General features: G+C 44.6%; 2 protein-coding genes, 1 non-coding gene and 1 pseudogene across 8 annotated transcripts; 1 reads left to right on the top strand and 3 right to left on the bottom strand.

Annotated features, from left to right (window-relative positions):
- Positions 1 to 1,407: 1,407 nt before the first annotated feature.
- Positions 1,408 to 10,679, bottom strand: ZNF285 (zinc finger protein 285). Its single transcript, XM_088800117.1, has 3 exons — positions 7,760 to 10,679; positions 5,128 to 5,254; positions 1,408 to 2,901 (listed from the first exon to the last, which is right to left on the bottom strand). Exons 2-3 carry the CDS (start codon positions 5,159 to 5,161, stop codon positions 1,517 to 1,519), a joined length of 1,419 nt encoding a protein of 472 aa, XP_088656243.1. The 5' UTR covers positions 5,162 to 5,254; positions 7,760 to 10,679; the 3' UTR covers positions 1,408 to 1,516.
- A 1,644-nt stretch (positions 10,680 to 12,323) lies between these two features.
- Positions 12,324 to 15,274, top strand: LOC148757550 (large ribosomal subunit protein uL22 pseudogene; annotated as a pseudogene).
- A 13,053-nt stretch (positions 15,275 to 28,327) lies between these two features.
- On the bottom strand, positions 28,328 to 66,333 carry ZNF180 (zinc finger protein 180). Of its 6 annotated transcripts, XM_074314170.2 has the most exons (15): positions 66,098 to 66,268; positions 63,835 to 63,912; positions 62,975 to 63,253; positions 62,229 to 62,510; positions 60,677 to 60,955; positions 57,618 to 57,896; positions 55,533 to 55,647; positions 55,238 to 55,323; positions 54,436 to 54,497; positions 54,029 to 54,064; positions 53,411 to 53,533; positions 45,897 to 45,986; positions 35,442 to 35,516; positions 31,559 to 31,685; positions 28,328 to 30,451 (listed from the first exon to the last, which is right to left on the bottom strand). In XM_074314170.2, exons 1-15 carry the CDS (start codon positions 66,147 to 66,149, stop codon positions 28,710 to 28,712), a joined length of 3,705 nt encoding a protein of 1,234 aa, XP_074170271.2. In that variant the 5' UTR covers positions 66,150 to 66,268; the 3' UTR covers positions 28,328 to 28,709. The 6 variants fall into 6 exon arrangements, with proteins under 6 accessions (XP_074170271.2, XP_074170270.2, XP_074170269.2 ...); XM_088800115.1 differs by lacking the exons at positions 28,328 to 30,451; positions 31,559 to 31,685; positions 35,442 to 35,516; positions 45,897 to 45,986 and adding an exon at positions 50,616 to 51,432 and having other exon boundaries at positions 66,098 to 66,333; XM_074314169.2 differs by lacking the exons at positions 53,411 to 53,533; positions 54,029 to 54,064; positions 54,436 to 54,497; ... (6 more) ...; positions 63,835 to 63,912; positions 66,098 to 66,268 and adding an exon at positions 49,112 to 49,366.
- LOC141567761 (U6 spliceosomal RNA) lies at positions 38,046 to 38,152 on the bottom strand. The gene has a single exon (XR_012490591.2). It is a non-coding gene; the product is annotated as a U6 spliceosomal RNA (small nuclear RNA).
- Positions 66,334 to 71,580: the final 5,247 nt, after the last annotated feature.

Below are 71,580 nucleotides of genomic sequence, written 5' to 3'. Positions count from 1 at the left end.
TTATTTTTGGGGAAACACGGTAGTAGGAAAATGTAATGTGAGATAAACTAGGAATAAAACATGATCCAAATGAAGAAACCTATAAATTAAATAAGGTACAAAAGAGATATTGTTACTGAAGATGAAGAAAATATTGTGAAGATATCTCCTCCTCCCAAATCCATCTATATATTACATAATTCCAAACTAAATCACAATTTTGGAAAGAACTTGACAAAATGAGCATTCTGTAAAAATCTATTATTAAACAAGACTAAAAAAGTCATATGCACACCATTTTAGCTGGCTGTGCTGCCACAGAGAGCCTTAAAGATTTAAAAGTTTTGAACTCTGAATCATAATATTGCACTCTTAGATGGACTCCAATGACTATGAAATATGGTACTATTAAATCCCTCTGTACTAGTTAGGATAGCCATCTCAGTAGCATAATCAATGTTTATTTCTTACTAAAAAAAGTCCAATACAGTCAAATAGCCACTTTCCATCAATCCAGTCTGGAACAAACAGCCTTCAAGGTCACCCGTGACAGGAAAGAGAAGCCTGCAGGACATCACAAGATGTGTGTAAGGGCGGGGACTGGAAGTAGCTTGGGTATATCACTTTTATTCACGCTCCATTGGTTGGAACTCAATCACATGGACCCACTCATAACTGCAAGGGTTTCTGGGAAATGGAGTCCTCCTGTGTGCCCAGGAAATGGAACCAGTGTGATGAGCACACAGCAATATCTCTGCCATGCCCTTAAATCATCACTTCTATAGAGATTCTCTCCTTGCAGAGAATCTAATAGATTTGAAACCCTGATTATGGACGAATATTCTTACCACACTAATAACATAGGTTTCATTTCTGAGCGCCATCTTGAATGTTCTTTACAGAGTATCTTTCTAGTAGGGACACTCTAAAAAATATTTGGTTGGACCGAAGTCCTTATTGTATTCATTCCAATTGGAATTTCCTTCCTGGGCACAGCCATTCATGGAAATTTGACCTCTAACTATTGCCATGCCACAAACCACCCATTTGTGAAGAATCATTTACGTTGCCACTGCAGCATACAACAGGTGATGGGAGCATCACAGGCCTTGAGATCCACAGCAGTTTCCTGGAACTTTCTTAAGGACCAACTGCTTCAGTGCTACAGGCTAACATCATAGGTCCTTTGCTCCCTCCAGCCCTCCAATGGCTGAGGAGGCCTCTTTTCTCTGGAATACATAGAGTGGCTTCTGTTTTCCTGGTTGAACCCTGACTCACTACATTTTATAATGCTTCCGTCCTCTTGTGCAGTCTTTGATGAGGAAGCGGGTCTGAGCTATAACTAAAACCTTTGCCGTGCTCATGACATGGATATTGCATCTCATCCATATGTACTCTCTGATGAGAAAGAAGATATGAGTTACGACTGAAGCCCTTACCACATTCTTTGCACTTATAGGGTCTCTCTCCTGTGTGGACTCTGAGATGTACATGAAGATCTGAATTCCGACTAAAGCCCTTCCCACACTCACCACATTTATATGGTTTCTCTTTGATGTAAGTGAAAATATGAGCTGCAACTGAAGACCTTACCGCACACTTGGCATTTATACGGTTTTTCTCCTATGTGAACTCTCTGATGGGTGTGAAGGACGGAACTGTATGCAAACGCCTTTCCACACACTTTGCATTTGTAGGGTTTCTCCCCAGTGTGAACTCTCTGGTGAATGTGAAGGTGTGTGCTCTGGCTGAAGCCCTTTCCACACTCACCACACCTGTAAGGCTTCTCCCCTGTGTGCAACCTCCGGTGGACTTGCAGTACGGAGCTTGAACTGAAGCATTTGCCACACTCCCCGCATTTGTAGGGTTTCTCTCCAGTGTGGACTCTCTGATGGACCAGCAGATTGGAGCTCTGATCAAAGCCCTTCCCACACTCTTCGCAGTTATAGGGCTTTTTCCCTGTGTGTATTCCCTGGTGAATACGAAGAAGGGCCCTGAACCCGAACCCCTTCCCACACACATCACATTTGTAGGGCATCTCCCCCGTGTGGATTCTATGATGGTTGTGAAGAGAGGAGTTGCGCCTGAAGCCCTTGCCACATTCGAGACATTTGTAGGGTTTGTCTCCTGAGGGGCTTTTTTGGTATCTGGGAGGGTCTGAGCTCTGTTTGTAGTCCTTAGCCCACTCTTCACATTCATAAGGTCTCTCAGCTGAGTGGGTTTTATAATGAACAATAAGATCTGAGCTATGACCAAAGTCCTTTCCGCACTGCTCACATTTACAAGATTCTTCTGTGATGTGAGCGCCGTGACAAGCATGAGAATCTGCATCCTCTGTGACGTCCATTCCATAGTTACTGCATTTGAAAGGCTGCGGAACTGCATGGGCCATGTTATGTTGTTTGACTGTTGATTTCATAACCAAGTTTTCCACACAGTCCGTGTATCTACAAGGTTCCTCTTCTTTACATTCTTGGGGACCATCCCACTCCCATGAGGTCCGACTGAAGCTGTCATCACACCAAACACATCCATATAGTTTCTCTTCTGTATGAATTTTCTTCCATCTTCCCTGAGAATTCTGGGGTGCAGTCATTCTGTTGGCTTTCCTCCAAGATTCTGGGGTAAGGCTATGCATCAGGCCTTTCCAAGCTGTGCCAGCTGGATTTGCTGAATTAATGGCACCTATTACATTGTTTTCATTTTCAGAAATCTGAAGAGACACTCCTGCCCACTCTTCACAGAGAGAAACATCTTCTAAATATTGGAAACAGTCTCCCTGAAGATTCATGGCACAATCGTGACTCACCGTTGATTCGCTGATCTTTCGTTTCCAAATCTGCCAACAGTAGAGCACTTCTTGTGAGAGGCAACTCAACCCTTTTTCCTGAAGATTTGAAATATTGTTTTTGATCCCATCCCCTATGAGGAGAAAGAGAATTTGGCTAAGGGAACAAACAAATCATCTATCCAAAGGTTTTGAGAAAATGAAGTAGGATGGGGTGGGAACTTGTTACTGGCTTCCATTCATATGTAAAACAAACAGGACCACAAAAATTCTAATCTGTGAGGGGCTGATTAAAAATCAGGTATTGCAGGGAAATCAAAAGAAATCTTGGGAAAAATTTGTATAGGAAGAAATTCACCTTCCTGCTATAAGAATAATCAATAAAAGCTTTTAATCATTTTGCTACAAAATATATAGGGAAGCCTCCCTTATGTTTCATTACATATACTGGGGGAGCCAAAAAATTGTATACACATTTTAAGAGATGTTATCTCTGCTCAAGCAGTAGTTCGCCATAATCAGAAGTGTCTGGATGCTGATGGTAACCACTTTGAGCACCTCTTGTAACTGCGAAGTCAAACATAACTTGTATTCATCTTTTGTTATCGGTGTATATTGAGTATTACAATTAATACAGTTTTTTCCTTTCTTAAAATGTGTATACATTTGTTTGGCACCCTCTGTATATATCACATAATAATGGAATGCTGGACATGGTGAGAGACACAAAGGATCAAAGGACCTTGCAGAAACTAGGAGTAAGTCCTATCTCCTGGAAATGCCCCTTCCTTCACATCACTGCTTTATGGGGTAGGACTACATATATGTTTGTGTGCAACCTGCACAACTGTACGGAGTGGGCCTAAACCAGCAAGGGAGGTTGAAATGGGGATAATATTGTGAAGTAGGGTCCTGGGGTTGGTGGGGGAGGCACAGGTACCTTTGAGACAGGCTTAAAGAGACATCCTTTTTATTTTTCTGGAGGTTCTCTGGCCTCCATGAAGAGATAAAGTCCACCCAAATCCTATAATCCATTTTCTTAACTTCTCCTCTTTTAAGTTATTGCAGAATCTCAAACAGCCATGACTGTGAGAAGAGTAACGTGGCACTGTCACCCAGGGAAGCAAGATTGTACCAAAAGGCCATAACAAAGAGGGGGCTGAGGAAAAAGAGGGTGGTCATATCCCTGGCAACCTAAAATGGGCTTTTAAATGGCATGAATACCATGGTCAAGACCATCTGGATACTGCTTATGATTCAAGGGAGTTTCTGAGTTATTTTGAGAGTGACTTTGGTTCGTAAGGTGGTGTCAGAGAAAGGGAGACTTTGAATGACCCAGAACAGGCTTAAAGCAGTGGTTTTCCGATTGTTTTGACTGTACCCATAGCAACAAAAGCATTTACACTGCGACCCAGTATGCACGAGTAGACACAGACTGTTAACTAAAACAGTTTACCCGCTGATACATACCTTACTAGGTGCAATGTACTCTGGTACATTCTTTTGTGTTCTAGTCCATTGATCTATTTTGCTTTTTAAAAACTGTTGGTTATGACACGGTAACTTGTCATAAGATTCCAGGACTCACCAACGGGGTTGCACCCTGCAGATTTAGGCCAAGGAGCCCTGTCTATAAGGTATAGACATAGTGGTACTTAGTTTCACTTGATTATTAGAAACACAGGGTGCAGAGCCAGATTGGGAGGGTTCAAATCCTAGTTCTTAAAACCTGTGTGGTCATGGACAGGTTACTTACCCACTCTGTGCCTCAGCTGTTTCCTTTGTAAAAGAAGGGAACAATAGCAACTATCTCATAAACTAAACTGAGGTAATGCATACCTGTATACGGGCCTCTGAGAAATTGAAATTAGGTTGGATGTTTATCAGCAAGTGTGCAAATAAGCTGACACTCATATTTCACTTACTACATAGCGGATTGTGGTTTGGTTCCTTTAACACTAATTTGTCTAAAATATTGGTGTTTCATCCAGACCCAGGCCCTTGATAGTGCGTGAACTTTATCAATCTCACTCTGAAAAATATGAGGAGAGAATGAGAGCTAAACAAGTGAGGGAGTCAGGGTAGGCTCCCTAACTGCATCGCATGCCCACAGGCCAGGGGGTACAGGATAAAGGGGAGTTCCCTCAGCAAACCTTCCCAGGCCACCGGCTCACACTTATCTGTTAAAACCCATTAACTGCAAGGTTCTCATGTGCATATACATCTCTTAGGAGTTTTCTCCCCAGTGGCCAAAGTTTCCCTTTGTGCTCCAGCTGGAATATTCTATCCGGTTTGAAGCTGATCATTTGAGGAAAAAGGACCAGTGGGCTGATGCTTAGCCATGGGGTCACTGTCCTCACCCAGTGACAGCAGGTTCCTGAAGTTCTCCAGCATCACGTCTCGGTACAGGCTTATCTGGGTCTTGTCCAGTAGCACCAGCTCTTCCTCAGTGAAGACCACAGCCACGTCCTTGAAGGTCACAGTTTCCTAAAACACCAAGCACACGCCACGTCAATCTATCCACACAAATGACCGCTGGAAGAAGAGCAAAGTTAGAAGTTGTGCCAGTCAGTAAGTTACTGTCTTTCTGCTCCAAACCCTCACTTTGAAACCTCACGTTGTAATGCTGGAGCTGGGGTGCTGCAAATCACACATCTCATTTGACAACTGGCTCTCTGTTAGGCTCAGACACTGGGGGGCGCGAGAGGGATTCTGGGGAGGAAACGGGGGTGGAGCTAATGAGCTAGGAAATGCAAATACCCTCCAGCCCACGTGGCACCAGACACTGTAGGGACTGGGGTTAGGAGTGGAGGCTCACCCAGCCTACACCCTTTCTCCCTTCTTGGTCTCAACATAAAGTCCGGGAAAACAAAACACCCATTTCGCTGCCTCCCCCCGCCCTTGCAGCGGGGTGGATCCCTCAAAGGCAACAAGGACTGTCCAAAAATATTAACAAACCAAATGTATACACCAATACACATGAATACAAAATTTTTAAATCTTTTCCTAAGCACACGGCACCATCTATGAGTAAGAGCTTGAATCTGAACCTAATCAAGCATCTAGTGCTTCCACTTACAGGAAATACTGTTGAAAGGATGACACATTGAATGACACCAAAAAGATTTTTTTTTTTTTTTGAGATAATCATGGAAATTTGATTTTTGTCTGGGTATTAGATGATACCAAAAAATTACTGATAATCTCATTAGTCCATGTCTTTTTTTTTTTTAAATACATACTGGACTACATAAGAGTGTGTGGTAAGTTTGCAATCTAAATAGATTGCTATTTGGAGATATTCTCTCATGAGACTCAAGGACCAGAGTGAATTTCCTTACCCCTTGACTTTGGATTTGGCAACATACCTGGTCCCAGTTCTCAGCTTAGTCCTTAGGAGGTCTTGCATGTTGCCGCTTACTCTCTGGCCCCTCTGCCATCAGGGTAACAACACACCCGAGCTAACCAATATAAAAACTGTTACCACAAGCATAGTGCTACTTATGGCACTGGCTATAATAGTTTCCTTCACTACTAGTTATAATTGAGGAAACTATTACAGGAGGCTGCAGAAATGGTAACCAGGGTGATGTAGTAGTGAATCATTTTGTGAAACTGTTGCTGGCAGTAACTTAGAAGATGGAAAACGTACCTAATGAATTTGTGGACTTGGGCAAGATGGTTTCCAGGCAGAAGGGCGAAAACCATGAGCTCATTTAGCTGCAGATAGTAAAGTACTATCATAAAGCGATAAGATCAGTACAGTATAAAATAACATGCCAGCTACATTATTCTTAAAATGCTTTCAAAATGCTTTGGGAAAGAAAAAAGTGAAAAAGAGATAGATGAAGCAAATGTGGCAAAATGTTAATTGTTGAAACTGCATGACAGGTGTTATGCATGGAGAATCATAGTACCATTTTCTCTTTTTATGTATTTTCATAATTAAAACACTTTTCATGACTTAAAAAATCCTTGCTCCAGTCTATGATGATCTTTTCTTTCTTTTTTTTTTTAACTTTTATTTATTTTAAATGTGTTTTTCCAAACCCATCAGCTCCAAGTCAAGTAGTTGCTTCAATCTAGTTGTGGAGGGCGCAGCTCACAGTGGCCCACGTGGGGATCGAACTGGCCACCTCGGTGTTATGAGCATCGTGCTCCAACAAGCTGAGCTAAGCGGCAGCCCCTATGATGGTCTTTTTGATGTATCAACTTGTCTAGGCCACCGTCCCCAATTATCGAATCAAACACTCATCTAGGGGTTGCTGTGAAGACATTTGATAGATGTGATTCAAGTCCGTCGTCAGTTGACTTTAAGGGACGTTACTCTAGCTAATCTGGGTGGGCCTGCTTTGATCAGTTGAAAGCCCTTAAGAGCAAAACTAAGGCTTCCCTGAGAGAAAAATTAATTCCACCAATAGATGGCAGCTTCACCGGGTCCAGGAGATCCAGCCCGCCCTTCCTGATGGGCTGTGCTATGGACTTCCAACTTACCTAGCCCACATAATCACATAAGTCAATTCCCTTATAATAAATCTCGTACTATATATCTCCTACTGGTTCTGCTGTGCTGGTTCCACCCTGACTGGTACATTCCCATTCAAACCTTGCTACTCACGTGGACTAGACCAGTGCTGCTCAGAGTGTGTGCAGTGTGGCAATATCAAATTTCTATAGAAGTCTCTGAATTCTTACTCTTGATTTCTATACTTATCTCTCATGGACCAGTGACAAGCAGTTCAGTTGTGGCAACGACATACAAACCATACTTGGAGTAGCACTGAGCTAGACATCTTGACATCTCTGAGTCTGTTTCTTCACTCTTACAGAGGGAGGGATGCCACCTACCTCCCACAGCTGTGATACACAAGGTCAAGTGCCTCACACATAGTCGTCATTCGAAACTTGCTGACCTCCCTTCAGAAAACAGCGATACACAACTCCTCAGAATGGACATGGCATTTAACAGACAGGAAGGAAACTCTAACTTACCTGGAATTTAATCGTACTGTCTTCCTCCTGGGAAGGGAAGGGAAGGATCCTGACAAAGCAGAACTGCAAAGAAGAAAGAATCCATGAGACCAAGGATTTAACAAGCTAGGAATGAATACTGGTTCCTTCCTATCTGTACAATTTTTCTCACACATTCTTCTCTCCCAGGATATCTTTTCCTTTCTTCTCTCTCGTAACACACTGAACTCCCACCTCCTCAAGCCTCTTCCCAACCCTCATCCCAACCCTGTGTAACTCCTGTCTCTCTCCTCAAGCTTTTGGGTCAAAACTGCCACATTCCTTTCCTTTTCTCAGACTTGTGAATGTACTGACATCAGCTACATCCTAATTATTCTGGAAAAGAAAATCCAGAATTGCTGATTTGGAGAGCGATCTCAGGATGACACTGGGATTTCTCCTGCTTCCACTTTCACCCTCCAAGATGCGTTCCTGTTTGGCTAGGACCTACGGTCTGAAGAACTCTCAGTTAGCTAAGATCTGAATTCTTGGCTTCTAAAATTATCTCTTTCCAACATTCATTCTACCCTCTGGAGCCCCATTACTTTTGCAAATATTGATGATATGCCTATGCCATATAAGGCACACTTTGTGCTCTGGAAATGCTCATGGTATACTGAGCTAGGCGCTCTCTAGAACTGCAGGTAGACCGAAGCAGGTAGACAGAAACACGGTAAAGTTGCCTCTCCATATACATTCAACTCCCATCTCTGTCCTGCTGTGACAGTGGATTCCCTTGCCCTCTAGCTTCTGGTTGGGTTTAGTCAATGGGGAAAGCCAGCAGGAGATCCAGAAAAGGGACAAAAGTGAAATCAGAGCGTTTATTGCCCCAGCTCTTTCCCTGGGTGTTCCATTGGATTGGCTATGTTCCGTGTCCCTTGACCAAAGGTCACACACAGAACCAGTCAGTGGTCCTCTTCTTATAGCTCTGTCTCCGGCTTCCGGCAGCTGCTCCCTTCCTTAGCCCTTCAGTCTAGGGGCAGTAAGTTACCCTGTTATTACTAGCTCTGGAACACGGCAATACCCTTTGTTGATGCCCACACCCTGCCTACACCTTTGTAAATTGCCCCTTTATTAAGTTCTTTTCAAGTTACCCAATTTGACAGTGCTGTTTATGTCCTGTTGGGATTCTGTCTGACAAGACTTGTAAACACAGTGGCCTCCGGCCTTTGAGGAGAAACTTACTGTATAAAATTGATGCTTTAGACACTGTGGAAACCCCAAAGATTAAAACCATGTCTCTGCCCTCTCGGGTAGTGCTTCAAACTACCTGTGCTGAAGGATCAGTTCCATATTATTTGCACTGCTTTTTTCAATCTGTCACAGACTGATGTTTTGGTAAAAATACAATAATAAAGGAATTCTAGAAAAAAGAAATAAGAAGGCATACAAATTATGAGTCCAATTTTTTATTATTAGAGCAATCAATCATACAATTGCTAAAATTGCTACATAAATTTTTAAACATTTACACTCAAGTTCTGAAATTATCTGGTCACAGGCCAATAACATTTATTTCTCCACTGTCACCAGTCCACCAGCCACCCTTTGAGTTGCATGCCAAGTAGCTCACAGGTTATAGATTAAGATTAATAGGATATGAAATGTCTTTTTGAAAAATCATTAGAGTCTTTTCCCTCCTTTCATGTCTTTAAGAGAAAGCATGAATCACTGGTCTCCTAGGCTCCAACAAAGGTCTGTTACAAGTTCTTACTACAGTGCTAACTACAGTTTTACAATAGTTAAAACCTACTGGAAACATTCCTTCTAATCCTGTCAAAAAACTATAAATCCTGAAGAAATAACCGAGCTGTAGTCTTTCATCTGCTGCACCTGGTAGAAAGCCTGCCATTTATCAAGCATTCAATCTTGACATTAAGAAAGCAGAAACAGAATCAGCTCTGATACATGAGACGCACATGCAAAGACACGGACACACAAAGCTCTCCTGTCCCAGAATCTGTTTTCTCCCAAGAGCAAACAATGGGACAGGTTGAATTACATGCAACATGTATACACATATACAGGGGGAGATTGGTTTCCTAGATTTCAGGCCCTCCCTGCCTTTATCAAGTTAGGGCCCTGGCAGGAACCAGATGGCACATTCAAATTTGAGGGGAGTTCAATAAACAAGATTACTTACAACGGTGTAGGCTGGATGTGAGGAAACTACAGGAAAGTGACAGGGCGGTGCCATTACTACTCCTGGGCCCAAGGTGCGAGGGAAGGGAATAATTACTGGAGTCTGGGACAGAGAGGGCTGTGTGGAGAGGGCCACCTGTCAGGAATTGGAACTTCCTGTTGAGGACTGCAGGCACCTGTGTGTGACAACTCTGCAGAGAGAGAATGGGAGGATGAGATACTCCAATTCACTCTTCTCCCTCTCTCCAGACTCTCCTGTTGTGACTTCCCTTCGGCCAAACAAAACCAGGCCAGAGGGCAATGGCGGCCTCCCAAGGCAGATAGCAGGGCTGAAAGATGCAGAGCAGATGTGGGGGTGGGGAAGCAAAGGAATGTGGCACGTGATCCCTCAAGACCCTGTTTCCTCCTCACCTGCCAAAGTCCACACAGCTTTCGCCCACAAATGCCTCTCTCACTCACTCATCTTATCATCATTCCGACCTGAGTCACTGAAGCAGGGAAGGAGACCTGGTGCCCGTATCAACCTCTTGAGGTGACGAGGACCTAGAGGGAAAGCTGCAGCAGAATTTGGAACTGCAGTTGCTCAGAAACATAAGCCCCAAGTTCTCCCCAACCCTGTTTCCACATTCCTGGATCCTTTCCTCAGAGGATCTAAAGGCTGCAGAACCGAGGAGAGAGATCGGCCTGAACTCTCCCAGATGTACCTAGCCACCGCGTGTAACCTGGGACTAGGATAAAAGCCATTTCTTCTGTGTGAATGTCATGTGCCCGTGTCGAAGTTGTATGTCTGTGACCCACGCGTATCGGAACCAAAGGACTCTACGAGATCAACTGCAGCCCGAAAGGCCTGTGGCAGAACCACAGACAGGGCTGTCCCTAGTCCATGTAATGCCTTTATACACATTAGCAAAATGCATCCCTTCCTCAAGATACTTTTCTTCCACCTGTTGGAAAGTTATAATATACTGATTTTGTTAGAATAAGGCACTTTTACTACTATCTGCCAAAAAATTGTATCTCATAATGCATCTGGCGCACTTTAGATGTGGTCCCCTTGTGTACAATTGTGCACTGCAGCCCTGCTCTCAGAAAGCTGTTCAAAGCCTAAGATTAGTGAAACATGGTTGTGTGCACATGACAAAGCCTAATAATATTCACCAGTTCAAGTGACTCCAACAATGGGAGGGACTTTCTAATGACTTTCCCACATATCCCATTCATGGGGACCATTCCATAATCAGACCACTGGATCTTGTACCAATATCTGTTGTAACACTTTTCACATTGCACTGAGGTCTTCCACAGTTACCCAAAGAGTAAAGCAGGGAACATCCTTTGCTCAGCGTGAGCACTTCTGAGGGCAATTTCCTAGCACTGGAATGGCTGTACCACAGTGTCTGCACATTTTACAATTTGACTTTAACTTGTAGATAACCAACTCTTCCTCCAAAAAGACTGTGACAACCTACAGTGCCACAGCACCTCATTTTAGTGTGCCCCCCCAAATCACCATCGCTGCCAGAATGATTATTCTTCACCCCTCTATCAGCAGTTGGGCAAATCCTGCCCTTTACTGCCATAGCCTCTCACCGCTCCCCACCACAGACACACCGTTTACGGGCTTCTGTGTCAGCACTTAACCGAAGCCACCAACATGTTTATGCAACCATCTCCCCAAACAGATGAGACCTCAAAAGCAGCAGCTCAAACTGTAGTTTCAAATCATACTGTATCAAACAAAATGAAGGGAAAACGTGAAAACAGAAATTAAATACTTAAAATTTTTAAAAATATCCTACTCCAGTGGCCAGTTGCCTAACTTAGAGCACAGAGCTCATAACACCCAGGTCGCAGTTTGATTCCCACATGGGCCAGTGAGTTGCACCCTCTATGACTAGATTGAAAAAAACAACAACGACTTGACTTGGAGCTGATGGGCCCTGGAAAAACACACAGTTCTCCAATATTACACAATAAAAATAAAAAAAGGAAAAAGAAAAAAAAGCATACTCTATCAACCTTAGTTATGAATTGTGGCCCAAGTTTTAAAGCAAATTGCTCCAGTCCAGTGAGAAAAAAATGGCAGTTACATATTCTGAAATGTACTGATCAGCTGCAATCCTGTGCATCACTATTTTCATTTAGACTGACATGCTTTATGCTTCCTTGAGAGGGAGACAATTGAGTTCTTTCAGAATTATACTTTATCTTCAGCCTGTCCTTGGAATAACTGTGACAAGGTATTACAAGGTAAGAGTATGTTGTGATTCCACAGGTATTTCACTTTTTAAAGATTCATGGGTATATTTTTAATAAGAAGGCAAGGTAGCTATGGTTAGGTTTAATGTATGCATGTCAACATTACTCATTCAAGAAATAGTACTGCTCTTCCTGTAAGTGGCCTGAAGTGACCTCTGAAAATGGTTCGCTATTCGCTTGACCCAGGGAACCCCACAAAACCATGTAAATCGAGAGGTTCAAACCTACAGGTTCATGTTAAGAACACTTGTGAAACTGCCCAGGCCATGAAGGGTATGCATATCTGAAAAGCCACCAAGCATCTAAAGGATGTCACGCTACAAAAGCACTGTGTGCCATTCTGTCCTTACAATGGTGGAGCTGGGAGGTGTGCCCAGGCCAGAGTGGGGATGGATGCAGGCTCGGTGGCTCAAAAAGAGTGCAGAATTTTTACTGCACATGCTTAAAAATGCAGAGAGGAATGCTGAACTGAAGGGTTTAGATGTAGACTCCCTGGTCACTGAGCACATCCAGGTGAGCAAAGCTCCCAAGATGCAGCGCAGAGCTTAGAGCTCAGGGCGGGTTAACCCACATGTGAGCTCTCCTTGACACAGTGAGATGATCCTAACTGAAAAAGAACAAATTGTTTCTAAATCAGAAGAGGAGGTTACACAGAAGAAAAAGATCTAGAAGAAACTGGAGAAACAAAAACTTACGGCCTGGGAGCAAATTCAGCATCAAATAAATGCTAATAAAAGTTAAAAAAAAAAAAGAAAAATATTTAGTACCTATAAAACAGTGTTAAGCAGCAGGAATTAGAGAGGTGAGCAAGAAAGACACAGCCCTGGCCTCACAGGGCTTGTGCTGGCATTCCCCAAGACCACCTCCAAGTTCTATGACTTGCTAGGTAGACTTACAAGACTCAGTACATAGTCACACTCACAGCTAAGACTATAGTTAAAAAGCAAAATCAGCAGCAGAAGAAGGAACATGGGGTAAAGTCTTGTGCAACGAGGTGTGCTGCCATAATACATCTTAGCCATGAGTAAAACTACACACGGAGTCCCTTGAGTCCTGGCAAATCCCTGAACAAGGGAGTGATCTTGGGGACCCCTGAACCACGAGGTGAAGTAACTTGACCAAGGTCACACAGCGAGTAAGAGACAGAGCTAGAACTTGAACACAGAGCCCAGTTCCAGAGACACTATACGTAAACAACTATCCTGCCAAAGCCAAGATGTGTGTTACCACCAGAAAAATGAGAAGATATAAAGCAGATAATATTAATACACTTACAGCAAACTTACTATAAGGTAGGCACTAGGCTAGTATTTTTATATGACTTATTTAATCCTCACAGAAGTCACAGAAAGTAAGAACCTTCTAGAGTGTTGGAAATGCTCTATGATCTGCTCTTATCTGTCATCAGTAACTACGCACATGGTAGTGACTATTGCTATCCCTGTTTCACAAGAAAAATGGGATCTTGGGAAAGTGAATATTGTTTGTGGAAGGACATACATCTAATAAACAGAGTCAGGACCAAATTCAGGCAGCCTGACTAACCATGTTGTAACTACCCTGCTACACTGCCACCCAAATGAGATGAGAAGGACCAGAGACCAGAAATGTTCCCATTCTAGAGAAGGAGCATCACCAGCAGAGCACATGTCCCAGCAGCATCCTAGATCTACCCCAAGACTAGTGGCAGTGTGAGCGGGGAGAAATCTTGGGCCAGAAGCAGTCAGTGGGCAATTAATTAAACAAACGTGGACCAGCCACTAACTCCCAAATGTTAATATCCAGCTCTGCCATCTGCACTAGGACCTGCCATATCCAACTACCACATGGACATTGAAAAGGTATCGTGAATCAAGAAAAGCCCAGTCAGAACTCTTTCCTCACAAACTGTTCTCTCCTACTCTCTCCACTGTGTGGGTAAACCGTACCATCTAACTTAAAATCATCGTTGATTCTTCCCTTGTCCTCATTTCTCACATCTAATTCATAAAAAGTCTGCTGATTGTTCTTCCAAAACATACTTCAAATCTAGGCACCTCTACTTCTGTCTCTCTAGTCCGACTCTTCATCTTTTGCCTGGATGACTGCAGATAACTTTCAGTTCACCCTGACTATGTCCCTTAAAGTATCTGAGGGCAATTACCTTGCTTTTAACTTTACTTCCTGTCTCTCCCTTCTAGGATGCCAGCCCCAAGAGGCTGTCTGTTTTGTTCTCTGCTATATCTCTAGTGCTTAGAATAGTGTTTGGCCCATGGCTGGTGTTCGGCAAATATTTGCTGAATGAATAAATGATAAAAAATGTGAACAGACTCCTCACCACACAAATGACTGAAAAAAGTTGTTCAAAATCTACCATGAAAAAGGACACCTGGTTTGGAGAACATTACGAGTAAGTTTCAGCCCAACTTTAATTCTAACATTATTCGGTTTTTCTTCAGAATGTTGAATTTCAAAAGTGCATGTTAAGTATAAATAGTAAAACAATGCAGACATGTACAAGCGACTCAGTGGACCAGAGAACAGTCGCTCATATGCAAGATGAATCAACTGATATCTTTTTCTATGTTTCTTCATATATATAATATATGTACATACTTTAGATATATACATACATACATGAACACATAAATATATAAACGTGGTATTTCAATTGACTTGCAAATAAATGATTAATAAATGGCATTGTCATAATTGGCTATCCATCCATCTTGAAGAAAATGAAATCAAATGTCAACCTTATGCCATTTACAAAAAGAAATTAGTCATATTAGAGATTTAAAATGTTTAATGTAAATATTAAGAAAAACATTTAGGTATCTTTTTGACAAAGCTCAGGATGGGTAAGGCCTTTTGAAACTAGCTATTTTGTGGATAAATACAACGAGGAATGGAATATATTCATTCACCTAATACATTGTTTTCTCTTTTTCCTTTTACCAAGGGAGGGAGATATGTTTACTCTGATGCCTACAGTGGTATTTCTGGAGAGAAAAGAAAACTCCACCCACCTGAAACTTGGTCTTGTCCCCCCTGTGCTGGGAAAGGGCTGAGGCTTGAGAATGCAGAGCTATAGGGGGACAAAGAAGCCATGAGAAGGGAGGTGCCTACCTGCCTGGGCCTCAGCCATGCCTGCCCCTTTACACACTGCTTTCTTTTGACCTGCCTCGATTCCTTACCCACCTAACCTTTTCTCTTTCCACACCCAACCTCAATCCCCTCCCACCCCACACCCTTCACGAACTCACCTCCTGCCCCAGGCCTTGAGCTCAAGTCCTCCATGGTCTCCTCTCCCAAGTTTCCTGAGAGCAGCAGCAATGGTATTTCCTCTCTGGTCTTCCTAAGCTGGAGAAGCAGAAGATCGAGGCCTTCTTCATTCTTGAGACTTTCCAAGATCTTACAAGGAGCATCAGATGGATACCTGAGGTCACAAGTACCTGCCTCCACCTTCACTGTCCAGAGCCTGATTGGTTCCCATGCTCCTGGGTCCTGTGGGCTCAAGAGGGAAATTAATTTTATCTGAGTCCTTTCTTCTGGGCCCCAAAGCTCTGGGTCTCCAGTAGGGTCCACTCCCTCTGGATACACTTCAGTGTTTCCCCGAAAATAAGACCAGGTCTTAGACTAAGTTTTGCTCCAAAAGACACATTAGGGCTTATGTCATCCTGAAAAATCATGCTAGGGCTTATTTTCTGGTTAGGTCTTATTTTCAGCGAAAAAACGTATACATTACTGAGTAGCTATAGGTATAGTCCCTGCTCTGAAGGGACTCACAGGCCAGAGAGCCAAGAACAGGGCGCATGGCTGAGAACAGTCAGAGAGGTGTCCACAGGGAGGGCCCAGCAGCAGAAGTCTCGCAGTGAGACCCAGGGGCCCTACAGAAGGATGCAGAGACCCCACAAACATGGGACATGTGCCCTGTGAAAAAATATTTAGAGTGTGAAAGCTTAATAATGCAATACTGTGGGGGCTGCCAATATAAAATCCAAAAAACCCATATCCCTGTCCTCAAGGATTCTAAGAATCATGATACAGGTCAGCATATGTCTTCTAAATCAGTTTACAAAATTCTTTGTTCCATGGCCTCCTTTGGCAGTCTGGTGATACTTATGGATTCCTACTCAGAATAATGTTTTAAATGCATAAAATATAATACATAGGATAATTTTAAAAGCTAATTACACTGAAATACAACCTTCAAAACTATTCAAACATATGTGCTTCTTTTTTAACACATTAAATACCAAGCATGCATTAACTAGTATAATTTCAAATTAATAATGAGTGTTAACAATATTTTGAAAAAGCGATATGAATTATAACATGATACAAAAATACCTATGATTTACAGGGGTAACAAAGTCACAGGTTCTGTTTAATAGTACTGTGGTTTGTTGTGTACATTCATAATGGAAGAAAATGCTAATTTTCAGTTCAACTAGTGTAAATGTTTTTCCCACTCAAGTTCATGAACCTGCTGCATTGTGCCCATCGAGTTCAAGAACTCCTTTTCTAAACAAAGACTTCTTCTGCCATCACACAGCTTACCTGCCCTGTAAAGATCTGTAAGTCATCAAGGGAATTGAGTCTTCTTTCTTTTTATTTTTACCCTTCTTCCGCCTCCTCCCTTCCCCCACTCCAGTTCAAGTCGTCGTTTCTCAGTCTAGTTGTGTAGGACATAGCTCCCTGGGCCATGTGGGAATCGAACCCGTGACCTCGGTGTTAGGAGCACGGTGCTCCAACCACCTGAGCCACCAGGCCAGCCTCGGAAGTTGCAATTCTTATCTCTTAATACTGGAGTTGTCAAACCACTTGGCTTTACATACTGACTCAGCCACTATGCAGTTGTATGGACACCAGTAGAGTGACAAATCTCTGAACACATCTGTTCTTTCTTCTGTTAATACTTCTTACTTGCACAGCTGAAAGAACTGTCTTTCTCTCACACATACACATGCATATCTATTTGAATAAAGCTCATAACCCAGTACTTGGCACATAGAAAATCTTCAACAAACTATTATCACTGCTATAATTCATTTATCCGAACACTAACCTAGGAATATAGGCATTTGTTAATTTAACAAATATATATTCAGTGTCTAACTACATCTTGGCCACTCTAACAAACACTGGGGATAAGGCAGTAATTAAGACAGACAAGGTACCTGTTCCTATGATGCTTGCATGCTGGTAAGTAAACAAGTCTGTAAACAAGCTGGTCTTTGACTACGAAGGGCAATGAAGAAAATAATACAAGTGTGATAGATTCTTGTTTACCAACCAGAATGTAAATTCCCTCGGACAGAACATAGGTGGCACGTATGGGAGGGGCAATGTCAAATCAGGTTGACACGGATGGTCTCTAAGACTGGAATGAAAATATATCAGCTGTGCAAAGATCTGGGCTGGGAGGTGTACAGAGGGACGTGCAAGTACAAAGGCCCTGACTTCTGGTTATAACATCTCCTGGCCAAGTGACACTTGTTAAGTTTTTAACCTTTCTAAGCCTCAGCATTCTTATCTGTAACATGGGACTAATAATATCTAACTTACAAAGTGGCTGAGCAAATTAAATATAAATGGATTTACTTATTCAAATATTTACTGACAGGCTATTATATGCCAGGTACTGTTGCAAGTGGTGAAAGTCCTCTTTCTTTTTTAATATGCCAGCATAATAACTGGCATATAAGAAGCACTTAATTAATGGTTACTGTAATCGTGTCTTCCCTTAACCTAGCACAGCCCTGAAACGGTGTAAGCTGGAGTGATTTACTGACCAAATGAACCACTACTAGAAGTGAGGGAGAGAATACACTAAAAAGAGACACCGGGAAATTTCTCAGCCTTAGGAGAAACTCATTTCTGGGGGAAGGCACCTTTGGCTTCGGGGCCTGAATGGGCATTTGTCAAAACCATGGGATGAAGACTGTGTCAAAACACAGGCCTCCATTTGGGAAGAGAGTTGCCATTGCTATAAAACAAGAAACCAAAGTTCTACTCACCTGGAGCTCTAATGTCAAAAGACGAGGGGTTGCTCCTTCCTCTTTTACGCAGTTCTCTCCAGAGAAGGAACAGTTCCAAGAAGACAAGGCTGTGAAAGAAGTGAGCCATGAGATAACATGATTTTATCACGATTGCCAACATACCACAGGGAGACATCCATGAGCACCAGTTGGACGTAATCTACTCCTTCCTTTAATCTACACCTCCTGTAATCTACTCCTACGACTTCCTTCAGGAGTCCAGGAAAGGGATCTCCCTCTCTCCAGGACGCAGAGAGAAGGGCCCCCACCATTGCTGCTTTGGGTCCCGTCTACAAGCCTGCACTCACTGTAGCTTCCAGGAGACAATGAGAAGCAGGACACAGTCTAAAGACTTGAATTCAGAGCTGTGACTCTCACATGCTGTGTGACACTTAGGGAGGCATTCAAGCTGTGTGTGCCTCAAATGCTACAGAAAACAGAGCCAACAACAATACATCAGCAAACAGTCACAACTTGTACAGTGCTTAATAATCTCAAAGGAATACATACGGAACACGCAGAATCAACTTCTGCAGCTCTTTATAGATATGACTTTCCAGACAGCAAACTCTGAAATTAGTACAGAGTGGGAAATAATCGACTGGTCTTCCCAGGGATCTTCAAGAGAAAAAACAAGAAATACACATAATTAAGGCTTAGAAATTAAACAAAAAACCGGTATGGTGGGCGGCTACTGTGAAAGAATTCAAAATCATCATCAGGCCGCGACTGCCTGAACTGACTTGCCCGTCTAAAGGCCTGAGCTGCAGGCCTGGAACTGTCCCTTCCAAGCCTGGGAGCGCGGAGGGCTGCCGGACGAGCCACGCCCCCCGTCCCGAGCCACGCCCCCCGTCCCAAGCCGGGATGCTCCGTGATCCTCCTCCTCAAACTCCTCCCTCGCCAGGCCAAGCTGTCGAACTCCGCTGGGTCGACCCTCCAGCACACACCGCCCCTTTCCCCCCAGGTCCTGGACATCCAGCTTCTGTTCCTGCAGCCGGAACGAAGACCTCCAAGAAGACCCACGTCCCTTTTCCCACACTCACCAATGTCTAAGAAACCATGGAAGACGTGCGCTGGACGGAAGCGGAAGTGGGCAACTTACCGGGGCCTGGACTACACTCCCCAGAGCCCATTGCGGTGAGCGCTCTCATTTAGGGTCCAGATGGTGACAGAAATAAGCATCCAGCTCAAGGTCAGTCGGAGGGGGAAGAAGGGTAACAGAGGATGTACCCAGGCAGGTGGTGGGGGGACACATGTCCTGGCGCTCAGCTTTGGAGCCCCGCTACACCGTTCTTTTTTTTTCTTTAATAAAAAGTTTTAGAGAGAGAGAGAGAGGATCTATTGAGATGATCATATGATTTTTACCCATCATTTTATTAATGTGGTGTATCACGTTGATTGGTTTGATGATGTTAAACCATCGTGCATCGCTGGAGAAATAAAACCCATTTGATCATAGTGTGTGATCTTTTTAATGTACTGTTGTATTTGATTTGCTATTTTGTTGAGGATTTTTGCATCTATATTCATTGGAGATGTGGGCCTGTAATTTTCTCCTGTGAGTGTTGTCCTTGCCAGGTTTTGGTATCAGGGTAATGTTGACCTCATAAAATGAGTTAGGAAGCACTCCCTTCTCTTCAATTTTTTTGGAAGAGTTTGAGAAGGACACATATTAAATCTTCTTTGAATATTGCATAGAATTCATCAGAGAAGCCATCTGATCCTGGACTTCGGTTTTTTGAGAAGTTTTTGATTACTGTTTCAATTTTCTTACTAGTGATCAGTCTATTCAGATTTTCTATCTTTTTCATGATTCAGTCTAGGAAGGTTATATGATTTGAAGAATGTTTCCATTTCTTCTAGGTTGTCCAATTTTGTGGTGTTATAGCCTTTTACAGTATGCTCGTATGATCCTTTGTATTTCTGTGGTATCCGCTGTAACTTCTCCTCTTTCATTCTGATTTTTTTTTTTTTTTGTCTTCTTTTTCCCTTAGCAAGCTAGTGAAGGTTTGTTGATTTTGTTTATCTTTTCAAAGAATGAGCTTTTAGTTTCACTATTCTATTGTCTCTTTAGTCTCGATTTCATTTATTTTTGCGGTAATTTTTATTATTTCCTCCCTTCTACTGACTTTAGGTTTCACTTGTTCTTCTTTTCCTAGTTCCTTAAAGGGTAAGGTTACACTGTTTATTTGAGGTTTTTCTTGTTTCTTAAGGTATGCCTGTATGGCCATAAACTTCCCTCTCAGTACTGCTTTTGATGCACCCCAAAGACCTTGGTATGTTGTATTTTCATTTGTCTCTATGTATCTTTTGATTTTTTTCTTTTATTTATTCATTGACCCAATAGTTGCTCAGTAGCTCTTCCTTATTCTACTAGCTAGCGTCTCTTATGAAATGTTAAATAGAAGTAGTGAAAGTAGACATCCTTGTCTTGTTCCCAATATTAGGAAGAAAGCATGCAGTATTTATCCAGTAAGTATGATTATGGCTGCAGGTTTTTGTAGAATCCTTTTATCAGGAAGTTTACTTTTATTCCTAGTTTATTAATTTTTTAAATTAAAGTTGTTGGGTTTTTTTTGGTGTCAATGATTAGTAAAGTTACATAGGTTTCAGGTGTACAATTCTGTATTACATCATCTATATATCACATTGTGTGTTCACCACCCAGAGTCAGTGTCAAGTGTGTTTTTTGCAACTTTTTAGAAGAGCATATTTTTAGTTTGCTAATACAATGAATTACATTATTAAATGTTAAGCCAACCTTGTTATTCCTAGTGTACACACCAGTTGATCATGACATGTTATCCTTTTTATAAACTGCTGAATTTGATTTACTACAAATAATTTACTTACTACTAAAAATGTACTACAAAGAATTCTTGCATTTTTGTTGATCAGATGTATTAGTATGTGTATTTAATGTCTTGTTGGATTTTGATGTCAGGTTTAAACTGATAGCATATAAAGTGAGTTGGGATATGTTCTCTTCTATTTACTGGAAAAGTATGTGTAGGATTGGTATTAATTTTCTCTGAATTGTTTGAAAGAATTAATCAGTGAAATTATCTGGACCTGGAGTTTCCTTTGTAAGAACTTCAATTTATTTCATGAATTTAAAGGGCTATTAATGTTATGTATTTCTTCTTCCGTGAGTTTTAGTAGTTTGTATTTTTCAAAGAATTTGTCCATTTCATCTAAATTGTTGAATTTATTGGCATATTATTTTTAATTTATGTGAAGTTTATTATGCTGTCTCCTCTTTCATTTCTAATATTGGTAATTTGTACCTTCTCTTTATTCTGGTTAGAGGTTTATCAATTTTATTAAGCTTATTGTGCTTTCCTTGATTATCATTTTTGTTTTTTATTTCATTGACTTCTGCTCATCATTTCCTTCTTTGGGCATAATTTGTTCTGGTTTCTTGAAGTGGAAGATTTATTTGGGACTTTTCTTCTTTTCGATTGCCAGAATTTAATGCTATGAAATTTTCTTTGTTTATTGCATAAGCTGCATCCCACACATATGGGTATGATGTGTTTTCAGTTTTGTTCAGTCTAAAGTACTTTCTAATTTCTCTTGTGATTTCTTCTTTGACCAATAGGTTATTCCTACGTGTGTTGTTGAATTTCTAAATATTTGGATCCATCCTCAAAGACCTGAGAGGACTCTTCTGTGTATCTCTGAAGTCATCTCCTGGGTCTCTCTGCACTGGTATCATTCTCAACTGAGGCTGTTGGGCTCGCTTTGGGCACCGCCTGGTCTGTGGTCTGGAAACTGCCTCCACATAGTCAACTGCAGAAATCACAGGGCTCGCCTCATTTGTTTCCTTGCTCGTAAGGTTCAGAGGCTCTACCTATTGTCTAATGTTTGAAAACTACTGTTCCATATATGTGGTCTGGTTTTATGGTGTGAGATAGGCGGGTAAATCTAGGCCCTGTTACTCCATCATGGGTAAATTCAGAAGGGAGAGTTTGTTTTTATCTGGAAAAAAAAAGGGGGGGGATAAAAATTGCTCCCTGTGTTGTACCACCTCAGTTGAACTTGTTCTAGAATTTGCCAAAATTACATCGCTGCCACCCCTCTAGATAGGACTACCCTTCCTTTTGGTTGCAATGAACTGGAAATGTTTGGCCACTAAGGCAGAAACACTAAGGCCTGTTGATAGGCTTCACCCACTCTGGTTCTGTCAAGTACAAGGAAGCCCAGTGTGCGAATGTTACCTTACCTGCTAGATCCAGCTCTCACTGAAGGTGAATTGTCAGTAATCCCAATACAGTAGTACCTCGGTGTTCGAACGCCTCCATTGACGAACATTTTGGTTTACGAACGCAGTAAACCCGGAAGTAAATGCTTCGGTTTTCAAACACACCTCGGAAATCGAACATGTCACGCGGCTTCTGCTGAGTAGCAAGATTCTGAGGCCTAACTGTCAGCTGTTTTCCAATGTTTCAGAACTCGAACAGTCTTCCGTAATGGATTATGGTCAATAACTGAGGTACAGTTGTAATTGTGAATTCTAGAGCTGGCCCCGATCATTCAGCGACTGTGTGCCCATGGGTTTCAAAACAGAGAGGTTTTACACACTCCGTGTAAATGGAGGGATGTGCTAACCACCCCTCTCCTTTTTATTAACTCTTTCTGTGGGCAAAGACCTAGAACTCATAGTGAAAGTTACTGAAAATCTTTGCCTCAAAAGACCTCCCATGACAAATCGCATCTCACTTTCTTTTATTTAGGAAACAATGGGATATATTTCTCCATGAACAGATTGGGAAGAAATATACATAAAAATGAAGCAAATAGGTTTCCTCAAACAGAAAAGACACACAGGGGAGAGCCCAGGGCCATTTTTCTGGTACCTTTTGGTTAAGAACAATGGCTGTATTTATGTAATGCTTTGAGAAGTAAATTGACTACAGCAGCCATTTTCCTATCTTGTGCATTAGAATTGCTTACTCTCCATAATCAGAGCTATAAATGTCAGTGTTCACTCCCCCCCGCCCCTTGTGGGTAGGGGTGGCTAAATTACCTAGTTAGCTCAAGTCTTCTGGTGGGATTAAGGAAAAGATCTTTCTCCCCATTAAAAAGAAAGCCCCTCCCTTCCTTCCTGCTTAGATGTTCACTGTATGAAGATGTGATGTTGGAGGTATGGCAACTATCTTGTGACCATGAAGAACAGGCAAGAACAGCAGAAAAGTAAATCTGTTTGCTCACTGCCATCCTGAAAAAATTCTGGAAACACCTACATGTAGAATTCTTGTAAGACCAACCCCCGTAATAGTTGGGAATTCTATTTGCTGGAGCTGATGATGTCCCACTTGATGAACAAGATCAGATGGGACTTTCCCTGAGGATCCTCCATAGCACTCACTCCTTGAATTTTCCTATAAAATTGAAATAGAAAGCATCATCTTTCAGGCAGAGAATATATATGCAGTTGGCCTTTCCTCAAGCTAAAGTTAATGGAGAGTCCAGTTGGCCATCTCCCCTGGAAACCTTGTAAGAATAGATTGGTGACATCCAGCACAGTGATTACAAAAATAAGTTTTATCACATTGGTGTGGAGGTCCCCCTCATAAGTCATCACTATCACTAAATTAGGAATCTATTTGCCTTGTTCTTGGTTGTTTGATTTCCAATTCTCATGCCTCTCACCATGTGTCAGTGTTTGATTTAGCTCAGAATAATGCTGTTCAACTAGTTTGATACAGATTAACATTTGAACTGATTATTATCTGTTTACCCCAGCCCAATGGGCCTAAAAATGGTATTTCTGGCTTGTGTGCATTCCATTCCAGGGATGGGTGTAGCCTGTGGTGACTGGGTGTCCAACTTCTTGGGGACGCATCTTGGAATTGGCTTTGTATACAGGTCTAGATGATCAACACTACCAGCAATATCTAATTAAAGCACCAGATTATGAAAAGACATTTCAACTCCCTTTACCCCAGAGCAACATAAAGAAATACTAAAGCAGAGAGTACACCAGCATCAATGATGGAATCCCCAAACAATTAGTAGAAAATAGTAATATCAGAGAACACAAATAAATGGCTTTGCGATTTCATCAGAAAAAATCTTCTCTGGCTTTTCCATAGGTTTGGTTCTTTTATAACCTAATCACCATTCCAAAACTTCAGGACATTCCACTTATGATTGCTTTCTACATATAATTATTTTTTTAAAAAACAAAAACCAACCCAGGTTAATGGCATATCCTTGAAGTTTTTCAAAAGTACAGAAAAATCAGGAACTTACATCCACAGCAAGTTCCAGCCTGCCACAAAATGTCCTGTGAGGGCCGGACAGCCCTTGTCCTTTCAGAAAGCGAGTTACGGTGGAGAAAATGTGGAGAAACCAGATCTAGAACAAGAGCAAGAGCTTACAATCAGAAGGGACACCAACCTGTGTATCTGTGGTGCAGTCAAGCAAAGGCATAGATGTCAACCATCCAGACATGAACAAACACTGCCAGAGAATGAACTAGAACCTGAGCAAGAGAGAAGAATAATATCCAAGAGGAATATCCACGGTTCAAGAACTTGACCCAACAGTTAAATTGCAGGAATCCTCCATGAAGAAGAGAGGAAATGATCATGAAGATTGTCACGACCTCAGAAAGAACACTCGATAGAACACAGAAGATGTTAAAGAATCCAGACAGATGAGGTAAGTATACGGAAAGGTCTATCATCCTATTTATCAACCTGTGTCCACTGAATGCCATCCTCAGTGGATTACAAATCAATACCACATTGGCCATAGACAGAAAATCCAACATTATCGTTCCAACATGAAGATCCACTTGGCAAATGTCAGAAGTGATATTTTTAAATGTAACAATACTATTTTTACTGCAAAGTATAGCAAAGTCATTGATTTAATTAGACCCCAAATGAATCCAGATAAGGATTAAATTCTCCACAGCAGTAAAAACTATCTGTCACCAACTTGTTTGTGGTTTCACAAAAGCAATTTTAGAAAGCTCCTGAATATCAATGGACAACAACCAAAGTTACTAAATATTAGTTTGGTAATTTGACCTGGTTTTACGCTTTTTTTTTTAATGCCCAGCATCTGAACCATCTTTTCATATGAGGAATTTTTCACAAGGAGTGGACATCACCCAGAGATCCCACTTGAAACTGGATGCAGTGATGTGCGGCTCTGGGCTATCCCTTCACGGGGAAGGCAGTACCCATGTGTTTGGTTGTAGTCAGACAGCTGTATTATGTTAAGGAGGATACACATATATTTAAATAAGTGAAAGTGTAGGAAGTGAAAGACAAGGTTGACATATGGGCCAGGCAAAAGTGGGCTATGCTGTAAGCCTTTTTTCCCTTTGCTGCTGCTTAGCCAATGAGGAACAATGCTATGAATGACAAACTGCCCACATAATTAGTATGAGCATAAGGTAGAGCCCACTTACTACTATGGACTCTCCAGGAAACACTAGGCACTCAAGGCCCTGGCTGCCTAACCTTCCCCATAGCTTCCAGACCGAGGCACTTGCCCCAGACCTGGAATAAGAAGAAATCGATGCAGAGACGTATTAAGGAATTTAATATACCTTAAGGAACTTTGGGAACATTACAGAACTCTCAAAGGCTCTGCAGCACGATTCTGGCAATTGCTTCTGTCTATAAAGCCCAAACTCGGTCTCGCTTGCCAGTTCTTGGAGCCACCAAATATCCTTTCAGTGAACTCCTTTTTCTGAATCAATTTGTTAGAGTTGGTTCATGTGCTTTCCAATAAGAACCCAGGCTGCTACAATTTGTAAAGAGTGACATGCTATTTACTGACATGACCCATCAAGTCTTCTAAAGGGAAACTGAGTCCATGTGCAGCCTCTATCAACTGGAACAATACTGATTTTTCAAGATAAAGTTCAAAGGCCTAAGTAAGATTAACTGGTCACATTGAGTATATTAACTAAGATATATAGAATAGGTGAAATTGAGTACAAAAGCCAGGAGAAATTAACAAATATAAAACGTATATAAAAAAAACCAGCATTACAAAGTCTGGATTTCCCCCTCCTCCTCGCTGAAATCGCTCATAAACATCAATAAAAGCATATTGCTCTTTGGCGAGCCTAGGAATACGCTGAAACAACAAACCACAAAATAAGGTGGAAAGAGTGCAGAAGCCGTAAAGACTGAGCAACAGTGTGGGAGAAAACATGATGGCTGTAGTTACACTGCTGTGTGGTATACTGAAAGTTGCTAAGAGTAAATCCTAAGCGTTCTGATCACACGGGAAAAAACTTCCCTTCAAAAGTTTCATTACATATTTCTAGCATGTTGTCACTTTAACTTCTATTCCTTGTTGGTTGACTATTTTTTTAATTAAAAGAGTATCTTTCCTATAATAGGAAATTATTGAGCAAATGATAGAAATTAACATTTTTGTTTATTTATTGAATCTATCTTATTCAAAACGCTTGGCAACCATAAATCACCACCTAGGAACTGATATATTATAATACTTTTGAGTATACACAGAAGACTCATACATTCAGCCTGCCCAGGAACACACACACATACACACTCACTTCAAATTTGTTTTGCAGTTTTATCAATTTTACATTTTCAGTGAAATATTTTTACCATTTACTGAAGAAACTACTTTGCAATAAACCACGTCCAAAACCTGAAATCTTCAGAGCTCTCCTTCTTAGCCCATCTGGCTTTACACTTATTTGTGAGATCATGGCTCCTTGTCTTCAAAGTAAGATTCAACATACCCAGTGAAAATTATGTACCTGTACCTAGCACGGGCATTGATTTTATCTATAATTGTGGGGCAAAGAAGCCTAATCAGGTCCTATTGCTAAATTAGTTTTCACAATTTAATGTCCTCCTCCCCAAAGGGCAATGCATAGAGAACCCCCACTGTCCCCCTATCTGTGCATTCATGGGCTGACTGAAGATTCTCTTGGGGTGGCAAGCCAGTTTTGCTGCCATCAACTATTGTTCTTCTAGAACTTGTCACTGCCAGGGTGCTGCACTCTCTGACTTAACCATCAGAGATGGATCCACTTAGGGTCATCTCTTGGGGACAGAATTTTACTAAGGTATTCCCTATATCACTTTAGCCTGTTTTTTTTTTTTTTTTTCTCCTGGGAATTTACCTTTATTCTCTGATCTCTCAGATTATTTTTTATTAACTCTCTGGGATCAGAGGTTTCAGGTCCATAATCCACAGGATTAGAATTCATGATTTAGAGGCAAAGGCCAGAAAAACATGTGAACCAAATCTAATAAAATAAAATAAATCAATGAGAAGCTACAAATCTTACCTCACTAAAAGCTTTCTTGCAAATTTAATTTAGGTGATGAGCATTTGGCCAGGGCAGTGCCTTCCCACTCAGAGGACTCTCACATTAGGGAACATATCCCACAGAAAAAAAGACAATCTATGTGAGGGGAGAAAAAAAAACCTTAAAAATAAAACTCCTTTACACTGCTTTGGATATATGAAGAAAAAAAAGAAAAGCCCACTTGCCCTTATATTGCCTAATGCATTCTCAGTTCCTAATATAAAATCCTTTCTGGCCTAAATTTCCAGTTCCACATTCCCATGGAAATATTTCATTTTCAATGAGGAATATTCCTAAATTCTAGAGTGACCCAATCATACTAATCCAAATGGAAATATTAAAACCCTGGGGATCTTTGCTATGTGGCTGTGCAGTCTTTCCTAAATGGTCAAAGGAGATGGAAATCTTTATATTTTTATTTTGGCTTTTGACTAATTTTTACTCATATCATTTAGTATATCAAAACAGTATACAGTCCCCCCAAAAGAAGAAAACCAAGCATAAAAACCTAAAAGTCAAAACACACCTAGAACCCCTTTCAATTCTCATCCATACACAAGTATCTTAACACAATGGTTTTAGAAATGAATGTTTTATATTCTTGTCCTGCATTTTTTACTTTATGTCAACTTTTCCTAAGTTTTACAAAATCTTCACATAAACAGAAAGTGCTGATGAAACAGGATGTAAAGCAGACGGTAGGGAAATCATGTTGTAAGGTGATAAACTGAATTACTGTTTTCCAGCCTAATTTCTATTAATTAGAGTAATCTTCCAACCTTCTCAATAACAAGCCCACCAGTGTTAGCATTCTCATTTACTCTTTATTGGAAAAGAGGTCTACCTTCCTGGCAATAACTCCACAGCATATTGTCCATTTTATGGTAAGTCTCTCAGAATCAGGTCTGGGTGCTTTCTGCAAGAAAAGTGCCAATATTTATTATTTTTTGTTGGGAATGTGTCGTAAGAGCTAAGTTTAATTTTGTACCTGGTATTTCTAAGGAAAATATGTGATCCATAGTTCCCCTTTTCTTCAGAACAAATTTCCAGCTACACAACAACAAAGGGTTACTGAAAGCTTTTCCACAGTTTTTATACTAGTGCTTTCCAATACAAGTGCTCCCTTATAAAAGAAACAGAGGGAGGGAGGAAGGAAGGAATGTACTCTGGCTAAAATATTTCCAAACTAGTTACATTCATAGGATTTATCTTCAGTGTGAGTTGCTTGATGTCTAATAAGCTTAGAGCTATTAATGAAAGCTTTCCCACATTGATTACACGTAAAGGGTTTCTCTCCAGTATGTGTTCTTTGATGCACAATAAGTCGAGCACTCAAGCTGAATGTTTTCCCACATTGATTGCATTCATAGGGTTTCTCTCCAGTATGAGTTCTCTGATGTTGAGTAAGGCATGAACTCTGCCTGAAGGATTTCCCACACTGATTGCATTCATAGGGCTTTTCTCCAGTGTGAGTTCTCTGATGTACAACAAGAACGTAACTCTGGCTGAAGGACTTCCCACACTGATTACATTCGTAGGGTTTTTCTCCTGTATGAGTTCTCTGATGCATAACAAGGTGAGAACTGCGGTTGAAAGATTTCCCACACTCATTACATTCATAGGGTTTCTCACCAGTATGAGTTCTTTGATGTGCAACAAGCTGAGAGCTCCAGCTGAAGGATTTCCCACACTGATTACATTCAAAGGGTTTTTCTCCTGTGTGCGTTCTCTGATGGGCAACAAGTTTATAACTCTGACTAAAGGATTTTCCACATTGATTGCACTCATAGGGTTTTTCTCCAGTATGAATTCTTTGATGTGCAATAAGCTTATAGCTCTGGATAAATGATTTCCCACATTGATTACATTCATAGGGCTTCTCTCCAGTATGAGTCCTTTGATGTGCAATAAGTTTGTAGCTCTGCCTAAATGACTTTCCACACTGATTGCATTCATAAGGCTTCTCTCCAGTATGAGTTCTCTGATGCACAACAAGGACATAGCTCTGGCTAAAGGATTTTCCACACTGATTACATCTGTAAGGTTTCTCTCCAGTATGAGTCCTCTGATGGGAAACAAGGTGAGAGCTCCGGCTGAAGGATTTCCCACACTCGTTACATTCGTAAGGTTTCTCCCCTGTATGAGTTCTCTGATGTGCAACAAGATGAGAGCTCCAGCTAAAGGATTTCCCACATTGGTCACATTCAAAGGGTTTCTCTTCAGAATTTCTCATGTTGTGAACAAGAGATGAACTCTGGGAGGTTTTACTACATTTATGTTGATTCTTTTCAACAGGGATCCTCTGTTGTTCATTGTGGGATATGCTATGGTTCAAAACTTGCCCACATTCCTTAAAATCAAAGGATTTTCCTCTTGCATGTATTTTCTCATGTATATTTAGGGGTGTATCATGGCTGAAAGATGATTGAATATTGTTGCTAAAGCCATAGGATTTATCTTCTGTTTGAGTTTTTGTAAACTGAATAAGATGAATGCTCTGAGAGGTTTTCCCACATTCATTATTTTCACATAGTTTCTCTCTGTCATTAATCATCTGATGATTGTTCACGATAGAATTACAATGTAATTTTTTAACATGTGTGGCATGTTTGTGAAAATGGTTTCTTATGGGTATCATATGAGGTGAAAGAAGACTGGAATTCAGACCACTCTTCTCAAGTTCATCAGTTTTGCAGACTCTCTCATGAGTACCAGTGGTCTTTTGAGTGACTGCCAATTTCTTCAAAAGTCTCTCTTCTTTTTCCTGTCGCTTCTCCAACTCGTCCTTACAAACCCAAACTTCTTCACATGAAGATAACCAAGGATCCTCTCTTGTCAACCTTTCTACCTTCACTCCATGGGATGGGTCATCATCAAAAATGCTCTGCTTTGATGCTGATTCTCTTCTTCCAAGTGTAGCTGCCGAATCTGAAAGAAAGCAAAATAAAACATTCTAGCCAAAATATGCTAGCGCTGGAAGAGTGGAAAAAGATGACAAGAAAGCATGCAAAATGTATGTGGATTTATATTTTATTATAAACTGTATTGAGAAAGTAAAAGGCTGGGTAAAGCAGTAAGGAGAAAACTACCACAGCTAATAGTATAACAAAGTATTAAAAATGGAACAATTTAATCTTAGTTTTACTAAATATGTAAGTCTTTAGATGCCAAATCTAAATCTCCACATTCTAAAATAAGACAACCTATGCAGAACTACAGAATCTCAAAACAATTTTGCAACCTTTAGCAAAGAAATAAAGGATCCTTTCCACCCTCTTTAGTGCTAAACCCACGTTCAGTGAAACAGAGATTAGTGCCTACATTTCTAGGAATTTCTAAAAGGCATGAAACTTGCTAGCCTAGTTTGCCAAGAAACATGGGCAAACTATAATTGTGAACCAGGAAAAAGAATGGGGACACTGTTATCCCAGAGTTCCCTAAATGCCCTGGAGGCTAATATGGCCCCACGATTCCTGTGATTCTGAGTGAGAGAGAATGCAGGCTAGCTCAGAAGCAGGAACCTGGGTGGCTACTAAGTCAAGCAATAGAGAGAGTACCTGGGAATGTACTGATATATACAGTTACCTAGGAGGTGGGAAATGGAGGAAAATGTGGCGTGCCCTAATAGGGATTTTTCAATCACACCTTCTATACCTATGTCTATACATATGTTGGGAAATTCTATTTATACTCATCCCTTTGCTCCAACAAGGAGATTGTGTCTGGTTTGAAAAGCTGATAGGAAAAGATATAGGACTTTGGGTGTCTAGGCTGGAGAAAAAAGAAAATTACGGCCGAATTTGGCCCAGTCTTTAGCTTTTAGGAACCATGTAGACTAAACAAGCTCAAACCTAAGAAGCTGTACCTTTTCTACCTTACAAAGTACAATTAAGTCTTCACTGGGGAATACAAAGCATAAACACAGTCTATGTGTGGCCAAAGTCAATCTTGCCTCTGAATTCCATAACTCTTAATCAATGGAAACGAGAAATAATTGCAATATATAGACTTCATTCAAGGGGGCCGTATTCTTACCCCAAGAGACCAGGTCCCTGTGGTTCTCCAGGATCACCTCTGTGTCCAGGGTCCTCTGGGCAGGGTTCAAAATGCCCTCTTCCTCCTGAGTGAAGTCCACAGTCACAATTTTGAAGTTCACTCCTTCCTAAAACAGGACATACATTCCTGCTCAGCTGGGCGTCATTTCCTTCCAATGTTCACAGAGGAAGAAAAGTGTGACAGATGCAAGACAGAAATGGCCTGGGAGTTGTCCTGAGGTAGTCAGTGTTCAAAGGATTCTAGTCAAGGTTTACAGGTGTCTTCTAGGTGAGCCCCTTTGGATTTTGGAGGCTGGACCTGTTTTTACAACCCCAAAGAGGAACACCAGATAAGAACAGCAATTTTCCCTCTTGATCACCTTAAAGAAAATGCTTATTCTTATTCTGATTTTTGCACTGGTGAATATGGAATTCCCACTTAGGAATTTCCTCCAAATTCCCAAGAAACTAACAAATAAATCAAGGATCGGCAAACTTTTTCTGTCAAAAGCCAAAGTGTAAATATTTTAGGCTTTGAAACCATACAGTCTATCATAACTACTCAACTCTGCTGCTGTAGCAAGATAGCAGCCACAGAAAATACATAAACAAATGGGTGTGCCTTCATTACAATAAAATTTTATTTACAGAAATAGGTGGCAGGCCAGATTTGAGCCACAGGCTTTACTTTGCTGATGCCTGAGATAGAAGATGAAGTGTGGGCTTAAATAAAGTACAGGTTAAGTGCACTGGATTTGGAAGGAAAGAGACCTGGGTTTCTCACCTATAAAAAACATAAATCTGAATTTCGAAAAAAAATAAATCTAATTGGACCATCTGTGTTTTAATGATGAGTTTATTCTATTTCTATTTATTGGGCTTACTCATACCCAACTCATTGGGTTGCTGAGTGAATTAATTATGATGATATAGAAAAAGCCATTAGCAGACTTGATGGAACAAAAAAAGAAAGGCTGGCAATTATTATCAGGATTATTAGGTGTGAAAACCCTGAAAAATTCAGTGACATTCAATGTGACCTTTATCCTGAACCCTTAGTCTTCAGACGTCAGTTCTATTTTGTCCACACTCAGAGCTGCTGTAGCTCTGTTAGGAGACATTCACTGTCATTGCTGCCATAGGAAGGGGACCGCCTCCTGGAAGCAGAAAGGACCTATTCCCAGGACTGTTAGGCAAGAATTCTGATCCCAAATGGAAGTGCTGAGGGTAAGTTGTCCTTGCACACAGGCAACAAAAGCCAGAGCAGTCGAATGCCATTTGCCACTAATGGCTTTTTAAACAGACCGGTGTTAATAAGCCGTGGTTCATGACCCGGGCTCGGGGTCCACGAATCCCATGAGGCTCCGTGCAAAGGGCTGCTGTACCTGCCTTGTTCAAAGTGGGCCCGTACACGTCAGCCAAATCTCAAAGGTTTTCATGATGAGGCCAAAATGGGATTGAGAATGTCATTTGCAAACTATAGTCTGTGTTGAACGTGGATTTGTAGGTACTGGTTTTCAACCTCTAATCCATGCTTTTTAGTGAATACTCCTCTCTGCTTTTTAAGGTAGGTACCTTTTATATCAAGCTTGTTCAAATAGCAAATAAATAACACCAGACTACATTAGCATCCCCCACTCCACCCCTGGCTATTTGTTCTCAAAGTTCCGTGGACTTGTATTGTAAGACTCACCACGCTTTCTTATCACTTGCATAATGGTCATCTTTGTCATTAGGTTATAATCCATGATGGCAGGTACAAGATATGTATGGTTTGCAACTGTAACCCCAGTGCTTAGCATACATTTGGTGTACAGTAGATACTAAATTTATATTTGGTAATTTATCTCAATATATGAATCAATAGTATCAATAGACTTTGTAATATAGCAAAATCATCCTGGTCCAAATTCTGATTTAAGTCGTCTCCTCACCTGAATCTCACAGCTCCTATCAAATGCCTATTTGAAACAGTCCTTCAACATGTGGATACTGGCTTTTCTGAGCTTCTATCCCCATGTATCCTATTCTTCCTCTCACCTGTTCCAACTCCCCACTCCTCCAAATTCCTTCCCAAACTCTTCAGCAGTGCCCTCGGGAACTCATATTCGATAATGAAATCCTACAGCTCCAAGATCTTCACCCAGTATTCCCTGTGTTAATGGAAACTGCTCCCTCCCGCTGGGGACCCCCTCCTCTGCAGTCCTCACAGGTTCAGGGTGGTCATGCTCTCCCATCCCAGGGGTCTCAGCCTCAAAGAGGGAGGGTGTGAGTCCTCCCAGTTACACTGAGACTCATGCCATTTACCTCACTTCTCAGAGCTTTGTCCTACCAACCTCTCGGACACCCCCACCCCCACCCACTGATGACTTAGAATACCTAGGATTTATTTTCCAATTTGAGAACTTGTCTTGTTTTGTCTTCCACTGTCTATAGCATCCACTTGTAGAGTTCTCTGATATTAATAGAAAAACAACTGACTTTAATAAAGCAGTGTGGGGACAGGCAGTGTGCTACCCATGTCACCACTTACCATTCATTTAATTCTCACAAGGTCCCTGTGATAAACATCTATTAGCAGCACTGTTTTTCAGATGAAGAACTAGAAGGTTGGAGAAATTAACACACACGTCTAATGTCAGATGCAACCTCAAGGTTGCCTGACATCAGAGGCTGTGTTCTCAGTCATCAATTCATATGACTAACTGAACCCCCAGACCCTTGAATTGCTCTTCAGGACCCCACTCTTCGGGTGAGACCCTATACTTAACACAAAGTACTCCACCTCTCAAATGGTACACACACAACTGCCCACTCTTGAATTACATCAGATTATAATTATTTTTTACTACAACATCAGATTATTATTTTTTTAATTACACCACCAGATTACGCTACTTGCTTAATTACTTCCTTTACTCTTCTCGTCCTTGGATGGTTTGTGGCCATTGCTCTTTTGAAATGCCTTCTATTACTATCTACTAGCCTATATTCTTTTCCTTTCTAGTTAGTGTCCTCTTTATCTTTTCCATCTTAATTATTCAGTTTGGAGTCCAGGGATCATTCATTTTAATTTTTCTATTTGATATATTTAAAAATTCTCTTTCAAATATTACCTTGACCTTTGGGACTTCCACGGAATGTACCTGACTGCAACAACTCAGTGAATCTGAATGTCAATCTGCCATCTACGGAGAGTAGGTCACAGAATGCTCCCGGGGGGTGTGGTGGGGGTTAGGGTGCGGAACCACAAAAGCATCTGGATAGAGTGTTATCAATTAATGATCACTGTCTTGGGATGATCCTTTCAGACCCACCAGCAACTCTGATATACCTCCTGCTAATGTTCTCCCATAGTCCAAAATCACTATGTTAAGCCTTCTCCACCCTTGTCAAACCTCTCCACCCCAATCCCCCCACTGACGTCCAACACATAACCTCATCTGATTACTCAGAGATAAACCCAAGCCTTCACATAACTCCCTCAACCTCATTCTTCCTGTGAGTCCTTCTTCCTGTATAGGGCCAGTTTAGTCACACATGCTCTGAGTAAGAATTCCCCTGGCACTAATCAAGGACTCCACTTTATAATTTTATCACCTCTCTCTCCAGATTGTTAACTTCTTTTTCTCTACTCCTTCCTGTAACCACTTAAACAGTCAAATCTTTCCAATCCTTTAAGGAAAAAAAAAAGGCCCTCAACCTCAAATTTCCTGATAACAATCTCTTTGATCTTCCACATGATAATCAAATTTCTTATGAAAGATGTCCACTCTTATCTCCATTTCCTCAGTTATTAGTTACGTCCCAGCTCATTTCAATCTGGCGTATGCTGAACACCAGCCATGCGCATTCCTCAGTGTAAAGAGCCAAGTCCAACTCACCTGGGATGGGCTGCCCAAGGACCCAGCATCTTCTCTCTCGACCTTGATGATAATCTCTTGAGGAAAGAGAGAGTCCTGAGAGGGCAAAACGGAAGAGAAAAAGGAAAATAAAGGGTGCTAAGTCACAGCTCAAAACTCTCATTGTGAGGAGGCTAGGATTTGACATACCACCTATTTTAACGCATCCCACTAACCAAACTTCTGCTCCCACCCACTAGTAAGCTCAAGCAAGCCATGTGGAGGGAGGACACACATCTGGAGGGGCACTGAAGCCTCAGACATGGGCATGAGGTCTTTGTGGGTCTTCCAGGCCAGCCCAGCTACCAGCTGAACAGAACCGAGTGAGTGACCCCAGGCATCTATGTAGAAGAAAAGAACTGTCCAGCTGGGCCCAGCCTGAATTCCTGGATCTCAGAATTGCAAGCAAATAAGATGGACTACAACATGACCAAAGAATGATAAAGGAAAAAAATAAACAAATTAACTTCATACAACATTTGGCAAAAAGCACCACCAATAAAGAAAGGCACCAGCAATAAAAATCTAAGACTTCTTCCAAATCAGTAAGAAAAAGGGAGCGTCGACAGAAAAATGGACAAAGGAAAATGCAATGCAACTCAACTATGAAGAAATAAAATGGCCAGTGCATATACAAAAAGATGCTCAATTCTTTACATCAGATAAAATCTCTTTCTATAATTATCTATCTATATACCAGAGACCATAAATTCACACTAGATACCTCCAACTACAATTCAACACATTTTATTCTACCCTTCCTATTTTCCATATTTGTACATTCTTCTGTGGCTCCCATTATCCACTTTATATTTACTGATTTGCTCAAACATCTTATGTAACCGAAATCCCGACCACATGGAGGGTGTCTTTTGCCTGCGGCTAACAACTCCTCCCGAGTGGCCCACTGGTCAAGAGCTCATATATTCTTAGTGGAGGAAGTTTAAGTTGATACAACCTTCCTGGATTGGCAATGTCATTTTTTAATAACATTTTACTTTGAAATAGTTTAAGACTCACAAAAAGTTGCAAAAAATAGAAGAGAATTCCTGTGTACCCTTCCCCTAGCTTCCCCCAAAGATAGACAGTATCATACACAATCAGAGTACACCGTCAAAACTAGAAAATTGATATTGGTACAATATTTTTAACTTAGGTACAGACTTTACTCAGATTTTGTGGGTTTTTATAAAATAAAAGACAATCTGCTTTTATTTTTGTATTTTTAATGAAAATATTTTTTAAAATGTAATATCCAATAAGTCTACTTGTAAGTATTTCCTTAGGAAATAATAGAAAGTACACTTAGATATATGTATAAGAAATCTCATTAAAGGGTTATCCTAGCAAAAATGGAAGGCGATTAAATGCTCATTAGTAAGTGCCTGGTTAAATAAATTATGCTTCACCCAGGTAACTGAATACTATTTAGCAGCCAAGAGAAGAGACAGATTTGCATGACCTGATACATACAAATGACAGAAAGATGTTTATAATACATTGTTGAATGAAAAACACTAAGAACAGTCTATAAAACATGAATAGATTTTTATAGAATATAAAATACACAGAAAAGTCGGGAAGGACAGTCTCAAAAGCATTAAAAGCAGTTATTTTTTGGAAGGCTAGAATGAAGGAGCAGGTTCACCCGTCTATATTCTAACACTATATCCACTTTTTAAAATGATACTTATTTTCCTTAATCAGAAAACAGCAAAAATGTTTCCCTCTTGTAAAAGCACTTTGAAACAAGACAACTCCTATGTAGTTTCCTGAAGTCTTTTTCTACAGAGTACAATAACTCAACTTGTCAAATGACAGTCCACTCAAGTATACTTTGCTCCCTAAACCTTCAAACTCTGAAAAACAAGTACTGTGGATTCTTGATTATCACTCAGTTATTTACAGTCTCTGAATCCTACACTTTCAGAAGGAAGCAAATTATTGTCCTTTTCATAGCTGTGCCAATCCCCTCCCCTTATCAACCCAGAGAGAAGTTCACTATTGCTTGGGAAGGATTATTACAAATGGCTAGCATCAATGTATTTAAAGTCAGAAAAGGATTTCTCCAAACCTTAAAATACCTCTATGTATTTCTGGGCAGGTACTGAGGGTAGTAACATCGAGTATTTAAAGAGCTGAAGCTGCCTCAATGTAAAGAAGGCCCAGTGGGAAAGCTTATGCTAAGTGGCCTGCGTTATTGTCAAGCACAAACACCAGGATGGTTCAACTGCCTTCGAATGTCTGCGTGGGAGTTACAAAATAGCTCCAAACACCAAACAAAAATGAACAAGCCAAACTCACAATGCTAAAATAACAACAACCAAACTACAGATGGCTCAAGGGAGATACAAGATTTTTTCCTTTTCTTTTTTTGTAAAACCAAACCATTACTTTATTAAATGAGTTATTTTACGGAATATGAACATCAGTGTAATCACAATTGTAAAAAAAAAAAAATTATAACAAGGATGGGGTGATTTTCATATTTCCAAATCACAGTCAATTGTACATTTTCACAGAATTGTCTTTGCATAAAGCCCAAAAGGGAACAGCATAAAAATGAGTGTTTCTGTAGCCCCTTTAAAAACTATGGAACACTTTATGAATTTGCATGTCACCCTTGTGCAGGGGCCATGCTAATCTTCTCTGGACCATTCCAATGTTAGTATATGTGCTGCCGAAGCGAGCATGGGTGCTACAAGTTTTTACCCTTCAATATTGTGATTTAGACACATATTTGGTCATTCAGATAACCAAAATATATTTCTCAGATATATTTGGTCTTATCCACAGTTCCTTGCTCACAGCTCCTTGGGATTTCCTCTCGTTATGTCAATGAGGTAACTTCTGGACCCCACCTAAGGGCGGGGGCTGGTGGCCAGTCGGCCAACCATGTCGATTGAAACTTTCAGTCCCACCCCGATTTCTGGGGAGGGGCTTGAGGTTGACCCAATCACCAATGGCCAATGACTACCTAACGAAGGCTCCATGAAACCCCCAAAAAACCACTCCTCAGTCCTTTTCTTCGCCAGGAGATTCCACATGTCCCCTGCCAGGCCAAGCTCTGTAAGAACATCACCTTATGTATCGCTTAATCTGGGTGCTGACTGGTATCCTTTCATATCCCTTGTAATAAATCAGTTATCTAGTGAGGAAATGGGTTTTCCTGATTTCTGTGAGCTGTTCTAGGAAATTAATCAAACCCAAGCAGGGGGTTGTGGGAACCTCTGGTTTATAGACAGTTGGCAGAGGCACAGATGACAACCTGGATTTATGACTGGTATCCGAAGCAGAGACCAGTCTTGTAGGATTGAGCTCTTTACCTTTGGGATCTAATTCTATCTCTGGATAGATAGTATCAGAGTTGAGTTAAATTCTTGGCTGCCCTATTGGTGCCAGAGAATTGCTTGTTGGTGTAGGGAAGGCCTCCCCCCGTCCCCCGCCACACACACACACACACACACACACACACACACACACACACACAGGAATTGGGTCCAGGAACCTTTTTCAACCTCAAACTGCTAATGGACTCAACCATATCATGGAAACCAGCTGCAATGAGAAATCAGATTCCTAATGAATGACAATACCAGATGTCTTTTCTCACCACAGCAGTGACTGATGTCAAATTCTAATAATTTAAGGGCCAGAAGTTAACTCATCCTATAATAATAATAATAAAAAAATACCTGGGAAATGAAAAGTTTCTTAAGAAAGGAAAACTTACAAACACTAGACTGTAGTTTAAACTGAGACGCACTCTTTCAGTTGTTTTTGTTTGTTTTGAAACAGCTAAGATCAGTTAAGAAACGACACCGAGAACTAAGAAACAAAACATAACGTTTCTAACACAGCAGGTACTCAGTGGAAAGAAAACTCCAAGGTTTTCCCTATCCGCCACAACTGCTAAAACAGTTTTATTTGGGGAAATACGGGTGCACCTTCTCTTTAATCAAAACCACAGTCGATGCCTTTTAGTTTAAAAGTTTTCACAGGGAAAATGACTGGGAGAAGAGTTCTACCCACGGTCAACTCTGCATCAAAAGTCCTTCCCTGCCCCCACCCAAGCAGTCAATTCTACCACTTTACCCTAACATTTATTCGCATCACACATATACCTTTGTTTGTTTTTCACTCCCACTAGTGTGTGTTCCATAAAAGCTGGGCTCCCGTCTCTCCTATTCACCACGGTTTCACTGGACTTCAATCAGTACTGACACATGGTAGGCACTTCATAAATGTGTGTTGACAATATAACCACCCCTGAGATAAAGGACATAGAATGTGCTATCTGAACCTCCCTGTGGTCGCCAAAGCCACCAAATCATTGCTGAGCTCGAGTCCCTCCCTGGCTAGAAGACAGACCTCTTTGGGCGCCCTTTCTTCTCAGAAAATTTAAAGTATCAGCTGCCAGAACCTACTCCCAACTTACTCTCTCAAACAAAATGCTCAAAAACTATCATGTCTGGGTGGCCGGATGGCTCAGTTGGTTAGAGCGCGAGCTCTCAACAACAAGGTTACCGGTTCAATTCCCGCATGGGATGGTGGGCTGCACCCCCTACAACTAAAAGATTGAAAATGGCAACTGGACTTGGAGCTGAGCTGCACCCTCCACAACTAGATTGAAGGACAAAGACTTGGAGCTGATGGGCCCTGGAGATACACACTGTTCCCCGATATTCCCCAATAAAATTTATAAAAAAACATAAATAAATAAAAACCCATCATGTCACAAAAGTGCATGAACACACATATGACTACACCAACCCACTCTTTCTAGCCACTCTGGATTACTATTTTAGGAATGTCTCCTGTATTTATACCTTAGCTCCCACGGTTTCCTTCAGATAATGTCATCTATCAATTGTCTAGTATGTTTAATAATAGAGTACTTCAACACAAACTATCTCACACAATTATCTAAACCTCTTTGAAGAAAGGAGTGATATGTCTATTTCACTAACATAGAAATTAATGGTAATAAAGTTTAGTAAACTCATTTAAGTCCATGGAGTTCACCAGAAATGGTCCCCACTGATGCCTGACCCAAACTCCTCTCCTTTTCACTGCCCCGCTGTTGTCCCGCAGCAGCCTAAGCGTCTCTCCCCTCGTGCCTGCCCCTAAAGAAAGGAGAGTCTGTGAGACGGATCCTTTCAGGGACTTTGCTTCACCTTTGTGCTCGCACCTGTCTCCCTGTTTGGCCCCCAAAAGACAGTTGGTCAGTCAATGACAGGTAAGATTCCCCACGGGGGGAGTAACCCAAGCCAGGCACAGTCGCGTGGGGAACACCAGAAGAATTCACGGGGTCGATAGAAGTGGGCACAGACCCCCACCTTCCCCTGGCTAAGGAGAGCTTCTGCCTATGTGGCTATATTCCTTCCCACAACCTGCTTGGGAAGTGAGTCAATGATGTGATAACATCAGTTCTCCTTCCATTCTTATCAATAAGTTTCAGCATAAAGGTTTTTTCCCTGAGGAGGCACATACTACAGTTATTAAGACATCATAGGACTTTTGATTCCGGCTGTTTGCAGACAAGGCTGATTGGTTTGAATCAGTTTTCTGGTATGATGTACGAGGCTCACAGACCGTGGAGAAAGCAACGCTACTTCCTTGTGTGTACATCAATAAAAGCAACAAGATGGCCCGATTCGGGGCTCTCAGTCCTTTGAGGCTGTGAGATCCTTGGCCCCCTGTTTCATAACTTTCTTGATTTCTGTTTCTTTCTTAACCCTTCGCCACCCCTTCTTGTTCGCTCACTGCCTGTGTTGTGCTGGACGTGATACCCCACGGCTCAAGGTCTGACTGATCATTCAAGCCCCAGATCAAATGCCACCTCTTCCATGAAGCATTCCCAGACTGCAATCTCGTCTCTTCTCCCCTTAGGATTTCTTAGTTGCTTTTGTTGGACCCTTACCATGTTCTAGTAAAATCATTCTCCTCAAATTACTTCCATCTCTAGATACCTCTTCCCTGGGCCATGAATTCCATACTTTGTATTCTCCTCAGTACTGAGTAGGAGTACAATGTGGGTTATCTGAATTTAACAGGAGTAGAGATATGTGCAGGGTTGGGATATGTGAGTGGAATTAAAAGCCTTTGCCCCACTTCTGTGTGCTCTGGAGCATTTTTTTCCCTCTATCAACACTTGACTTATTTATTTACAGCTTTATGGAGGTATACTTGACAAATAAAAATTTTATACAGAGGATGCCAAAAAATGCATACACATTTTAAGAAAGGAAAATACCGTATTAATATATACCAACAGCAAAAGATGAACACAAGTCACATTTGACTTCTGCAACGACAAGAGGTGCTCAAAGTGGCTACCATCAGCGTCCAGACACTTCTGATTACAGCGAGCTACTGCTTGAGCAACGTTGATCAAAGTGTTACCATCTCTTAAAATGTGTGTACATTTTTTTGGTACCCCTGGTATATTTAAGGTGCATAATGTGATGTTTTGATACACGGACACACTGTGCAATGATCACTACAATCAAGCTGACTGACACATCCGTCACCTCCCATAGCAGTGATTTTGTGTGGTGAGAACACAAGACCAACTCTCTTAGCAACTTCCAAGGACACGGCACAGTATTGCTGACTTCACTCACCATGCTGGGCATTATTAGATCCCCAGGGCTTACCCATCCCGCATAACTGAATCTTTGCCCCCTCTGACCAACATCTCCCCTTGTCCCCCAGCCCCCAGCCCCTGGCAGCCACCACTCTACTGTTTTTACAAGTTGAACTGTTTCAGATCCCACATGTAAGTGAGGTCGTGCAGTATCTGCCTTTCTGTGTCTGGCTGGTTTCACTGAGCATCTGTCTTTCTGGAGCATTTAAAAATGATCCTTTTTGTTCGATGGTCACCTCTCCATGTAATGAAGGAAAATTCTCCTTTTTCTTTGCATACTTTGCAGAATGGGAACAGGAATCAGAGAGTTAATGTCCACAGAGAAGAGTTATAGGCAGAAGGTAATAACTGTTCTCTCTGTGACATGGGTAGAACCACGTGTGACCCAGAGCAGGGGAACAGAGACAAGCAGAGCTGTCACAGAGTCACCTGTCCACTCCACAGTGAACCCGTGGTCAAGTCAGACCCAGGACCCTTTGCTATTTGCTCACCTGTAAGTAGAATTGACCAAACATACCCTCCCCACCTTGGGGGGTTGCTGGGACAAAACAAAGCTTCCAGTCAAACCACACAATTATTATCGAACTCAGTTCCCGAAGCTTTGCATCTGGGGTATGCCGACTGGAAACCCTCTATATCTGTGAGGGGGTCAGAATATTAACTTAAGAGGCAACACACTAGGAGACTTTCCCCTCTTTGGTGTGTTTGTTTCTCTCATTGCCCAGGGGAGACGAAGGGCAGGGCTCACATTTCAGCTCAAGGGATGTGACATACACGGCTCTGAAGTGTCTTAATGTGAGAGGGAGTAAAACCAACTCCCCTGCCTGATTCTCTGAGATCCTCCTGATCAGAGGGTCTCTCTAGTTCTCACGCACAAGAAAATTCTCTCTCCTATCCCACACCATCATCTATGAATAATTCTCACTGTCCTCAAATATACAGAACAGACCTTCTACCGTGGGGTCACCAACAACCTGCCTGGCTCTGAATGTTGAGACTGACGCAACAGGTGAGGCTCTACCACCCCCTGGGCAGGACTTTTGGTCTCAGTCCCTGAAGGCAGGCAGGGCTCGGGGTCGCCTCAAGGATCTCCCTGGCCCCGCTACTTCCAGGTGTGTAAGTCATTGAACTCTCTCAGGTGATGTCCCAGTACAGTTTCTTCCTAAGCTGGTTCACTGGATGTACCTCATTCAAAGACTTGGGTTCCCTTAGTTTGCTCCCTGCCAGGGTTCTAATTAATATCCATCAGGCCCAAACAATGTACCTGTGCATCTTCTGATAACAATTAAAATTAGAGGACATTCAGATTTGAGAAATATGCAGCCAGCTTCCAAGATGGCCCCAATAACCCCACCTCCTGGTAGTCACACCCTTATGTAGCCCTTGTCCACACAGTACGGAGTGGGTCTGTGTGACCAAAGGATTACAGAGAAGTGATGGTCTATCTTCTGAGATCCGATGATAAAAGACACCGTGACTTCCATCTTGGTTGTGTGCAATTAAGCGTATTTTCTCTCTCTCTCTCTCTCTCTCTCTCTCCTCTCTCTCTCTCTCTCTCTCTTTCCCCCCTCCCCAGCCATGTCCCCACCCCAGATCATTTATTTGCTCTGGGAGAAACCAGCTGCTGTGTTCAACCCTGGAGAGAGCGCTACATGGTACGGAATTGAGGTCTCTCACCAACAGCCAAGTGAGTGAGTGAGCTTGCAAGTGGGTCCTCCTGCGCTGGCAGCAGCCCAGCCAACAACTTACTGTACCCTCATCAGAGACCCTCAACTCCAGAAAATTGCTCCCCAATTCCTGACCCTCAGAAATTGTATGAGATAACACATGTTGGTTGTTTTAAGCTGCTAAGTTTTGGGGTATGCAACCACAGAAAACTCATATAAGAAGGAAGCTGTTTTTGCTTTTCCTACGTAGCCTTAGAATAGATAAGGCGTGCATTTCCGCCTGTGAGAACTAAATCATCTTTCTCCCCAGCACCTCACACAGGGCCTTATAATGGTCAGGCAGTCAACACATATGTGATGAAAGTAAAAATTATAACGAACAGATTGCTGATTTAGTTGTATGGCATACAAGAAAAGGGGGAAAGGACCGTTAAGATTTCCAGGGAACACCCAAAGTCACTCGCTTAAAGTAGAAATCCAAGGATCACATCAAAACGCATTGCACCTGTAGTTTTGATAAAGATGTGAATATAAATTTATGCTCGCATAACTCCCTTGAAAACTCTTGCACATGTGTACAAGGAACCATATACCAAAACATTTACTGCAGTGCTATTTGTAACAGCAAAACACTTGAACAGCAAATATCCATGAACAGTAAACCCGTAAAACCTGTGGCATGCATTTAGAAGTTGAAATTTGGGCACCAGGTATGTACATTGGTATCAGAATGTCACTGTGCCCAGTCCTTCAGAGTGGACAGAGATAAGGAGTGGATGGGTGTGTGCCTGTACACACACACACACACACACACACACACACACACACACACACCTCTGTCTGTTCCTACACACACATATGCTGAAAACCATGAGCCATCCCTCCAGTGCCCACGAACACCACAGTTCATCCCAGTGTTCTCTTCCCATGTCTGAGGGTGAGCCCTGGCTCCCATGACCCGTTACATCTACTTACCTGATCAAGCCCCCTGTAAGCAACTAATCTCCCATCTCCACTACCACCCCTTCTCCCACACGGATTCTCCTCGGCTCACCTGGACTCGGAGGCCCTACTGGAGGCCACCCTCTGCCAAGGGACCCTCGGCACCCTGCTTGGGCTCTGACTCTGCAGGCCAGGGGGCTTCTTCTCATGGAATCACTCTCGTGCCACTTGGACTTGGACTCCTCGTGATGCCCTCGACATCCTGCTTGGGCTCTGATACCCCACACCATGCCCTCCGGCGTGGATGCCCTCCACCTGCTCAGGCTAGGACACGCCACACCAGGATGCGCCCCACTGCCAACAAGGTGCACGTGTCACCTGCGCTGGCTCCGACACCCCTGCTGGACCAGCCTTTGCATGGACATCCGCTCTGCACTTGGGCTGCCCATACAGGGGCACCCCCTCTGTGGGTGCCCTTTTCACCTGCTCTGGCCTTGTCACCCCAAGCCAGATCCCCTCCCCTGTATGGACACTTACCTCACCCCACGTGGGCTCTGACTCCCGATGCCACCTTCCGCAGCCCACTTGATCTTTCATGCCCCCACACATGGACGCCCTCCTCACCCTGATCAGGCCATGACACCCCACAGCTGGGAGCCCCCCCTCAAATGCAGACGCCTACCTAGCTCTGCCCCACCTCATGGCTTCAGGATGGAATTGTACAGGAAGAAGGCGAAATTCCAATGTCACATTTTTAAGAAATTAAATGTCTTCAGAAAATACTGCTAGGAAATTTGTGGTCTCGCCCAATTTCAGGGTCTTACTAGATAACTCAGTGAACTCGCCTCTCGCATTGCACATTCACCAACACCCTTTCCAAGCGCTCTTTCTCAAGCAACGCTGTGAGTGGCTGGCCAGAGGGGAATCCAAACTCTAAGGGCTTTTGATACAGGATGCCAAATTCCTCCCAGAAAGACACACCTGTGTTAAACGGGCGAGGAAAGGCAGGGAGCCTCATTAAATGTACAGTGTGTGTTAGAAGCCTGCCGGTCAGGAGGGATCAAAAGGCCCCCAAACACTGCAAAGAAAGCCCGAAAAGCCTCCCAAGCCTGGGGGTCAGATGTGGGGCCTGGGTGGGAGTAAGCGCTGGGTCTCTCGGGGGAAGGGGAGCTCACTCACCTGCGCACAGGCCTTCAGGGGCTCTGGGGGCTTCTCATCCCGCTCTTCCATGCTCTCCTCCAGGCACGGGCAAGGGCCTGAGGTCCTGAGCTGCAAGGGGAGAAGCCCTGAGTACAGCATCCTCGTGCAGCTCCCCTGCGGCATCCTCTCCCTGGATGAGTCTCCGCTTCTGGGATGCACTCCCCATGACAAGTGTGCTTCTAGAGCAGGGGTGTCCAAACTTTTTTCAATGTTTTTTACCAAGGGCCATATGCGGTAAAATACACAAACAGCCGGGCCACTCACTCGAGGTGAAGTATGTATTGCTTTACCTGGTTTATTTAAGTAAACTAAATATATTTTTGGAATTTGCTGCGGGCCAATTAACAATGGATTGCAGGCCACAGTTGGCCCGTGGGACGCAGTTTTGACACCCCTGTTCTAGAGGTTCCTGCCCAGGTTCCGGCCCAGATAGCTGTGCATGCTCCTGGAGTCCCTTGGTCCCTTCCCAGGCCAAGACTGTGCATCACCATCCTGGTTCCTCCACAGCCTCGGGCCTCCAAACTACCTACCCAAAGGCAGCCTTCACCCACCACCACAGTCTGCAGCACAAATCAGTTCCTCCCTACCCCACTGGGTCCTGAGATCCCCACACCCAGCACACCCAGGACCCCCTAGTGTGCACCCCTTCCTCCCCAACCTGAAATCTTCAGTCTCTTCCTCCCGCAAGCAGCAGGGGTCTGGGGTTCACGCCCCGAATTACACTCCCTGGCTAAACGCAGGAAGCTTGAGATACAGCTCCCAGCTCTCAAGAAGCTTGAGATACAGACCTGACTCCAGCAACCTGTCACCGATTGCCTCCCACTTCCTGCTCAAACAGCCAAACATATGCACAGAGCTCAGCTGCACCCAAAGCCTTCCTGGGCCCTGAATTTGTAGCTGTGACCTAGTCCCTCCACCCACCTGGTGTCCTCTGGCCTGAACTGGCATCAGCATGGCACTGGGAGGCTCCGGACAAACTCCAGCACATGCCAGCCCCTCCCAGGCCCAGGATGTGTACCTCAGTTATCTTTGTACCAACTACTGTTTCCCCGAAAATAAGACCTAGCCGGACCATCAGCTCTAACACGTCTTTTGGAGCAAAAATTCATATAAGACCGATCTTATATTAATATAACATAAGACAGGGTATAATATGCTATAACATAACATAATATAAAACATAACATAACATAACAACATAATATAATATTAATACCGGGTCTTATATTTTTGCTCCAAAAGACGCATTAGAGTTGATGGTCCGGCTAGGTCTTATTTTCGGGGAAACAAGGTAGATGTTTCTGAGTTGGAGACTAGAACAACCCCTGGTAAATCCCACCCTACGCACCCCCTCACTCCCACTGGATTCTCACTCAAACAGTACAGTGTGGGTCACAATGCAGCTGTACCTTGAACCCCCACTCAAACCAACCTCCATGGCCCCTACTTGAGCCATTCCTGCCCAGATTCCTGCCCAAACACCTTCCTGGGCCCGTGCAGCACAGGAGACCCTGGCTTTCCACCTGGGCATCATCACGCTGTGATTGGGGCACTGTCTGCACAAAGACCTCAGCACCCTCTGCCTAATACCCACCTCAGCCTCTTGTTTCTCACCCAAACACTTGTGAATGTGCACAGAGAAACCTGGTGCAGCCCTACCCGTCTGCAGCCCAGAGTCTGCAGCTGCCTCCTCCACCCACCTGGGTGTTCTCAGGCAGTACCAGGGTCCTAGGGCTGCCCATTCCGCCCCATCTGCCCAAATGCCAGCGCATATGCAGAGTGCAGATGGAGCAGCCCAGCACCCCCCAGCACCAGAACCTGCAGCTCCAAACTAAGCCTCTACTCCAGCAGCCAATGCACAGGGGCCACCGCCCCGGCTCCCCCTCTTGCTGGCAGACACAGAGTAGGCTCATGCCAAGAGCCTGCATCCAGACTGTGGGTCTCGTGTAGTCCCTGCTCTTGAGATGAGAATCTGTATCTCCTACTCTGTGCCTCAACCTGCCTGAGACCCACAAGGCACCCACAAGCTCCGTGGGGTCCCTTGCATCCACTGCCTGCTTGCCACCAAAACATCGGACACCCAAACAGTAGCTTGAACACAGAACTCCAGAATCAGCCCCAGGACTTGGGCACTCGCTTAGGGGTTGTCAAGCCCATGACAGACCAGCTTCTATGGGAACCAGGACCTTCCACTTCCTCCTGCCCAAACGTGAGCACCTGGATGCCTTCCCGGTCCAAACCGGCAGCCCAGACTGTGTTCCTCCACCAACCTGGGCTTGCTAATGTCTGCACAGTAGGCCCTGAGCAAAAGTCCTGGGAACATGTACTTCATAACCATGCCGGCAGCTCCTGCTTCCTCCCCGAACAGCTGTCCTGCCTGGGCTCACATTCTGTACCTCCAACCCAGCATCTCCACCAAACCTGAATGCCCTAGGGCTCCGCACTCTCCTCCATGGGTCCCAGAATTACCAGTCCAAGTTCCTGCTTCCCAATCAGACACCCTCAGCAAGTACAGGAAGCGCTCTGCTTAGAACCTGCCTCTCGGCCCTGGTCCCTCCTTCAACCTGGGAGCCTGCAGTCCATCACCCATTCCCACCGAGAGCTCGCCCAAGCAGCACTGCCTCTCCCGGCCAAAAATCTGCAACTCCCACCTGGTGTCTCCACTACCCAGGGAGCCCCCAGGCCTGCGAAGAGAGCAGTGTCTGCTACAAGTCCCAGAGCCAATTTCCCAGAATCTCACCTCCCACCTTCTGCTTCCTACTCAAACACCTGCTCGAGAGTATAGGGACAAGGACACAGACTCTCTCCTCCAGGAACCCGAATCTGCAACCGAGTAGTCCATCAACCAAGTGTTCCTCAGGTCGCACACTAAACAGGGCCAGCCTTGTATGCGGAGGGGCGAGGTTCTCAGGTCCTCCTGCAAACCTGTGCACATGGCCCACTATCTCCCACCAACCTGGGCATCCTCAGCACCGGAACAAGAGCGCCACCTGACCAAGCACCCGCGCATGCGCGCAGAGCCCAGTCCCGGACTCTGCAGCTGCACTAATATCTCCACCAACTTCGATGACCCGAAGTTGAAGCGCCGCCCGCGCAGGTCCCGGATCGCCCACCCACACTCCCAACCCAGCTTCCTGCCTAGACCTTGCGCATGCGTGCATGGGACACCCAGTGCTGCCCCGCCCCTCACCAACCTGGGTGTCCACGGGCTCGCCACCCAGGCCAGGCCTGTCCCAGCCCGTGTCCAGCCCGGCTCTGCGGCAGGACGACCTCGGTGAAGCAACCCTCTGTCCCGACTCTACACGAGACAGGTTCGGGTTAAGTTAGTTCGGCCCCCTTCTGGGGACTCAGCATCCGCAAGGCCAGTGGGGTTAACCACCGAAGGGCCGAGGTACGCGGCGACAGCAAGCGTCCGCGCGCGGGGGACAATGGCTGCGCTAGTGGCCGAACCCGGAAGTGCGTTTGGACTCGGGAATTCGAAACTACAATTCCCAGAAGCCTCGGCTGCGCGAGTGGCGATTGGGAGGGGTTTCAGCGCCTCAGGGGAGGTGGGAGAGGCGACTCGGTTATACTGGAAGGGGGCAGTTCGGAGTCCCGGCTGGGGGCTGCGACTGTGTGTGTCCGAATTTGTGTGGACCACCAAGACGAATAGCGGGACCGAGAGGCCAAGGCCGAGGACCGTTGCGTAGGGAGTGGCTGACTTGGGAAAGGATGGCCCTGGACCCGAATTGAGTCCCAGGAGTGGCGGTGGAAACGGGATCCAATGGAAACAGCGAGAACCCCTCCCGGGCATCTGCTGCCTTGTCAGAAGCTTGGCGCGCACCGTCTCCTTCGTCCTCAAGGCCAAATATACTTGCTACAAGCCCGTCATACAGTCCAGGGAGCTCCTATCAAGCCCTTTAAATTTTTTTGTACTCCTTCCCTTTGCCTTTATCTCCTGAACGTTTTCCTGGCTCAGCTCCAGCAATGCTGGCCTTTCCATCTTCTCCAATAACTCAAGCTTGCTCCCACCTCGGGACCTCTGCATGTGCTGTTGGTGCTGCCTAGCAGGCCTCTCCTCTGAGGATCCCCCCATCCCTCTGGTCTTTGAGCGGATGTCACCTTTTCATGAGGCATTCCCTCACCATCCTTGTACTGTACAGCGTTTCCCCGAAAATAAGACCTAGCCGGGCAATCAGCTCTCATGTGTCTTTTGGAGCAAATATTAATATAAGACCCGGTCTTATATAAGAACTGGTATATATGTTATATTGTATTATATTATACCCAGTCTTGTTTTAATATATTAAAATAAGACCGGGTCTTATATAAATTTTTGCTCGAAAAGACGCATTAGAGCTGATTGTCCAGCTAGGTCGTATTTTCGGGGAAACACGGTAAACTTGCAAACAAACCCTTCACTCCCCACATAATTCCTGCCTCCCACCTCATCTTTATTTTTCCTCCGGAGAACTTTATCTAATACACTATATATTTTAGGTATTTATTTGGTCTATTCTCCATCTGCCTTCACCACTGGACTGTGAACTCCATAAGGGAAAGGATTTATATCTATTTTGATTACTGCTGTATCCCCAGCACCAAAAGTACCTGGCACATAATAGATGCTTAATAAATATTTGTTTTTGAATAAATAAATGTCCCTGGCTCTTTGTTAAACACTTTAACATCCAACAGCTCATTAACCAGCCCAATCACTCTGAGGAAATTGTGATATTTATTTCCACCACCAGAGATGAAGCAGAAAATTGGGGCCCTGCTGTATGAAAATATGGTATTTTAAAGCTTTTAAAAAATGCTGTCAAAGCACTCCTATAGTTTTCCTCACATTAATTCTGACCTTAAACAATGACAAAAAGTTATTGTGATTTGAAATCTAATCTCTAATCCCAAAGTTTCTTATAACTGGTTATTTGTGGTTGATTTTTAAAAATATATTTATTGTGTATCTGTTTAACCTACTGAAAGGTTATGAATTCTTAATTTGATTCTCTTGGTTTTTCTAGTGAGATAATTCTCTACAGATAATAATTTCATCTCTTCTTATCAGTATTTTAAGCCAGATAGTCCCTTTCATGTTGGATTGCATTGGCTACCATTTTCAAGACAATATTAAAAGCCTAAGATCTCTGGCTGGCTCACACCATGGCTGCTGTGTCCATCAACAGTGTTTGTCCGTCTTGTGATGTGTCTATGGCACCCCCAGCTGCTGGGTCTCGAACCTTGGCCCTCTAATTCTTGGTTGCTTTCTCCCTGTTTCTATTGATTTTAAGGAAATATAACTCAAAAGCCTAAAGTTTGGTGAGATCTAGGGTCCAAAGCCTGAACAACACATTGAAGCAAAATGTCACAAGGTCTACAAAGAGTGGCAAGAATATAATATGCACCAAATAAATGTCATTGGATATGTGATTAAGCATGGTTTCTCTAGAACTTCTGGAAAAAAAGATCACTGCTTCTATTAGACGGAGGGCTTCATTTGGCAGTAAATGTTGCCTGCTGGGTTCACAAGCACCTGTGACAGAAGGAGAAAAGGTGAGTTGCATTTTCTGGTTGGGCCCTCCTGCTATCTTTGCTGTAGTTCAGGGCCCAAGCACTCTAGCACTCTCCTTCCCCACCCTCGGAAATTCCAGAGAGCTTCCTCCTTTTTCACTGCATGTCAGTCAGGCTGGCACCTCTCTGTTTCATGCATATCCCCCCTGTGGAGGGTAGGCTCTACGGTGGCCTCCGTAATCCCCACCTCCTGGTACTCATGCCCTTATGTTATGCCCCTCCCCTTGAGGGAGACCTGTGACTTGCCTCTACCATGATTGTATGTATGTGATTCTGCTGTGTAAGATCGTGACTTCTGTCTTGGCTTAAAGAAGCAAGATGCAGTGTTGTGAGCTGTCTCTGGAGAGGCCCACATGGCACAGGGCTGAGGGTGGCCTCCAGCTGACAGCCAGTAAGAAACTGAGGCCCTCGTTATGACAGCCTGCAGGGAACTGAAGGCTGAGCTTGGGAGTGGATCCTTCCCCAGTCAAGCCTCAGATGAGACCTGAGCCTTGGCTAACACCTCGATTACAGCCTTGCAGAAGACCCATCTAAGCAGTGCCTGGACTCCTGACCCATAGAAACTGTGAGGTAATAAATGTATATTGCTTTAATCTGTTAAGTTTATGGAAATTTGTTATGCAGCAACAGATCACTAATACACCCGCCTCAGGGCCTTTTGACTTGATGCCCCTCCACTTGGAATGTCCCACTCCAGACCCTTTGCATGGTTTGCTCCTTGTCATCCCTCCAGAATACAGCAGACACTGAATTGGCAGTCCTGACACCTTTCCCCTTATCGTCTCCCCCTTGCCTGCTTCTATTGAAGAGACTGGGAAGGATTGCACCTCACTTTCTCAGCCTTCCTAGTAACAAGGAATACCATGGGACAGCTTTCTGGCCAAAGGCACATAAGAGGAAGTTTGGTGAGTGAGATTTCTAAGAAGAGCTTGCTCTACTGATAAAGGGAAACAAATATGGCTCCCCTCGCGAGACCTCATTAAAAAAAGGGACCTAGGAGGTTAAGTTTGTATCAGTTTATAGCCGATTGGAGAGCTGACAAACCTAAACACAACCCGTACAAAGGCTTGAGCCAGTCTGATTCTCCTCTGGGGAATCTGAACCTAGAAACCCTTAAATAGTAGTAGAGGGTGTTGTTATTTATAATCTGAAGTTATAGAGGAGGAAAAACCAGGCAACTTACATAGGAATTCAATCTGGACTGAGAAGAATGGAACAAATTCATAGATCAGAAAAAGTGAGCAACCACGTAAGAGAGGACATCTTCCTGATAACCTTCTAGTCCCCATGGGACTCACAAGGAATTTCTAAAATTGAGTTATCTGAGATGCCCCGATGTTCCCCCCATCAATCCCTGTTTTATCTGAACTACTTTCAGAGGGTTTGTCTTTCTTATTAAAAATCCCTGACTAAGATGCATAGGACATTCACGTCTTTCGAGAATGGTTCATGTCAATTGGGCTACAGTATGCCAGCCTCTAATTTATCCTCCATGGTAATTGATCTGCCTGCTGGAATAACAGGGAACGGGACAATGCAGGGAAAAGAAAGAAGGAAATGGAAGGAAATGGAGAGAAAAGGAAGCGAATGGAGAAGAAATCCATAGCATGAGAAGTGGAATGCAGTGGTGTGAAATGAAAGCCAATCAAATGAAAATAAATGTAAACAGGGACATTGGATAGAGAAGCACTGAGTGGGTAGGAAATAGAGTAGATGGACTGGGCTAAATGTATAGATGAAAAGAACAGGAATGAAATGGGATGGGAAGGAAAAGACTGGAAATGAAATAAAGTGATGGGATGGAAATGGGTGACATGGAATTGAAAAGGTTTTTAAAGGGAAATTCTCTCGATAGCTTAACAGGTTCTTCAGCAAGGAGGAAAAAGCAGATTGGTGACAGCTCTCAACCTCTCCGATGATTCTGTGTGACATACAAATACCTCATAGTTTGACTCCATGTTTCCTTTTGGTAGCGTGGGGACTGATGGATGCAATGTAAGTTTGGGCAATGGCTTGGTGGGGCTGTGAGAATAGCCCCCAGGGGTTTCTGAAGGCAGCTCCTTCTGCAAGTGAGCAGAGAGGTAGGTCAGGGTCCACAGGCACAGGTTGCTTAGGATCACAGCATCTGGAAAATGCTAACTTGTATTCTTCAGAGACCCGGAGAGGAAGAGATTCACCCAGGTTCTCACAAAGAATCAGAAGCAGAAGTAGGGTGAGGACCCAGGTCCCTGCCCCTGGCTCAGAACTCTTTCCTTTCACCTGGCTACCTCTACAACTTCTCCAAAACTTCCTTTGCACCCCACACATGCTAGGCCAGTGCCAACTCATTTGCATTCCACTTCCAAGCCCTGGAGGTGGAAGGAACACATAATAGGAGCCAGAGTCCTAGAATATGACCCAGGTTCTTGTGCAGCCATGGGCCACTTCCTCCCCATCCTTGCCCTGCAATGCACAATAACGATTTAGACAAGATGGTTTCTCAGACGTGTCAAATATAAAATTCTAGGATTGTAGTCCCTCTGCAGCTTCTATAATCAAACCCAGCAGAGGCAACATACCTCATAAAACTGCTCAGGGGGGTCTGGTGGCAGCATCTGGAGGCAAAGAAAGAAGTGAAGAGGGCTTGGGGCTTGGAATGGGGGGCACTCCCAGAAATTCTTAGAAATAGCATTGACCTCAGAAGGACTTACAGCCCTTCTAATTCCCAGAGGGGTTCAAGGTTAGGTATTGTCACATTGAAGAATAAGAAGACAAAGAGAAGAGATGGAAAAGCCAGGGAGGGTCTTGGGATCACCAAAGAAGGCAGAAAGCAAAATGCAGAAAGACCCAACTGGCACTGGGTATGCTCAAGAGAACATGCCCGACTCCCCTCAGCCCAAGAAATAGGACTGGAAAAGCCCTATTGGTCTGGGGAAGGGCCAGACAGTCGGGATAGCAGGGAGGGTCCCTCTGGAGCATCACCCACCTTTTTGACTCTGACCTGTCCCTGAGGTTCAGGTATATTGGCATACACAAGCCTCGGCCAGTCTAGAGAAAGTGAAAGCCAGTCCCACGATGGAGTTAGGAGCAATATGCGGGAAGGGTTGTTTTTCCAGGTCACTCTTACCCAGAAAGGAGATGGCAGAAACCTTCCTTCCTTTCTCCCCAGGACTCCCAATCACATCTCCAACAAGTTATGGGTAAAATAAGGCTATTTGATGACATGGATGAAGACAGAAATCTAACACCTAGCCCCCGCTCTGCCAGTGGGTCCCCGGTAGTGTGGGGTTATCCTTTATCCTTCCTGGCCTTGGTTTTCCTTTTTGTAAGATTGAGCTGGATTGGACAATCTCTAGAGGACTTCCATCTCGTGAGGCTCATCCTTGCAGAATCCTAGGCCAGAGATGGCAAAGACATTTCACTTCGCTTTTGGTCAACTCTTATGCATCAGTAGAGGGTGTCTGGGGCACTGTGCTGAGATGGATTACAAGGCTGATTTGGGATTCAGCCATCAATTAACAAAGTTTTCTGAGAGTAAAGGAGGAGAGAATGGCAGCTCAATGCCCTATTTTTGCTATGGCTTTGGGAACAGGCAGAACTCCTCAGAGTTCTTTTCTCCTATCTCATCCATTTTCCAGATAGGGACACTGAGGGTTGGAGAAAGCAGGGTTTACCCACGATAACATGGGACCTGGTGGCAAAGCTGGGACTAGAGGCCTGGGCTCACAGGACCCGCCTTTTCCCCACCCCTTACCTCTTTACTGGGCATCAGCTACGAGGTCACTTACCGGAACTGAGCTCTCCAGCATGCTCCTTCTCAGAGGTGGGTGTCGTGGCCTCATGGATGGGGCCTTCTGCTGTTTCCTTTGACGGCCTGAAACACCAAAGCCCTCATACTTCTGTGTATCTAGTCTTTCCCATCTCCACACACTCTGCCTATGTCCCATGTCTGTTCTTGGGCAATGCCCCAAACCCTCTGAATTCTCTATGTGCCACAGACACAGCTCAGCACCATGGTCAGCAACACTCAAACAGGCAGGACCCCTGCAAGCCACACACCCCCTACCCCATTCCCAGGGTTACCATCCAATATGTATGATGTAGAGGAAACAGCCCAGCCCTGTGGACAGGACAATGACAGTCAGGATCCCAATGGTAATGCCGGCGATGGCCCCTGCAGACCAGGACGACTGGGAATCTGGGTAAGGAGAGAGAGAGAATCAGAACCCAGGCCTGACACATCCTCATCCCTGTCCCCAGCCCCATTCCCAAGCTTGTGGCTTCACCTCCAATTCATTTGATGAGCACTGGTTTTCCAATCACTGGGAGACAGCAGTTTGGTAGTAGCATGATAGCTGGAGTCAAACGGCCTAGGTTCACATCTCAGCTGTGTGACCTTGACCATGCTACTTACCCTCTCTGTGCTTCAGTTGTCTCTACTATAAAATGGGGATAATAAGGCCTATTTCCTATGCTTGTCTTGGTGTAATGATGATATTGCTTAGGATGATGGATCCAATATGGCTTTCAGAGGAAAGGGCTTTGACAAGCAGAAACCTGGCTTTATTCCAAGTGACTCCCTGGGGTCCTATGACCATGGACAAGGAGCTTCCCTTTCTGAGTCTTCTCATCTCCTCAACGGCAAAGTGAGGGAAATTGTACCCACTGCACAGGGCTGTTGTGAAGACGAAACGGGGTCATGAATGTTAACGCTGGGCACACAGGAGGTGATTGATTAATAAATGGCAGTTGTTGTCATGACAGTGGCCTGCTGTTTGCCCATCCTGCTTCTGCCCAGAGCCATTCTCAAAAGGGTAAAGTCCAGCCACCAGTACTGAGAAGGCAGTCACAAGGGTCAGGGGTATGAGGAACAGGTTCTTCTTTGGGAGGGGGCTTCCTGGATGCCTCAGGGATTCTTAGTTTCATTCTCTGAGCCTCCATGTTTCTATGTCAAACAAGCATAATGATTCATAACCCTGTAGGTGTTTGAGTGGATTAAATGAGATCACATGTGAAGGTACCAGTACAGTGCCTGACACATAGTAGGGCCTCAATAAAAGGTGATGGTGGTGGTGATGGTGGTGGTGGTGGTGGTGGTGGTGATAGAAGTTGCCATCCCCCTGGCTCTAAGCTCCAAGAGCCCTTCATACACGATCTCATTCAAATCCTACAACACCCCCATGAGCGTCAACTGAACTCACTGCTACCACCTCTGAGCCTCTGTTTCTCCATCTATCAGACGGACTTCACAAGCCCAAGGGATTGTTCTGAAGATTAAATGAGGTCATTTGGGAAGCCACATGGGGTCTCTGCTGAGTGGACAACTGAGAACATTGCTCTTGAGGCAGCCAGCCTGGTTTCAAACCCTAGAGACAGGACTTGAGTCTCTAGGTCTCAGTCTCTCCTGTATGATGGAGATACCAACAGGCCTCATAGCTGGCAGGCAGAGAGCACCCAAGAAATATTTGCTGGTATTATATATAGAAAGACTTGCTTCAGGCATGTGCCACAGGCTCAGTAAAGAATAATTTTATTTGTTTAACAAACACAATATGCCAGGAACTGCCATAGAACTTTACAAATGTTGGTTAATCTTCAACAAACCTGTTTTATATATATGCATAATTACTATGTTTGTTTAACAGACAAGGAATTGGAGGCCCAGAGAGGTTAAGTAGCATGCCTAAGGTCACACAGCTAATAAGCATCGGAGCCAGGATGTGAACCCTGGCGAATAGGGACACTGTGTTGCCCTCTCAAGCACATAAGACAGAAATACAGGCGCTCACTGCCAGTCACACCCAATTGCTATTAATATAATTAATTCCTGAATCCCCCTACCAGCTCATTCCTTCTCTCACTGGCTATCTTCCTGACTCACTGTGCTTCTAAACAACAAAGGTGGGCATCACAAACCCCATTTACAGGTGGGAAAATGGAGGCTCAGGGCAGTCTGGAGAGTTTTCCAGGGCACGCAGCTAGGAAGTAGACGTTCTAGGGCCTGAGCGTTAGGGATTGGGATTGACCGACTTCGGACTGGCAACCTGCCCACGCAGTACACTCATTCCCACAGCCTCGCCCATGGTAAGGGAAGACTAGATCTCCGGGACCCGCATTGGGGAAAGCCACTTGGACCCCGGGGGAAGGTGGTACACCTGAAGGACTCACCTACCACTCTGACCAGGACCAAGGTGGAGCGGGTCAGGCGGGTCAGAGGGTTGAGGGCCGTGCAGTTGTAGATCCCCTGGTGTTCCCAGGACAGGGCCGCAATGGTCAGCGTTCCCCCCATATACACAGTGGTGGAGTGCTCAAAGGTCCAGCGGTACTCGGCACTGGGCTGGGACTCAGCCCGACACTGCAGGGTCAAGCTGGAGTTGAGCTCCGCCGTGACGTCGCTGACCACCCCAGACCCCGGCCCCATGGTGATGTCCACTCGGTCAGGGCCATCTGTGTGCAAAGCCAAACGTTATGCACCTGTCCTCCACTGGCGAGTTTCCTATTCTGCCCTGTTCGCTTCCACATTGGACATTTTGCCTTTTTTCCTTTCTCAGTTCTAACTCAGATAATTTCAGGTTATACCCTGGAAAACAAAGGCTCTTCTAACTGCTGGACCCTCAGCTAGATAGGAAATAGAAAATGCCCCCTTTCCTCCTTAGCTGCCTAGCATGGGTTGATAGATTGCAACATGAAGTGGGGGAAAAAATCAAAATAAAAACCCCTGCCCTTGAAAAAGCAAATTCTTACAAAGGAGCCTCGTAAGACATCCAGGCTTCAGAAACTGTTGCTGTGTTCTATGAACGTAGCCCCTAACTTCCAAAAAGTTGATAATTCAGATGGAATTTCTTATTTAACAACACATGGGTCTGTAACAATATTTAATTTTCCATCTGTGTATTCTCAACACTTGTGGATTTTCTTTGTAAAGAAAGAGCACTTGGCTCTCCTCCCACACACGAAGGAAACTAATGAAAAAGCTGTAGGCTTTCTTAAGCAAACTAAGAGTCTGAGTCTTGTCTTATTTAAATTAACAAGAACAACTGGAAAGAAGGATGAAAAGGGTTTCTAGTTGGCACATTCCAGAAGAGGAGGAAAATTCTGCCCTTTCCCGCTCCTAAATATCCTTTGAATCTGTTTGTTTCTTCTCGTCCTAACCCCGGGGCCACCAGGGCGCCTCATTTGTACCCACCGTGGTCTCCCCATCCTGGTCTCAAATCCTCCACACAGCAGCCAGAGGGATCTTCCCAAGTATAACCTTGACACTCTCCCTCCCTTGCTCAGAACTCTCCATGGCTGCCCGGTATCCTTGGGACAAAGCCCATAGGTGACAAGCTCATTCACAGTCTGGCCCTTGCAGCCCCCTGCAGCCCCTCCACTCACCTCTCCACACCTACTATGCTCCATCCAGGAATAAGCTCCTGCTGTGACAGTCCATCCTTCTCATGGTCCCTCTTACCTCAAAGCCACCCAATACTCTCTTCCTTCTTTGGCATGCTCTCCCCTGAGTCTGCTCCACCTCCCTAACTTACTGGTCCTTTCAGCTCTCATGACAGACACCACCTCTCACGCTAAGCCTTCCTACAGCCCCCAGACTTCAGAAATTGTTGCTGTGTCCTGCGGGGGTTCCCCAAATCCTCTTGTCCCGTGGCAGCACTGATCACACTGTATTTTCTCTGCCTGCTCATTGCTCTCCCCATCCCGAGTCGGCTGTGAGCTCTGAAAGCTATGGCCATTATCAAGTGCCCAACGTGCGGCTCAGCACAGAGAGAACTAAATAGATATGTTTGGTTTAATGGCTGAAGTAGGAAAGAAAGCGGAGAGAGCAACAGAGGAGGAGAAAAAGGAGCAAAGCAATATATTTAACCCCTGTCTCTATCTCCCCAGCTATGTAACGTGTATAAAAGTAGACCCCTGTGTTAGCAGAAACCTCTTCTCCCCCAATCCTCTCCACCTCAGCTCATGGCTTTTACATTCTTTGAGTAGCTCAGACAAAAAACCTTGGACTCTTTCTTGTTTCCTCTCTCTTGCCCCTCATGTCAATCAGCAGCAAATCCTCTGAGCTCGATACTCAAAATACATCCATAGTAGGATCACTTCTCATCACCCACAGCTGCCACCCTGGCCCTGCCCCATTTCTGGATGGATTATGGTGGTCGGTCACCACCAGAGGGCGCCTTGCAGACCGCCTATAGCTGGAGATTAATTGACCAAGGGTCCAGCGGCTGCGCTTCGAAATCCACGCCCAGCCCTCCCGCGGGTTGCGCCCTGCCAATACCTGAATGTGTTGGGGAAACTGAGGCAGACGCCTTCCTGGGAGACATGGGTCTCCTGACAGAGTTGACAAAGTTCCTTAGACTACACGGCATTCTATACGCTTCCACCCAACCTTCCCTCCCTTTCTCCCTCACTCCGGGTCAGACTTGCGTCTATGTCCGATGGCTCCCCGAGACTTTCTGCGTTTCCCCTACTTTTTCACACAAGAGCACTCCCCTAATAAAATCCTGTGAGGATTTTAATCCCGCCTTGGGGTCTGCGTCTCAAAGGACCCGGATAAACACAACTCTTTCCATAACCTCCTCCCTCTCTCCTGCTTCTACCCCGTAGACAAAGAACAGAGAGACCCGTGACCGCTCTCCCTCCTCTGCCCAGAGCCTCTGTGGCTCCCAGCGCCCTCACCCTGGCCCATAAGGCCCTGCGCGACCTGCCCCCACCCTATCACCTCCAGAGCTCTTCTGTTCCACTCTCCCCCTAATTCACTTCTCCGTTACCTTGGCTTCCTTGGGGCCCTCTGACATGCCAAGTGCAGTCCCACCTCACTCACTGTTCCCTCCCCATGGAACTCGCTTCCCTTAGCTGCTTGCAGGGCTTACTCCCTGCCCCCCTTCTGTCTCTGCACAAACACCACCTCCTCAGGGAGGCCTCCCCCGACCACCCAGCTAAGACTGCAACACCGTCCCCCCTCCCAGCCCTCCCTGTCCTGCTCTCCCTGCTGCATGGTTCTCTTAGCCTTAGCCCCATCTGACACACCGTGTATCCCCCTTGCTTAGCTGTTTATGGTCCGTCTCACCCACTAGAACATGAACTCTGCGAGGGCAGGGGCTTTGTCTTGTCCATCACCCAGACATCCCTGGCACAGAGCAGGTATTCAATAATTCTGGAATAAATGGCTAGAAGGAAGAACTTAAAGCCAGGAAGGGAGGAAAGGAAGGTCCAGGCTTGGGGTGACTCACAGCTGATGGTCAGCCAGAAGGGCTTGCTTCGGGCCCAGCTGCCCCAGTTCCAGACCTCACACTCATAGGGCCCCGTGTCATTCCTCCCAAGGCTGTGGACGACCAGGGTCTTGTTGTCAGCTGACAGCACCAGGTGCTTGCTGGGAAGGAGGAGCTGGTCCTTCAGGAACCACTGGACTCGAACCCCCTCATGGGTGGTCTGACAGGTCAGGGCCACGGAGCTGGCATTCTCCTGGAGATTCAGGCTTGGGGACACAATGCAAGGCTTGGTCCGTCTTTCTGGAAAGAGGGAGAGATAGAGGATAGGGTTCAGCGACCCTTCCCCAGGCGGGACCCTCAGAGCTTTCCAAGGATGTAGGTGTATGTGTCGCGAGTGGTGTGTGTGAGTGTATGTGCCGTGTGTATGATGTATTATGTGGGTGGTACGTGTACGCTTTTGTGTACGAGTGTATGCTGGGTGACAGTTATATGAATATGTTATGGGTTTTATGTGTGTGTGGTGTTTTGTGTGTGTGAGTTTGTGTCTGTTGTATATGTGTGTGTTGTATGTCTATGTTTTGTGACTGTGAGGTATGGGTGTTGTACATATGCACTTTGTGTGTGAGTGTGTATTGTCTATACATTTTTTCTGTGAGTGTATGTTGTGTGTCTGTGGTATTGTATATGTTATGTGTATGTGTTGTATGGTGTACGTGTATATACTATGTATACGACTGTGTTGTGTGTATAGTATGTGTATACAATGAGTGTGTGTATTGTGTCAGTTGTGTGCATGTGTTGAGGGTGTTGAATGAATAAGTGGTATTTTTCATGTTGCATATGAAAATGTTTTGTGTGTTGTATATGAAAATGAGTGTCTGTGATGTGCGTGTTGTGTGTATATGTTGTGTGTATATGTATTTTATGTGAGTGTGTCATGGTTGTGATTTTGTTTGTTGTAGACGTGCTGTATGTGAGATATGTGTGTCTGTGTTTAATGTGTAGTATGTCATGTGTGTTGTATATGTTATGCAAATGTGTATTACTATATGTACTTGTATGTGTTGTGGGTTTGTGTATATGGTGTGTATATGTGTTGTGTGTCTGAGATATGTTATGTACTGTGAATTGTGTGTTGTATATATCTGTTGTATGCATGTTATGTGTGTTTTGTGTGCGTGTGTGTGGCATGTACCTGTGGTATTGTATGTTATGTGTATGAGTTGTAGTATCTCTTGTGTGTATTGTGCACACGTGTGAGTGTGCAGTGCATATGTGATTATAATTTGTGTGTGTGACTCTATGTGTGTATGGGATGTGTGAGCGTTGTGTTAGTGTTTGTATGGATAGAGAATCAACCTTCCAACTTCCAGACAATCAAATAATGGACAACCCATAGACAGCCAACATGGTCTTGTGGAGGACATGCCACGCCAGGAGCCAGGTCCTTCCGTGTGGCCGGAGCCCTGCTCTGCCACCAGCTACTGCTCCGGGTCCTCCTCAAACTCTCAGGTATGGGTTTAGCTCTGATTCTCAGAGGAACAAAGCAGAGGGACAGGGAAAAGAGACTCACCAAGGACTCGTACTTTAAGAGCAGCCAAGAGGGACAGGTGGGTGGCACTGTTGGACACCAAGCACCTGTACGTGCCCTCGTGTTCCCTGGACACGGCATGGATGCTGAAGGTCCTCGTGGTAAGAGACAGGAGGGAGTCGTTGTGGAAAAACCAGGAAAAGGCAGGAGAGGGGTGAGACTGCACTTCCACTGAGAAGGTCACGTTGGAGCCCTCCATCACCCCAACCACCTCTCCGCTGAGTACACCAGACTCCAACTTGATTTCAATGGGGTCAGGACCATCTGAGAGGACAAGCACAATAGTAACATAACAGTAACATCAGCACCAGCTCTCTCTGAGGGGCACTTCAGGGGCCAATAAATATTAATATTTCTCTTCTCCCCACCCAAGCTCTGGAGCAATTACAAAGGAGATGCAGGAGTTTAACGGAGATTACATGTCAGCCTTATCCCTGGATAAAGCAGGATGGGAAGACAGACACATCTAAACATGTCCGCAAATGCTCTTTCCTTGCCTAGACCCAGGCAAGATTGTGGATCAAACATCCAAAGGTTAAGAAGCTGTTTTAGATATGTTAAGTTGGGTGTTTCCAGTAGAATCCAAGTAGAGACATCAAAGAGCTGTACATCTGGAGTTCAAGGGTAGACCAGTGCATGTTTGGATGGTATTTAAAGCTGGGAGACTGAATGAGATCCCAGGGAAGTGGGTGTCAGTGAAGGACTGGGGAGAATGGAAAGGGACTCACAGTTCACCATCAGGAAGGTGGGATCACTGCTCTGGATCTGGCGGGCACCCCAGGCTTCACATTGGTAATTCCCGGTGTCCTCTCGCTGGACCGTGAGGATGGTGAGGGTCTTGCCATCCGGGGACAGCTGCAGGCGCTCATGGAACACCAGGGGGCGGTTGTTGGAGACCCAGTGGATGGTAATGTTGACGTCCTTGGTGTCACAGTAGAAGGTCACCTTTTCTCTGTGCTCTATGGCAATGCCCTGGCTGACTGAAATGGTGGGCTTGGCCAGCGTTTCTGCACAGGGAGAAAGAGGTGAGACACAGACAGAGGAAGACCAAGCAAGACATAGTCACAGAGAGATCCAGAGAGTCAGGGATGGATTGGAATCACCAGAAGACACATGAGCTCAATGCCCAGCTGGGCTCAAATGCTAGATCTACTGCTCATTCTAGGTGTGACCTTGGGTAATTTACTTCCCCTTTCTGAACCTCATTACAAAAAGGATTGTATAAATAAAGTAGAGGGTCTGGGACATGACAGCGGGTCAGTTGATATCAGCTGCCAAGAGAATCAAGCTTATAACAGCAGTACCAGCCATGTCTTACTACCTGCTTCTTAGCCAACCTTTCCCACCCCCGGCCATGACAGCCATAGTCCACCCTTTTATCCCTGCCCCAATACAATCAATTCCACCAGTTGTTGTCAGACCCTGGCTGGGCCCATCAGATTCATCCTGTTAAGACTTTGTATACATGGAACCTCGATGGATGCTTGAGAATGACAGCCTTGTTTTCTGTGTCCACATCTCTGCATCTTCCATGAGTCTGGGGCATCCAAGGGGGTCCCAAACATAGACAGAATAACATCCTTCTCACTTTGGATGGTGTTAAGCAGATGGGCATCAGGGATGAGATGGGCTGCAGTTGGCAGACTCCACACTGTGAAAAGTGAGGCTGGTGGGGGAGACAGGAGGCATTCAGGAAGGGAGAGGTAGGTTGGGGGGTGTCCAGTTACAGTCTTCATAAGTAGAGGGAGGTCTGAGGTCACAGACATGGCACTCCATCCTTAGGGACTTGACTCCTACTCGCTATTTACTGGCTGTGTGACTTGTGGCATGTTTTTAATCTTCTCTGAGTCTCATTTTTCCCAGCTGTAAAATGGGTATAATCCTGGGGTTGTTGTGGGGTGATAAAGAATACTGGCGAGCTGTAACTGGGCTGCCGGAGGGTCACTGTGCTCTCTCCAGTGAGGCTCACTCTGGGGGAGATGCATGATCAGCCTCCCCACTCCACACAGAGGGAAACAACTGCTCAGAGAAATGAAGTCACTTTCCAAGTCCATATAGTAAGTGGCAGAAGCCAAACTTGAACCTGACTTTCCAGTCCCTAAAGGCTATGCTCTCAACACTGCGTAATTCCTCCCATCAGCCAGGGATGGGCACAGAACTTACCCCTGATAAAGGGGAACTTGTTCTATTATAACTGGTGGGAGAATTTACCTTTGGTACTTCCTCAGACCCGCCCTCAGGTGGACATTTCCCTTGCATAGGGGAGAAAGGGGAACAAGATACCAGGAGTGCGCAGTTTCCACTTGGCCATTCTGTGCAGTTTTATTTAGGCTCGAAGAGACTGGGGGTATGGGTGGGAACCCCCAACCCCAACTGCCATGCTCCTGTGCAGCTACCAAGACACACCCCTCACCCTTCCCATCAGCCCAATTACCAGAGGCTGGCAGCCACGCTTCTCTCCACCCCTCAGAAGACCCCAATTTGGCCCAAGCACCACCCCCTTCCCTGTTCAGTCAGAGTGAAGGGCATGGGCTGTTAGGATATTTGGAAGCAAATACGGACTCTGACACCTACTGCCTCTATTATCACGGGCCAGGGGCTTTCTCTTTGTGACTCTAGTGTCTTCAACTGCAAAATGGGGATAATAATAGAACTTAGTTCATCGAGTTCTTGTGAAGTCTGCTGAGTTTTCAGATGTGACACGCTTAAAACAGTTCATAGTAAGTGTTCAGTCGTTATTATTATTATTTCCTATGTCTGTATTTTCGGCCTCCAATGGTGATTTAGAGGTGAAGTCCACAGGCTCAGAGCCTGACTGCCTGGGTTTGAAGCCCAGCTTTGCCAATTTACTGGGCAAGTGAGTCTCAGTTCCCCCACTTGTAAAATGGGGTAATAATAGTTCCTGCCTCATGTAAAGATAAATGAAAAATGTGAGTGAAAGCATCAATGGTGGGCTCATCATACTTGTTAGAGGTAAATCTTGATAAAGATGAACTGGGACTTTAAGGAAACTAATCAGTCTGGGAGGTCTATGGGAAGAGCTGGGCTCCTTGAACTCTACGGTCCTAACTTTTCATAAAACTCTATGGTTATGACCTCCTGTTTCCCTGATATCTATCTATCTATCTATCTATCTATCTATCTATCTATCTATCTATCTATCTATCTATCTATCTATCTATCTATCTATCATCTCTTCCATCTTGGCATACAGCCAGAATTGCACGCGACTCATTGGGTCCGCACGTTCTCACACTGCTGCAGTACTAGTTCCTTTTCCCGAATAAATTATTTTGGTGACAGACTACCTAGTCGATGTTATTGTTCAGTCAACAATCTCCATTTGCGAAAAGCATTCATCTGGCCCCTTCCCCACTCCCCCACCCCCACCTCCTCCCCAGAGGGTCCTGTCTTCTGTGCACCAGGAGGAAACAAACCTTGCAGAGAAACACACAGGCCCTCTCTTTCTCCTCTCTCTTTCTCTCTCTCTCTCTCCCCCCCAGGAGGACCCCAGAGCCCCTTCAGCCTACCAGGGTCAGACAGGAAGCTCCTCCCAGAGGGAAGAGCTGGCCTCAGGGCCACACAGCAAAGCCAGGCTGAGTCCTCCCCCCTGCATGCCACACATTGTAAAATCATTTCTTTGCCTCAGATACTTTAAGCATTAGTTTCACATCCATCCCCATCCTGATGTGGGACCTGGCCACTCAGAGCTGGCACAACCTCCCCCTGTCTCTCACTCCTGTCTGCCTGTTATGTTCCAGCTGTCTTCTATTTATCTCTCTCTGGGTCACACACACACAACCCCTCCACCCTCCACCCCCACCCCCATCTAAGGGGAGCAGGGCACTCACCTGAGAACAGGATTCCTGCCCAGTGGTGGCCCCATAAGTCAGCGGGCCCCATGGCCCCTAGCACCTGGCTTCAGTGTGCCCTGGCTTGCACACACACACCGTCCTCACTCCAGCTCCTGTCTCTTTCCCTCTGCAAAGTCACAGGCACTTTGATGACAGCAGCTCCCAGGACAGACTGCAGATGGTGGCAGGGGAGGAACTTTGGCCCTGCCTTCACTCTCCACCCAAAGGGCTCACTTTCCTTCCTCTGCCCAGCCCAGAGAGCAGGAGCCCAGGAACGCTGGGGTTCCCGCAAGGTGGAAAAGGAAAAAGAAAACCCTGCCCTTTGGCCCTGGGTCCCCTTGAGAATGATGTCCCCTCTTCCTAAGACCCCTCCCCCCCCACCTCTTTTCTGGGATGCAGAGCAATCCGGGAGAAGGGGAGCCGAGGAAGGACAACTTGAGAATGGTCAAAGGGACCAGAAACTGAGATCGTGATGATCAATGGCAATGATAATAATAAAAACAATAATGGTGGTTCCTGGTTGTTGAGAGCTTAATAAAATCAGGTCCAGTGCCAAGCTCACCATAGGCAGCCTGGAAATATTAAATGAGCTGAAATAACACTTGTGATAAGGATTCCTGGTCATAAACAAAAGGTGAAAAGCACAGACTGAGCTGGGCCGGGAGAGCTCAGGGAGTACCTGAACCAGCCTGTGGGGAGGGAGCAGTGAGGACTCCCTGGAGGAGGGGACATCTGAGCTGAGAGCTGGAGAACATAGTAAAGTTCAACATATGAGGGTTGCTTTTTTCCGTTTAATTCCCTGTGGGCAAGACAAGCTGTTGGTCTTTGGGAGCACATACACCAAGAAGATTTAACATAATCACCTGGGTCAGGGAACTACAATTAATCCACATATTCATTCATCCCTTTGCTCATTCATTTAACAAAGTCCATGAACTTCTCTTCTGTGCTGATCCCTGTGCCTAGTGCTGTTGGGGACATGGCCGCGACCAAGGCATCCCCAGCCTTTCCCTCATGAGCTCACATCCAGAAAGGGAGGCAGACCTTTCCCCGTTCAGTGACCAGTGGGCGGGGCGGGGGCGGGAGAGCACAGTGGGGGCGCCTGACCTGGCCTGAGGATGGAGAGATGGCTTCCTGGAGGAGGGGACATCAAAACTGAGACCTGTAGGATGCAGGGGTGAGTCAGGGAGAGGCCGGGAGGCAGAGGGAGCAGCATGTGAGAAGTTGCTGAGTTTGAGGCACCGAAGGAAGTTCATGTGGCTCCAGAACAGAGGAAGTAGGAGGGTGGGGTGTTCAAGTCAAGGCTGAGACAACTCGAAAACGATGGCTTAGGGCATGAGGGGCACCTTGGAGAGTGGGGAAAAGATCTCAGCTTGCCCAGCTGCCTTAACTTGCTGCCCCAGGTTGGGTCCCAATCATTTCACAGGCAGTCACTACATTTCTGCTCCAATGAAGCATGAGGCTGAGCAAATGGCTCTGGAGCCAGACTACAGGGATTCAAACCCTGGATCCTCCAATTGCTAATGCTGTGGCGTTGGGCACATCAGTTCCAAAGTGGCCATTTTCCTCAGCTGTAAGATGGAGAGGATGATGGGCTTGCCTCTTGGAAGGCTGCTGTCTGAGTTCTCCGTGTCCCCCACCCTTGCTGTGTTTTGTCAGGAAGTGACGTCACCCCTGTACGCTTCAGTGTTCTCAAGGGGGATAAACAGTCTCACCTCACAAACTGGCTGCAAGGATCAAATGAGTTAATGTTGGTGTCATGCAGGGTCTCTGGTCCTGCTCCCCACACAAGAACACAGGATATGGTGAGGCCAAAAAGGAACACCCACGGAGCCATAGGTAGGGGAGTCATACCACTATAGTCTCACTGGAAGCTGGAGCCACAGGACCTGCAACCTGCTGTCTGCTTTTCTGCCTGCCAACCAACCGACTCCCCTTGCTAGCTGCAATCCGCCCTGCTAACTGCAACCCGTGCTTGCTAGCTCAGCCACCATCTTCTTGCTAGCCCCCATTTTCTGCTAGTGTAGTCACAGCAGTTATATTAGTGGCCAGTGGCTCACTGGTTACAGCTGACAGCCAACTAGCCACAGCTGATGGCCATCCAATCACAGTTGATAGCTATTTACTACCTGAGCCAGCACCTTTCCATGTGAGGGCAAGAGTCTGAAAATTGTACTCTTGGCTGTGACCCCACAATCCCCCTCCCCACCCTACCCTCTGCCCCACCCAAGAGGACCAAGCGTCACTGGAGTGAACTTCCCAAATCTGCCCCTTCCTACGGGAGCAGGGTTCTCTCTCCGTAAACTTCCACCCACCCACCCTCCCTCCCCATGGCAGGTTCCATGCTTTCGTGAGCCAGCAAGAAAGAGGAACTTTCTGGGCCCCTCCCTGTAGCACAACTTCTACTTTGTTTCTAACCAATGAAAATAAACCCAGATCCTTCCCACTTTCCCATCTCACCTAACAGTCTCAGCCATGCAGGCTGGTTCTAAGCCGTGTCTTCCCACGCATGACCTTGACTGACCTCCTAATCCACATGCCTCCTTCTGGCTGCCCTCCCCGCCATTCACTCAGCAAAAGTTTATTTGGCCCTAGTATGTGTTGGGCATTGTTTTGGGTGCTTAGGACACACCAGCAAATGAAACAAATACAGATCTCTGCCCTAAAAGCAATGACCTTTTATGTAGGGAAGGGGGAAGTGGAGGAAGACAGACAATGAGCAAGTGGCCACTTTCCTCTGCTGTAAGATGGAGATGATGATGGCCGTGCCTCTTGGAAGGCTGCTGTCTTCCAAGATACATGATCAATAACTGAATTTTCTATGATGTTACAACGTGATGAGTATCATGGGGGGTCAGGACCAGGGCGTCAGGGTGGGCATGCGGTATGCAGGACTGAAGTGGGTGATCTGAGTAGACCTCATAGAATTTTGAGCAAGAACAACTTGAAGGAGGTGAGAGAGTGAAACAGACGTCTGGAGGTTCCTGGAAATTAATCCACTTCTGAAAAAAAAAAAAAAAAATGGAGGCAGGATCCCAAGTAGCTATCCCCTGCTTCCTGCATTTAAATAACGATATGAGTTATTTATTTCCTATAAAATGTATCTGTACTAAATGACCACACACCTGGTGGCTTAAAACAACACATATTCCTTATCTCACAGTTCTGCAGGCCAGAAGTCCAGGTTAGCTCAGCTGGTTTCTCTACTGAACTCGATGTGTCTGTCGCCAGCTGGCCTCTTCTGAAGCGGCTGTGGGAAGAATCTGCTCCCAAGCTTATTCGTGTTGTTGGCAGAATCCAATCCCCTGGAGTTGTGAGACTAGGGTCCCCATTTCCTTGCTGGTTGTCAGCTGGGGGCCGCCCTTAGCTCCTGAGGTTTCTCCCCTTGCATGTGAGCTTTGTATCTCAGAGCCAGCAACACACGACAAAGCTTTCTCACACTTGGAATTTCTCTGGCTTTCTTTTCTGCCCCATCTCTCTACTGCTTCCAGCTGGAGAAAATCCCCTGCTTTGAAGGGCTCGTGTCTTTTGCCTGCGCCCACCTGGGTAATCCAGGCTACTCTCCCTATTTGAAGTCTGTAACCTTAGTTACATCGGCAAAGTCCCTTTTGCTGTGTAACGTAACATGCTCACAGGTTCATAACATAATCACAGATTGGGGCAGGGGCATCTATTCTGCTTACCAGAATGACATGATGTGAGGGCAGGATGTCTAGAGTTGAGGCAGCCATCTTGAGACCATGAGGTAGGAAGCTGAAGAGGATATTCAATAAACTGAGGATGAATGGAAGGATTTTACTGCGCCATGCAATAAGCCTGGGGCACCTTGTAACGTAACAATTATGGTTTTGGTCACTCTGAGCCAGGTTATCGTTTGTTTGTAGCTGAATGCATCCTACTGGGTACCCTGTCCAGTCACCACTGGAACTGTTTAGAAGCCTAGAGTTTATGGGGCTTGTGTCCTTTGTCTTAGACAGTACTAAAATTTACTTTGAGAAGGAGCCTATGCAAAACTACTGCTCTGTTTAAAAAGATTCCTGTCTAGCTGCCTTCTACTGTGTTTCCCCCAAAATAAGACCTAGTTGGACAATCAGCTCTAATGCGTCTTTTGGAGCAAAAATTAATATAAACCCCATCTTATTTTACTGTAAGACCCGGTCTTACATATTATATTATATTATATTATATTATATTATATTATATTATATTGACCAGGTCTTATATTAATTTTTGCTCCAAAAGACGCATTAGAGCTGATTGTCTGGCTAGGTCTTATTTTCGGGGAAACACAGTATTTGATATGGGGAAACTGAGGTCCAGAGGGGAGAGTGAAGATTTTCTCCAGGGTCATAGAGCACCTGGGAAACTCAATTCCATACCGTTGAGTTTTTGTGCCTACTGTGTGGGAAAAGCAGGATCAGTATGAATGACAAGAGGAAGGATGCTGTATGAAATGACCCATGTGGTACAATCACAACATCTCAAAGACCTGACTGCAAGAATCTATAACCAAGAACCCCTGCACACACATCATCAGGGACCCCTGAAGCCACTGCACCAAACCTGTTGCCATCACTCATAGGGTAACACAGAAGACAGATGAAAGATTAGCCCACAGATACACAGACAGTTTCTTGAGCCCAGTGTCAGTATAGTAATAGGCACATCATCTCTCAGTCATGGTTCAACGGAGTAAACTTTCCTAGAAGCTTCTCTAGCTGAGATATTCTCCCCTGGCCGCTATAATAACTTCACCAACACTCTCCGAATTCTACTCCCTCCATCAATCACCACAGCGACCCACACACACCCCACCACACCCAGTCTGAGCCATGAGTTCTAGAACTTGGGGCACCACTAATTACCATATTTTGCCGTGTATAATGTGCACTTTTTGGACCAAATTTGCGAGGGAAAAATAAGGATGCACATGATACATGGGTAGTACTAATTCTGTATCTATATAAATATTTTTTTATTAGTTTCAGGTGCACAAGACAAAGCAAAACTTAGACGTTTATCATTTATATCCCTGACACTGTGTGAACCTCCCTCCCCCCATCCACTATCCCTCTGTACGTTCCCCAAATTAATTTTCAAAACCCCGTGGCCATCCTGTGGTTACTGACTATTTTCTAAACCTCTCACCTTCCTCTTATCCCCACCCCCCCGCCCCTCTAGCAACCCTCAGTTTTTCCTCTATGTCTCCAAAACTGTCTCTGATTAGTTCATTCACTTATTCTTTTCTTTAGATTCCGCATATAAGTGAGATCATATGGTATTTGTCTTTCTCTGTCTGACTTATTTCACTTAACATAATGTTCTCTAGGTCCATCCATGTTGTTGCAAATGGTAAGATTTCTTTCTTCTTTATGGCTGTGATATAAATATTTTTAATTCTTGTATTTATGCTTATGAATTAAAAGTGTAACTCTAGAAATCGATAACAGTAACTGTATGCAAAATAATACCCTGGAATA

This window comes from Rhinolophus sinicus, chromosome 8 (genome assembly GCF_057876585.1).
Source record: "Rhinolophus sinicus isolate RSI-liver-muscle chromosome 8, RSI-T2T, whole genome shotgun sequence".
NCBI classification, from domain to species: Eukaryota; Metazoa; Chordata; class Mammalia; order Chiroptera; family Rhinolophidae; genus Rhinolophus; species Rhinolophus sinicus.
The sequence above is the reverse complement of the archived record's forward strand: the minus strand, read 5'-3'. Positions and strand labels throughout refer to the sequence as shown.

Excerpts from the sequence above, each read along its gene's own strand:
- ZNF285 (XM_088800117.1), bottom strand. The coding sequence starts at position 5,161 with ATGCTGGAGAACTTCAGGAACCTGCTGTCACTGG. Across the intron at positions 2,902-5,127 it reads CAGGAACCTGCTGTCACTGG|GGGATGGGATCAAAAACAAT; the intron begins GTGAGGACAGTG and ends TTCTCCTCATAG.
- ZNF180 (XM_074314170.2), bottom strand. The coding sequence starts at position 66,149 with ATGGGGCCCGCTGACTTATGGGGCCACCACTGGGCAGGAATCCTGTTC. Across the intron at positions 60,956-62,228 it reads TCTTAAAGTACGAGTCCTTG|AAAGACGGACCAAGCCTTGC; the intron begins GTGAGTCTCTTT and ends CCCTCTTTCCAG. Across the intron at positions 30,452-31,558 it reads CAGGGACCTGGTCTCTTGGG|ATTCGGCAGCTACACTTGGA; the intron begins GTAAGAATACGG and ends GCTTTCTTTCAG.